The following is a 60,948-nucleotide window of genomic DNA, read 5'->3' on the forward strand; positions in this document are numbered from 1 at the left end:
GAGGAAGATCACTTGGTAGAGCAGGCTCTAGTTACGAACTGTCTAGCTATATCCAAGCTGAGGGAGTGGAAAGGGTCGGCTGAGAAGAAGTCCCATGAGGTCACTGAGCTCCTACAACAGGTTGGAGGCCTCAAGCAAAAAATGTCAAAGCTTCATGAATAACTCCAACGATCGCAACAAGAAGCTAAGGCTCTCCTGACTGAGAAGTCCAAGGAAACTTTATTATCTGACAAGAATGCGAGGCTCCAATCTAAGGTGGATAGGCTAAAGGAGAAGCTGGCTCAAAAGGACGAAAAGCTAGTTCAGAAGGCTGAGGAACTGGTGAAAGATAAGGAAGCCCTCATCGATGACGCTGCTAACTCATACATGGCGGGCTTTGAAGACGTCGTTGCCCAAGCCTCAGGAATCTATCCTGGGATGGACTTCTCCCAACTCGACTTAGGCAAGATGGTGGTGGACAGGCAACTTGTAGATGAGTAGCATTTCTTGTAACCAGCCGCCCTTCGTGGCCTTCTAAACAATTTTAAACTTTCTAATATCTTGTATGTATTAACACATTAATTTACTTATTTAACTCTTTTAGTTTCGGCACACCTCGACTAGTATATTAACAATGCATGCCTTGGTGAAAAACGACTAGCATAAGCTTATCATCTAGTAGTAATATAACTAACTACCTAAACAACATAATGCACCAACCAAGTATGGGAAATTACAATGCTCTGGTAGAGCTAACCTGTGGATGATTCATACCCCTTGGCCGCAAAGAACGTCTTACTCGTTCAAACGTTAATTGATCATGTGAGCAAGAATCAGGCCTCTCGATCTTGTTGAACAAGACTCACATGCTTAGAAAGACCACCCACTTTCTAAGTGCAAATTTCCCCAGCATTGAGGATGACTTGAGTATCTGACTTGGGTGCTAATCTCCACACCAAGTTTACTCTTAAGTAATTGCCTTTATTTGCCTGGAGTATCTGACTTGGGTGTTGGCTTACATACCAAGTCTACTTTTCACACCTTCGTGGTACACTGCTACCCCGCAAGGTTAACCTTAGCTTTTCCTACAAAGTGCCCAAGCTCGGGTGGTTTCACCAACGCCGAGGTGGTTCGCATTACTGACCATAGATAAACAATTTCCTCAGGGCGCCTACTCGAGTATTCTGACCGAGTGACCTTACCTGTCTTTAGCTACACATTCTTAGTTATAGCTAATCACAACTTAGTACGTCTGGGCCAAGAATCTTACTGAGAAGAGAGCGTACTACCTCATGGTGGATACTTAGGGTGCATGAACTCATAGTCTTACCAAGACAGGTCATCTTCCCTAATTTAAGCCGAACTATCTTAGTTACGATAAACAAAAATTTAGGATACCTGAACTCAGAATCTTACTAAGACAAGGTCGACCCACCTCATAGTACATGCTCGGGACACCTCATAGTACAGGTCGTCTTCCCTGACTTAAGCCAAACAATCTTAGTTATGGCTAAACGTGATTCTGGGCTCCTGAACTCAGAATCTTATTGAGAAAAATTCGTCCCATCTGAATCATTATGAACTTTAGAACACCTGAACTTGGAATATTACCAAGAAAAAGTCGTCCTACCTGGGCTTAAATAATCACAACTTCAGAATGTCTGAACTTGGAATTTTACCGAGCTAACTTTTTACTGAGAGTATCTGATTCGGGTGTTGGCTTACACACCAAGTCAATTTTTTCAATGTTAGGGTAGGTTGACTTACCTACCCTCAGCGGTCAAACAGTCTTAATCCAATTCTGGGTGCCTAAACTAAGAGTCTTACTGAAAAGAGGTTATACCATCTGAATTATGCAGGCTTTGAGACACCTAATATTGGAATCTTTCCAAGGGCACAATTTCTTTCGCTTTAGAGTTTATGACTTGGGTGTTGGCTTACACCGAGTCAACTCTTCGATGTTGAGGTAGGTTGGCTTACCTGCCCTCAGTAAAACAGCCTTAAGCCAATTCTGGGTGTCCGGGCTCAAAATCTTACTCAGAAGAGGCTTCCCCATCTAAATTTTACAAACTTCAAGGCACCTAAACTTAGAATCTTACCAAGGAAATAGGTTGCCTCGTTCAATATTCTCGTGAGTAGTTATACACACATGGCGCTTACTAGGATAATTCACCGGCCAAGTCGCCTTATCGTGCGCCAACAAATAATTTTGATAACTCATCTTTCAATAGCAGTTTTTCATGGGGCGACCTCATTAAAAAACCATCATAAAGGAAAAAAATTGCCCCTTAATTATTTGAATTGTTCATAAAACATTGATAAAAATATATCAACTAAAATAAAACTTGAGGTTAGCCCCATTCCCCGTTCGAGGTATAGCTCCACCCTCCAGAGTTTCAAGCATGTAGGCTCCGTTTCCAAGCACCTCCACCACGCGGAATGGGTCAGTCCATTTGGGAGACAACTTATTCTCTAGCTGATAAGGATGAGCCTTTCGCATTACTAAGTCAGCGACCTGGAACTTCCGAGCTCTTAGCTTGGACTTTTGCTTCAGCTCCACCCTTCTCTTCAAAGCTTCAGCTTTGACACGTGATTGCTCTCACACCTCGTCGAGTAGGTCTAGGTTTACCTTCTTCCCTTCATTAGATTCTTCTATCACGAAGTTCTGGAATCGCGACGAGCTCTCTTGAATCTCCACGGGTATCATGACATCTGACCCATACACCAAACTGAAGGGCGTCTCCTTCGTGGTGGATTAAGTAGTGGTGTAGTAGGCCCACAAGATTCGAGGCACCTCTTTCGCCCAGGTCCCCTTAGCCTTCTCCAACCTCCTCTTTAAACTTATGAGCAAGACTCTATTGGCAGACTCGACCTGACCATTCGTCTGAGGATGCTCCACCGAGGCAAACACCTGTTTAATCTCGAGCTCTATGCACAACTTGCACAACTGTTGACTTGCAAACTGAGTACAATTATCGGACACCAAGTGTCTTGGAATACCGAAACGGAAAACAATGTTCCTCCCCACGAAGTGTTGGACCTTATGGGCGGTTATCTTCGTAATTGGTTCTGCTTCTATCCACTTGGTGAAGTACTCAATCGCCACCACGAGATACTTCATTTGACGAATTGCCAAAGGGAAAGGACCCAAGATGTCTATTCCCCAAGTATGGAAAGGCCAAGGGCTATGTATTGATCGCAACTCCTCGGGAGGTGAGTGATGCCAATCAGCATGCTTTTGACACTGCTTGCATCATTATGCATACCTCATGCATTCCTCCCTCATAGTTGGCCAATAGTACCTAACTCGAACGACCTTCAAGGAGAGAGCTCGCCCTCTGACGTGGCTTCCACAAATGCCTTCATGGAGTTTTGCCATGACACGAGTACACTGATTCCCACTTACACAGGTGAGGATAGGATAAGTGTAGCCATGGTGAAACAACTTTCCGTCAACTAGGGTGTACCTTCCTGCGTTCCTTTTGACCGTCTTTGCCTTTGCGGGTCCTACCGGGAGTATACCATTAACAAGATAGCGTTGGTATGGCGTCATCCAGGTTTCCACTACGTTGACCTGTAAGACCTCCAACGACTCCTCTCCCGACAAGCCATAAATGCTTATCTAGGGCACCTTCAACGTTTTTTGTGTCAATGACCGGTGCCTCCTGACCTCCAAGGTCTCTACATGACTAACCTCTGTTGCTCCATCTGTAATGGTCCTGGGTTACTTTAGGGTTTCTTGGATAACTGACCTTTGTCGACCTTCCTTGCCTGAGCTCGCCAGCTTGGCCAATAGGTATGCTCGGGCATTTTGCTCCCTTGGAACATGCACCAGCTCGAAGATGGGAAAAGTTTCCCTCAAAAGTGTAAGATACCACAAGTATAAGGCCATTTGTGGATCTTTGGCCTGATACTCATGTGTGACTTTCCTGGTTATTAGCAACGAGTCACTTTTTACCAACAAACTTCGAACGCCCAATTCTTTGGCCAGCAGCATCCCAACTACCAGGGCTTCATACTCAGCCTGGTTATTGTTGGCCTTGAAGGCAAATCTAAGGGCCTGCTCAATCAGCAGCTCGTTAGGTCCTTCCAGAATAATCCCAACACCGCTACCTTGCTGATTAGAGGATTCGTCCACGGAAGGACCCACTAAAAGTCTCCACCATCCACCTGGGTGGCTTCTGAGGATAGCTCTATCAGACAACTCGACTACCCAGCGCACCATCTAACCTGCTACATTGGGCTTTGGAGGACCTTCTGGATTGGCAGATCGATCATTACGATCACAGTGAAACTCTGAAAATAGTGTCAGAGTCACTGAGCTGCAAACACCACTGCCAAAACTTCCTTTTTGATGGTTTGATATCGTACCTCTGGCCTTGTAGCACCTTGCTCACAAAGTATATAGGCCTCTGAGCTTGATCTTGTTCTTGCACAATGATTGAGTTGATTGCCCGATCTGTAACTGTAAAATAGAGACGAAGGGGAGTACCTGGTAGCGGCTTACAAAGGACAAGCGGGCTGGCTAGCTACTCCTTCAACTTGAGGAACGCCTCTTCACACTCGTGAGTCCATGTGAAGCGGTTGTTCTTCTTCAAACATTGGAAGTAAGGGAACCCTTTATCTCCTCCTACTGATAGGAACCTAGACAGGGCGACCATACGCCCAATTAGTTGTTGTACTTCCTCCACAGTGGCGGGGCTCCTCATCCCTATGATTGCTGCACATTTGTCCGGGTTCGCTTCTATCCCCCGTTCAATGAGCAAGAACCCTAGGAACTTCCCTGTGTCTACCCCAAACACACACTTCTATGGGTTTAACTTTAGATTGTACTTAGCTATTGTAGTGAATAACTCTTCCAGATCAGCGACGTGATGATCCCTTTCTCCCGAGGTGACGACCATGTCATCCACATATGCTTGTACATTTCGTCCAATCATGGGGGCGAGAATCTTATCCATCAACCTCTGATAGGTGGTGTCGGCGTTCTTCAACCCAAAAGGCATGACTTTATAACAATAGCTGGAGAGCTCCGTCATGAATGCAGTCACGGGGTGAAGGCGGATCTGATTGTACCCTGAGAACGCGTCTAAGAAGCTCAGAAGTCGGTAACCTGAAGCATTGTCCACCAAGGAATTAATGTTGGGCAGCGAATATGAATCCTTGAGACATGCCTTATTCAGGTTTGTAAAGTCAATGCACATTATCCAACTTTTGTTTGCCTTCTTTACCAATACCACGTTTGCCAACCACTTAGGGTACTGGATTTCCCTTATCCGGCCAACTTTCAAGAGCTTTTGGGTTTCCTCTTTGACGACTACGTCTCTCCTCATTGAACTTCCTCCTCCTCTGTATCACTGGCTTGACCTTCTCATCCATAGTGAGTATATGACATAAGAAGTCAAGATCTATGTCGGGCATGTCTGCAGAAGACCATGCAAAGGCATTCATGTGCCTTGCTATCACTTCGGCGATCTGGTCTTGCATCTCTCGTTGGTGTCTTCCACTTGGGTGGTCATCTCTGGCCCCCGTGCTTGGGTGGTGACCATACACACTCCCTTTCTGCCTTTCAGGCTATTCTCGTAGCACTTTCTCGCTGCCTTTTGGTCAGACTTGATGACGATCACCCCTCCGGGCAACTTCATATTCATGTGCCTCGTCGAGGCCACCGCGCCTAACTTGTTCAAGGAGGGCCTACCCAAAAGCAAATTATAGGCTGAAACAACATTGACCACTAAATACCTTATATTGATCATGCGTGATGAAACGCCATCTGAGAAGGTCGTTTTTCGGCTCAATGTGTCCCCACACCTCCACCATGTCTCTAGCGAAGCCAAACAAACAGTCGTCATACGGTCTCAACTAGTCAGGTGATAACTATAGGTTATTAAACGTTATTCAAAACATCGCATCAACCGAGCTCCCCTGGTCAATGAGAACTTAGTGTACTCTTCTTCCCACGGTAACAACGGAGACCACTACTGGATCATCCTCTTGTGGGACCACGTTTTCCAAATCAGCTATTGTAAAGCAGAGGTTGGGTTCGGCTGGCTGGTCAGACTCCTGAGCCTTTACTATCATCATCTCCCTCGTAAACTTCTTACGCTTGGAGGCGAAACACTCTCCTCCTGAAAATCTTCCTGAGATGGTGTTCAGCTCGCCGTGGACTGGCACCTCATATCCCTGGTCTGCTGAAGGGATTTCTTTCTTCGACCCTCCTGGGTCCCTTCCAAATATTCCTTCAAAAATCCATCTTTTATCAAGCCCGCTAACTACTAGCCTAGGGCTATACAGTGCTCCGCGTCATGCCTGAAACCTTTATGGAACTCGCACCAGATCTCCTTGCGTAACCCCAAGTTCCTATTCGATTTCGGAGGGAACCTTAGCTTATCTGCCATTCCTGGCATACCCAACAAATCCTTGTAAGTCATCCGGAACTTTGGCCGGAAGGGCAAATCGTCTCTCGCCTTCGTCCTAGGTTGGCTCTTCCTGGACGCATAGGGTGTTTGTCGTGCGTCTGACCTCTTCTCGGTCGTGGCTTCATGGAGCCTCAAAGGCTCAGCTCGACTGCCTTCTTTGGGCTTGACTTGCCTTGGGTGCATGCTATTGTGCTTCACTGATACGACCTCTTCTACGGCGATATGAGCGACAACTCATCGTCGTATCTCCCCAAATTTCCTTGTTTGATTTCCGATTAGTGAGTCGCTGAACGACCCTGACATAATCCACTGCCCAAAGGTGTGGACCATCAAGGCCTCGTCCTGGGTCTGAAGCTTCACTGCGAACGCCCCAAACCTGTTCAAAAAATCCTTCAGAGGCTCTCCCTGTCTTTGTTTTATGCCAAAAAGGTCGAAAGAGACTGGTGGTTGGGCTTGATTGAAAATGAATTGTTCCCTGAACAATCCAGAAAACTGATCGAAAGAGGTTATGTGGCCATCAGGAAGGCCAACAAACCACTGTAATGTCGTGCTTGTGAACGTACCCATGAATATCTTGCAATGCATAACATCTGGTCCTCCCGAGATCATCATCTGGGCGTTGAATGTTGTAAGATTGGTCTCCAGGTCTTCTACACCTGTAAACACAATCTTGGGCGTTATGAAATTAGTTGGTATGATAGGGTCCATGATCGCCTTTGAAAATCGTATGGGGTGAGCCCATAGTTGAGCGATCGAGCCTCGTTCTCCTGCAGAGCATTTGTCGAACTGTTGTAGACTCCTACGCAATTCATCATATCATCATTAGTCTTGCGTAGCTCGTCATTGCTTGCTCGAGACACATCTATTTCTGCTATCAACTGGTCTTGCCTGAGCAGTTGCTCAGCTCGAACTTTCGCCATGAATCTCTCCTGTTCAGCCTTGGATGTCGTCATTGCTTCCTGGAGAGCACTCACAGTTTCCATAAGTTGTTGTATGGTGGGGTTGTCATTCCCTTTAGATCCTAATGGGCCTTGCCTTGTATTCCTCCTCACGTCTAGGATCTCGAGCATGACTGCCGGTGGGATCTGGTTTTATCGGGCCCCACGGTAGGCGTCAAATGTTCTTGTTGGTTGACTTGCTCGCCGGTTGACTCTGATGACAAACTCTAGCTCCGTTTGTCTCTTCACGAATCTATCCTATCTCTTGCTGCTCTGGAACGTGGCTCCGTTAAAATAGAGGGGGCCCTACCTATTGATTGCACTCCAACGATCAAGTCAATACATGGCGTATAAGAATCAATAAGTGACAAGTTTTAGTCTTAGAAATAGTGTACCTTAACCTGGGGGCTCAAGCCCCTTTTATAGCTTACCTCTTGCAACAACTTTCCATCACGAGAATATAATCTCAACTGAAAGCACACTCAACAAGAACATATTCTGTTTAAGGGCACACTCTCATGGTGCTGCAACCGAACGAAATCTTTCCCCCAGGGAGTGCATAAAATAATAACAAAATAACCACCAGGGTACCAACTCATGTACCAAAATCAAGGGTCCAATCTGTTTACGTAAGCACCATCAACATGGCGCTACGCTCCTTCTCATCATAAATGCAACCTAACCTTACGTGCCCTAAAACACATGAGCTTAGGTTTATAAAGAAAGTATTTACTTAAGTTAGACCCCATGCACACTAAGCGCACCTCTAGATCCATAATTACCCCTCGCCAGCCGCCTAGGCCTTATACACGAAGGATTACCTAAATTATACAAAAATTGACTTATACATATATTTGGGGCCTAATTACATGGCCCGCTATCCTAGCCCAAGAGTCGATCTAACCTGCCTATGACAGGTGCCGAAGTCCGACCATGGAGCGTTGAGTTCTGAGCGCTCTTGTCCAGTACAATAACAAATGAATTTTTTACGATGAGTTAAAATATTTTTATTATTATTATTTTTATTATTAATATCACAATTTTTATAGTATGTTTGGATAGAAAGTTTTAAGAAATGTAATTTTGTTATAAAATTTGAAATATTTTATAATAAATTGCATTGTTTGGATAAGTAATTTAAAAAAAAAATACAAATTTTAAATAATTTTAAATTTTGTATATAATATATAAAAGTGAAGTTCTTCGTGTTTAGGGTTTAACAGAAATGGGTCGAACAAAAAAGCATTGCAACACAAACTGCCAAGGGAAAAAGGGTAAGAATGGACTCCAATTCTCCTGAACCACCATCAAGAAATAGGTTTTGGAACAAAGAAAAACAAAGAAGATATGAAGAAACCAAGAATTGGGCCTTCATTACAAAGAGAAGAGTGCAGTTGCAACCCGAGCAGTATGATCTATTTTTAAATGGGTTGCAAAGAAGAAACTGGATGAGGCTAGCATAACCCTTAAGTAAGTATGATCTTGAGATAGTACATGAATTTTATGTTAATGCTAGGACAGGAGGTGAAGGAACTCAAGAAATGAGGTCAAGAGTTAGAGACAAACGGGTGCCCTTTTATAGGGACTATATCAGTGCTTTTATGGAAGATCCATTGCAACTGAGAGGTGATGATGATTGCACTTATCACCAGATGAAGGCTAGAACTTATGGCTTTAATGATGATGAAGTGGATAGAGAAATCTGTTTAGCTAAGCCCAACAGGGAAATCATGGACAATTTAAAAAAAAAACATATGAAGACCTTATCTCAAGTTTGGATGGTATTCATGTTAGCTAACATGGTGCCCATTGGTCATGCGTCAGACTTGAATATTCCCTGGTGTCATCTTCTCTATTACCTCTTAAAAGAAGATTATTTTGTTAATGTTGCTAAAATTATTTGTTTTGAGATATATAAATTTGTTAGATTAGAAGTTAATTAAATAATCAAAAGGCCAAAGGTTCCTTGGGGTTCCTTGCTTTGATAACTACTTTATGTGCAGCTCAAGGGGTTGAGGTAAACCAACAACAAAAAACATATCAGCCATTGATTTGAAATTTATTGTGAATAATGAACAAACTCTGCAAGTTGGTGATGCTCATATTCATCATTCACCAATCCACCACCCTTGCTGATACAACCCAACTTGACAAGCATATGACCAATGACACAACAAACACTTCACAACTAGGTCAGTCATCTCAACATACAAGACCAGACCCACCAGGCCTTAGAAAAACCTCAACAGAAGAAGAACCAAACATGGACCAGAATATTAGTTGTTCTTCCTTCTAGTCTTTTCACAAGACAAGTTTATGTAAAATAAATTGGGCTCACTTACAAGTGCCAAATAAAAGAATAAGCTAGAGTAAGGTGTGCTTAGTAATTAATAAGTGCCTAAATTCAGTAATATTTCATTTTAAAATATAGACACTTATGAGTACTAATTGCTAATTTACATATAAAATAATCCTTAATTTATGAATTTATATATTTATACACTTTTATGATCTTTATTTGAATAAAATCATTTTATTCCCAAATTTGATGTTAATTGCAGGTTTCAAGGGAAGAATAGAGATTTGGAGCAAAGAAAAATTATATAAGCTAAAAGGAGAAAGATGGAAGGTCTATAATGTGAGTTGATTTTAGGATTGTGCATTTAGGTGACACTTTATATTTGTGATTGAGATTTTTTTGGCAATTAAGAGTGAAAACCTAAGGAAATTCTCCACTGGATATTAACTTAACCAAGTGGTCAAGTAGATGTGAAGGTTCATTTCACAAAGGCAAAAGGAAAAATTATAATGTGAAGATGATGACAATTATAGGTGCGGAATTAACAAGGAAAGCAAGAATGAAAGGTAATAACCGAATGGAAACAAGACAACAAAACAAGAACATATTTATGAATTGAATGGAATGACAATGGAAGGAAAAGATGAAGGAAAAGGAAGCTTATGAGAAATGGAGTTTGAGATGATGAGCACGCCACTTGGATGATGAAAAGACTCCAAGATAAATGTTGGAAGCCGCCACTTGAGAGTTCTCAAATTCTCACATGATAAGACTAAAAGACTAAGAGGACAAGCCTCACTAGCATCTCACACAAAATGTGTAGAGTAACTTTTCTCTATTTCATTCAACTTGTAAATACAATGAGGGAGGCCTCCTACTTATAGGATGAGGAGCCTTGGAAAACAAGAAAGAGGGTAGAAGGGGAAAAGGAAAAGTGGTGCGGTTTTTAGGGTGGACTTTGGTCAAAGCCGCACCATATACATAATTCTAGAAGCTAGGGTTTCCTTCCTACCCTAAAGGACTTCTCATAGGCCCATTTTTATATCTTCACCTCCTATTTATGCTATATAGGCCTACTATATGGAAATTACAGAAAAGGAAACCAACTGATGCTCAACACCGAGAGTTTGTGCTCTGCTCCTAGTAATCCTCTGGGGTATGGTGGGTGTTGAGGTCATGGTTTGGGCTTGGTCAATAGGTGCCCTCTTTCCTTGGTCCTCATCAGTCCAAAACGCACAAAAGAGAGAAAAAAGTCAAACTCAACAGCGGAGATTCTCGCTTGAGCGAGAATGCTCCAGTAAGAATTTTCATAAATTAACGCTTTACTCGCTTGAGCGAGAATGCGTTAGACAAATTGGGCTACTTTTATGTTTTATCAATAAGCCCATTAGCGCGACGCAGGAAGTCACCTAACCCTAGCAAATTAGGTTAAATAGGGGGCTAGAGGCACAACCCTAGTGTGTCAGATTGAGAGGAAAACACCATTGAGTGATTTGTAACCAATTGGGAGAATGGAATGTGCTAGAAGTATGCGTGGCTAATTCTACCCTTTGGGATTGAGAGTTATATATTCAAACTCTTATGTATTGAGGTAATATTTACATATTATATAATTCAGTTCTTGATTGATTATTGGTATTATTTTTTTGCTTCTAAATAGTTGTGACATGTTTGAGAATATTAAATCTGACCGATAGATATTTTTAGGATTCTGACCTAAACAAGAATACTTCACATATTTGAGTGCTAGAGATAGACTTGAAATGTTAATTGCTATTAACGTCTGAGCGCGACTCTGAGTTTTTTTTATAAGTATGTGAGAGATCGATATTTAAGAAACATTCTTAAGAATTTTCTATGCGAGAGATCGATATAAATAAATTTTATACGGGCATCAATTTCAATCAAAGAACTTAATATTAGCATGCTAATCAAAATACATGAGAGTGAGAGAGATGAAACCCAATCCCTATTTTTCCAATTGAAGCAATTACTCATTGATTTGTTTTCTTGTTAATTCTTGCCATTATAACAATCTTCAAACCAATTTTTTATTGTTAGATTATAAGTTAATTAGAATAATCATAAGGCCAAAGGTTTCTTGGGGTTCCCTACTTTTTGTGCAGCTCATGGGGTTGAGGTAAACCCAACAACAAGAAACAGACCAGCCATTGATTTGAAATTTATTGTGAATAATGAACAAGCTTCACAAGTTGGTGATGCTCGTATTCATCATTCACCAATCCACCACCCTGGCTGATACAATACAACTTGACAAGTAGATGACCAATGGCACAACAAACACTTCATAACTAGGTCCGTCATCTCAGTATACAAGACCAGACCCACCAGGCCTTAGAGAACCCTCAGTAGAAGAAGAACCAAACATGGACCAGAATATCAATTGTTTTCCTTCTAGTCTTTTTCACAAGACAAGTTTCTGTAAAATAAATTGGGCTCACTTTACGGGTGCCAAATAAAAGAATAAGCCAGAGTAGGGTGTGCTTAGTAATTTGGGCTTATGTCAAGCCCACCTTTCATGACATGTGCACCTAGGTTTAGGATTTCTTTGACCTACCTTCTAGAAGGTTTCTCACAAATGACAACCTACCCCTCTATCTTGCTTTCCAAGACACTCTCTCCTATAAATAGAGTGTCTTGCCTCATGTATTTCACACATTGAATTTTGAAAGTAAAGAAACTCTGTCAGGGTGTTTAGTGAGCTGAGTCTCTTATTATCTTTGGGTCTTATCTTGAGTGCACAACACCTCAAGTGGCGGTTCCATACCATTCATCTTGGAGTATCCCCTCCTCCAAGTGGCATGACAACTTCTCGTCATCCATTAGTTTTCTCTGATATCTTCATCTTTTCTTTACTTCACCATGCACCATTTCCATTCCCTCATATGAATTTGTGTTCTTCTTTTTCCCTTTTCGATTTCTATATTGTTTTCCTTTCCATTTATGCTTTTTAATTCTCACACCTCATCATCATCGTCACCTTATATTGTGTTTTTCTCTTTATCCTTTAGAAGTGAACCTTCACACTTACTTAACCACTTGGTTAAGTTCGTGTGTAGTGGGAATCTTCTTTGGATTTTTCACCATATTCTGCTTAAAAAATAAAAAACTATAAACAAAGTGAAACTCATAAAATGTGCAATCTTAAAATCACCTCACATCATGTTGTATTCAGAGCATGGTTATCTTGTGCTTAATTGCTTTTGAGTTGATTTCTGCCTTTAATTTTCATCACATTTCAATTATTTTTTTTTCTTCAAGCAATTTCAATTCTTCCTTTAAATTCTCGCCATTTACAATTTCACCTTTTTTTTATTCATTAAGCACTTTATATTCTGCTTTTGAATTATTTTGTGTCAATTTTTTTCCCTTACCTCTTTTGGGTTGAGTATTTTGTTCTTAGTGTTCTAGGAGTCTTTACATTCATTCTAATTATTTTTTCTTTTAATTATAAAGAACTAAAAACAACTAGAAATTGTTTAAGTGGTAGTTGATTTAGTTCCAAACAGAGAATTCAAGTGATCATATGAATTGAATCCCATTCTCTTTGTGAAAATTTGAAAGTGAAGTAAAAATATGCATATCAAGAATGTGGAATTATTGAATCCATAAAAACAAGGACAAAAGAAACAATTTGAGGCATTCACTTTTCAAGATAAAAATATTAAGAGGATTTTTTTATGTGGTAAATTATTTTCACATTTGTGGAACTTAATCCTTCTTACTTTTACACTTTCTAAGAAATTTAAAAACTTCATAGCTAAAAGTTTAAGTAAGTTTCTTTGAGTCTTCATAAGTGCTTTTCTTGTTTATCTTGTTAAAAGTTTTATCATCCTCTAAGTTCTAAATTGGTTTAGCTTTCTTTCATTTATCTTTTCTTGCTTGTCATTAAATTTTCTTAAAGTTTTGTTGGGGATTCTTTGCATGACCAAGTGATATGAGCTTTGACCTCTTCCACTTAAAGTGTTGCTACCAAGTGTAGACTCTTTTGTTCTTTTGAAAACCTTTCTTGAGTGATTCTACCCTTTTGTTCCATCCTTTACTAAATAGCTGAGTGATACACGTGAGTGAATGCATTATTTGTTGTTAAAAAACTAATTGTTTATTTTTTGTTGTGCACAAATATGCATCATTGATCTTCAGCGGAATCTTCCAAACTAAAATCTCCTCAAAAGACACGTCTTTTGGGGGAGCTTAAGGATAATAAGAGGAGCTTGACCCATAAGAAAGAGGAAATGCGACAACTAATGGAAAGGATGCAAAGGCTAGAGGATACACAAGCGAGACAAAACCGCGAGAGGAGATGAGAGCCTAGAAGAGCTACAAGAAATTACATGCACTATGGAAGTAAAAAGGAAGGAGATTGGAGAGTGGAAAATTTTGAAGCTAGGCGCCATCATCAACAACCAAAGAAGACTTTACCTTTTGTAAAGTTACCTAGTTTTAATGGGAATAGTGACCCAAATGTATATCTAGGATGGGAAACTAGGAAGAGGAGATTGAGCAAAAACATGGTTTTATCTTTCTAGTTTCTTTTTTTTTTCAGTTATTTAAATTTTTTATCTTTCTAGTTGTTATTTTTTTTCAGTTGTTTATTTTTGTTTATTGTATTTTATTATTTTTATTATTTTTATTTTTTTTGCTTCAGTTGTTTAATTTACTTGTATTGTTATTGTTGAATTATTTTCAGTTTTAATTTAATTGTTGAGTCGTTTTCTAGTTTTATCTTTTCTTGAATAATAAGAACTACAATATTAAATTTGAATAATAGAAAAAAGTATTAATCAGACTTTGTGTTTGAATAATAAATAGTAGAGTGAATTAGACAAAGGTTGAATTTTTTTTATTAAATCCATATTCAAATGTGGTTGAAATTAGGATACATAAAAAATTAACAGGATGATTAATTAGAACAAAGAATGAAAAAAACATTAAGGAATGAGACTAATTAAACCAAGTGAGTGTATGAACCTTAAACAATTTTGAGAGGTTTACTGATGAATTGACAGTTGTGGTTGCTTAATTTTTATTTTATGCTACATCATAACAGAGCATGAAGATGATTGAGCCATTTGTGTTAATTATGAACTCAGGGCCAAATAGCTAACCTTTATATAAGTATAATTCGCTCTTTTATATATCCCTTTTGAGCCAATTTTTATTGTTATTATTGCACCCTAAACCTTTAATGATATATTTTCCTACCCATTGACATGTTTAAGGAAGGAGAATATAGATGCAATATATATAGAAAGGGAATGGTTGGTTCTAGTTGTTTTAGAGTTTAAATAATTCAGTTATTGGAAATAGGAATAATTTGTTCATATTATTTGAAAAAAAATCATGTTAAAATAATGAATAAGTAAAAAGAAAATGAGGAAAATTACGAAGTCAAAGAAAATGGCGATTAGATAACACATATGTACTATAAAAGACCTTAAGATTCATGTTTCTAATATGATTGTGATATGAAGATGAAATGAAAAGCAACTGTGACTTGTTAGGATTCAGTGAAATAGAGAGAAACACTTACCTATGGGCATATGAGAAGAAATTTCTTGATGAATTGTCATTTTATTGTTTTAGTTTGATCCTGGAAGTTGATTGTATCTATATTTTGCTATATTTGAAGTTGGAAGCAACATAAGTTTCTAATTTAATCTGTTGTTAAGTGAATAAAGTTGTTTTAATATTTAAATTCAAATATGGTTCAATTACTTTGCTTTAGGACAAACAAGATTTTAGGTTAGAGGGAGTTGATAAGTGCCATATTTCATAATAAAATACAAACAGTTATGAATATTTATTGATAAAATAATTATAATTTAACCCTTAATTTATGAATTTAAACATTTTTACATATTATTTTTTATTATAATACGAATAAGAACGATATATTCTCAAATTTGTGTTAATTTCATGATACTAGGGAAAAAATGAAGATGAAAGGGCAAAAGAAGAATAAACAAGATAAAAAGGGAAAGTTGGAACGCTGATTCAACTCACTCAAACTCGCCTAAGCCCAAAGCACTCTAGAGGAACTCACCTAAGCGAGCTCAATCTCGCATAAGCGAGATCACTCTAGAGAAGTTGGACTTTTTCTCGTCCAACTCGCCCAGACGAGTCCAATCATGCCCAAGCGAGAAGTCACTTAGCCTAAGCCCAACTACGTTAAATATGAGGCGTAAGGCACAACCCTAAACATCATTGGGAGAATAAAAGGTGATAAAAAAACCCTAAAGGAGGTAGCCGTCAAGGAGAAATAACTTGAATCTTCTTTTCTTGCTATCCATGCTTGTAATGGCTAACATGAATGGCTAATTCTATCCTTTGGGATTGGGAGTAATTTTTCAAACTCTTATATATTGAGGTGATATTTAAACATAATATTTTATTTTTGATTGATGATTCATATTGTCATTTTATTCTTAATGCTTTTTTTATCATGATTTTGATCCTTAGATTTGATTGAAAAGTACTTCTAAGCATCTGACCTAAATGATAATGCTTAATATATTCGAATGTTAAGAATATATTTAAAATGTTAATTGCTATCAACATCTGTTTGTAACAATAACGAGTTTTTATAAATATGCGAGAAATCAATATTTAGGAGACTATCTTAATAATTTTGTATGCGAGGAATCAATATGAATGAATTTTATATGAGCAACAATATTTAGGAGACTATCTTAATAATTTTCTTTCTTCTTCCCCTTTCATTCCTTACAAAGCAAAAAAAATCCAAAACCCCTTCCTAGAATCTGACCACCACATAATTGATTCTAGGCGAAAGATTCAAATGCTAAAATCAGAAAATGGAAGCCAAAATTACATTTCCCAAAAACCAAATTATGATTACCCATCGAACAACCTTCTTTTGCTCTTGTCCATTGTCAAAAAGAAAAAAAAACATCACCAGAATTTGGTCCCTTAGAAACTAAATTCCAAAAGGGTTTTTGTTGCGAAAATGAAAAACAAAGGCGAAAATTTGCTTATTGGGGGAGTCGAATTATCACATTTTTATTGTAAATGATTTCATTTGGGGAAATAATCTTGGCACTGGCCCACTTAGGGAACAAATTCCTAAGTTTGTACCACTGTGGGAAATTTCTCGATTAAAGAAGAGACAAACTTGGAGTTTACAAAACATGGAGGTGCAGGAAGATGTAGTGTGCATAAGAAAAAGTCTACTTTGAAAGGGGTTAAGAACATATATAGAAGAAATAAAATCTACTTTAAAAGGGGTTAGGAATATAGATAGGTCTTTTTTGGTAACTGAGGTAGCTATTTAAGTTGAGGATATGGAGATTTTTTTTTTCACCTTATGCTCCTCGACCCAATCGACGTATATAATAGATAAAAATATTTCTATTTAAAAATTTAGTTACCTTTGTTATGTTTTATCTCTTCCTTAGTTATCTTTTTTTTTTCTTTGACTCTTTTTCTTGTTATGTTGTTACCCTTACTATTTTTTATTGTTGTTGTCATCTCATTGTTGCTACTGTCAAATGTCACCATCAAATGTGATGATTGTGTTGTCACTAATTCTATGAAAAGTGTGAGGTTTACATTGTTTCTTTCATTTTTCTGAATTTTGCACATACTTTGGATTACGTACTCTAAAAATTTCTCATAATATAGAATTTGAAAATTTACTTTAGATTATGCAATCTGGTAGTGTTCTTTTGGGAATAGTAACTTTTGGATTCAGGAGAGTATTTTATATTGCACAATTTGAAAGTTTGTAAAAAATACTTATGAATTGTGCAATCTATTTTTTTTTTCACAATTGTATTTTGGATTATGTAATATGAGAAGACAATTTTGTATTTTGGATTATGTAATAAAAAATCGGTTCTAAATGTCAAATAACTATTTCAAATTGTGTAATTGATAAACTTTTCTTCAAGTTCTGGATTTTACAATCTAAAACAATCACTTTTGTCATGTGAATTGCATAATTTAAGAAGTTTCCATCTTGCCTAACCTAAAAAAATATGTGGAATGCCTAATTTAGATATAACTTTAAACCATAAATACAAGACAATTTGAAATCAAAACCTAACATATCAAATTCTTGTCGACCTTCAAACTTCACATTATAATCTTCAACTGAATCTCAACTAAACCATAAATAATAGAAAGCAAAAAACACCCATGTATGATACGAACCACCATAAATGTAATGATAAAACTTTCTTCATTATCATTTAATACAAGAATGTCAAAATGCGAATTGACAAATTTATGGAGCAAAGGAAGAACTTATAGAGGTGTTAAAAGTAATACCTTGAGAATTGATGGAATCGGGGGTGTGTCTTCCTACAACCCTACGTTTTTCTCCCTGTACCTCTACATTCATGTGCATTCACAAAATTATCCATGGCAATGCAAACCAGCCTCACCATCCTTCTTTCTTATCTACAGTTTGGTGCACACTTGAGATAAACCCCATCATTCTCCTTAATAGTCATTTTAAGGTTCTAGTTAATATTGACCTCTAACTTGCCAATTGAATCAAGAAAAAATTGATTACGGAACACCCCACTTGAGAATCCATTTTCCCCCTTACAGATTAAGCATTTCGTGATGCATTTTGTTAGAAATATAGGCCTTAAACAAGAGGGGGTGAATTTTTTATGAAATATTTTCGCAAATATTGAAATAGACTAAAGGAAATGTAGAATCAATCAATTAGAAATCAGATCAGCCAATTTGAAAACTGTTTTTAATGATTGCAAAAAATCAACCGGTTGTTTTTGCGAAACAATCGGTTGTTTATATCAACAATATTGAAAATCAAAGAAAAAGTAGTTTTAAAGAGTGTAAGGATACAGAGATTAATAGAGAATGTTTATACTGGTTTACTCTTTATCAAGAGCTACATCTAGTCCTCAACAACCACTGAGAAATCACTAAGTAATCAAACCTTGATTACAAACAACACACCAAAGTGGTGATCTTGAACCCTTCAAGAACACACACCACCTTTGGCAAATACCACACAATTTTCAGAACAACCTCTGAAACTGCACAACACCAATTTACACAAAATTACAGTAATTAAGAAAGAAAGGAATGGAGTACACCTCAGTATAATCACAGATTAAAGCACAGTGAATACATGACAATCCTATTCCACACTCGAGAATGATCCAAAGCTCTTTGAAATCTCGAGAAACTAATTTGAATGATTTCTCTTAGTTGATTAAAATCCAGGAGCGTAAAATAACTTATTTAAACTCCAAACAATTGGTCAAAGCATTTAATACAAGATCCAAAATCAGTTTAAATCATTTAAAATAGATTAAAGTCACTTAACAAAATTCTGTTAAGGTTTTTAGAAAATCAATCGATTGAAGACACGAATCAACCGATTTAATTGGTTTGACAACAAAGTCAATCTTTTTCAAATCCTTTTCAAAAAAACACTAAGTGTAAAACAACCGGTTGAATCGACATTTCAATAGTTTGAATTTTCACTTTCTTTAGAAAACACATTTTTTTCAAAAGGATTGAAATCAAATAACCTTGGATCATTACAGAGAGTGGATTAAAATATTAACAAATACAAATACATCTAGACACACACACAACCAGCAACAAGGATCTTCATTCATTCCACTTGGACTTGGAGACATCAAAGCACCTTTTTCAACACATTTTTCTCTTTTGGATTACCTGTTATGTACGTGAACCCGATTTCTGAAAACCTTTATGTTTGATATCTCAAGCTACTAAACTAAATATGTTTGATGAAGCCATAAGCCTTGAAGAGAAGACTTGCTGCCTTATGATAGTCTAGGTAACTTAGTTTAGTGTTTGTATCTTGATTTATCTTCTATCACAAGCATATGATGAAGGGTCCAAGCACAAACCTTTTTTAAAAGATTTAAACTGTTTTACTTACTAAAAGGTTTTTTCAATCAATTAAAAGTGCCTTTAACTAGTGAAAATTTTGTTTCCTGACACATTGTAGCTTTTTCAATTGATCGAATCTGCTTTCAATTGGTTAAAATTGTTTTTACATGAAAAGTACAGTTTTTAAATTTTTTATTTGAAGAAACAATCTGTTAAATTTTCTCTGATGGAGTTTATCTCTAAAACTGTTTTGAGTTAGTTTTGTTTCCATTTTCAGTTTTAACTACTTAAAATCTGTTATTAACTAAGTGTTTTTGGAGAAATCAACTTGTTATTTCTCTTTCAACCTGTTATTTTCTTAACAGTTTTCAAAATTGATTTGTATTTTGTTTATGTTTTGAATCTATAAAAGGAAGGCTTGGTTTCTGATTTGAGTATCTCTTCACTACACACATACCTACTTGTTTTCAAGCTTGAGAGAATTATGAGTGAATTGGTTTTTGGAGAGATTTTAAGGAGAGTTCTTGGTGCTTTCACTTTCATCACTTGCTTGAGGTCAAGGATTCATCAAAGTGTTGTTGTTTGGAAGTCCCTATTTGAGTCTTTTGAATATGCAAAAAAGGTGTTTTCGTTTCATATCACTTCTATTTTGTATGTTTGTGCTGTATTACTTCTAAGAGAGTGTTTCTTAAAGTCTAGCACTGCTGTTATAGGGTTTTATAGGATGTGTTTGTAGTTATTGCAATGTTTAAGAGCTGTTCTTAGTTGTCTTTGTGTAAAAAGATACTTTTGGTTTAGTGAAATCCATCTTAGTGTGATGTGAGATTGAATGTAGCTCATTTTGAGTGAACTCGTATAAATCTTTGTGTTCTTTAAGTTTTCTTTTCCTACACACTTTCTTTTGTGTATAAAATTGTGCTTAGTGGTGTAAAATACAACCTGTTATTTTACAAATTAATAAATTGTTTTTTCATTTGTTGATTCTGTTAACAAAAATTATTTAATCTGTTAACTGGAAAGATAGTTTGCTCATTTTTCTTAACTTAGACTTGAATCAAAATTTCAATCTATTCTTTTGAGTTTTAATATGAGTGACTTAAATTGATATCAAGAATTATTGCTGTTCAAGAATAATGTGATAAAATTTATTTTAAGTGGATATCTTGAAACTGCTTTTGAATTTACTTAAGTGAAAATATTAATTTGTTGTTTCTAGAAATAATCTGTTGATTTTTTGATGGTAGTATTTTGTTATGAAGATTTCAACCAATTATTTCATAAAATAATTAATTATTTTTTTCTGTCAGGATTGAATTTTTTTGATAGTTACAAAAATTATCCTAAATACAATTCACTCTCTTTCCTTTTTCCCTTTGTAAACTTAACTCCAACCAAACTTAACTCCAACCAGGTCAACACTTTAAACACCATAACCACCCTTAACTCTTAAACACAACTCATTGTTTACCTCCAATTACCAACGTGGCCTTCCAAAATGCACCACCACCTCCACCATAGCTCTGCTGACCTCAACGTACCTGCACCAACGATCACAATAACGCTGCCCTTTGAAATAAAACTGAAAAGGTTAATTTTAGTATTTTGAAAATTATAGGGATGCAGGAAGAAACATTTAGGGGTACCCAAAGAAATATCCATGGAATTGTAGGGGCCGTGGGTAGACACTCGTTGGGTCCGGCCCGTGTCAATACAAATGACACCTACATTTATTGTCAACCAATAAAAACAAGACACGTGTGAAAATTGCGTTGGGGCTAGAATTGACCTTGAGTCTAGAAGAGCGTTGATTTTAACAAACTATAAGAACAAATTGAAACCCAATTCCCCTTTTCCGTTCAATTGCAGCAATATTCTCCATGGCTTACGTTGAGCGAGGTATCTTCCTCTTCTCAATTCTTATTCATATCAATTTCCTTTTTATCTGATTTATGTATTTATTATTTTCGTATTTCCCTATGTTCAGTTTCCGATTCATCGGTGACACTTGCATTTGTAGAACCTATAATATCTTCTTTTAGATCCAATACTTTCTTTTTAATTCTGTTTTAGTTTTTGAAACAAGCTTCCTAATTCTGAAATCTCAGAATTACTTACTTTCGATGATTGCTGACAACCTTATATTTTCAGAATCATACTGATCGGCTTTCCTTTTTTCCTTTCAATAATTTATCAATGAAGTTTTATCTTTCTTTTTTCTGATTTTTCATTAAACGTGTTTATGGTGGCGTAGTATAATATAGTCTGGTGTGAAATCACTTATTTTTGTATCGAATGGTGAAAAAAGATGTACGCGACATAGTTATGGTTGATCAAACGGAACTAAATTGCTGAAACAAACAAGTAAAACAGGAATCTACTAATCAATTGATGTATAGAGAATAGGTTAATCCTGCTTTGAAGCATGACTACTTCATTTTTTCAAATGTAACATATACACATCAGATACCAAAAGTACATGCTGGGTGTATATAAGTACTTGTCAAAATTCTTTTTTAGAACATTTATATGGTAATTTGATCCCCCTCCCCCCAATGTCAGTTTTCCAGATTTATTTCCTCTCATTTTCTCATGCTTGTTTCTCTATTTATCATTCTATCCTTGCTTGTGAGATGCGAGATACTAGTTTGTTAGATGTTTTGACTATAACATACTAATATTTTATACTCTTCAGTAGCATACCCATACCTTTAAATTTTAAAAAAATGCTCGATTCTGTATCGTTTCCGGGTACTGGTACCATAACTGTTTTCATGCAAGATAGTTGTCCAGTTTCTCTGAAGAACTGATGGAGCTCAACTCTTCCACGAGGGATTGTGATCAGTTTCATTTTCTTGTTTTCCATCACATTAGCTCCAAATGTAACTAGTAATGTCAGTAATGCAGAGATAGTATCTGTTGCCGAGGCGGTTGTTATAATGAAAGTGAAAACTACTAGTGGAGTTGCTGGAGTAAATAACAGTTACTACCATTTAGAGGAGGTCATTTGGTGTTATTGTTGGTGAATCAAGGGTGTGTCATTTCAATTTGAATTGGATCAATTTCTTTTTATCTGTTTCAGAGGCATTGGTGAATCATGAGCTTGTCTTTTTCGATTACGTATTTGTGCCACAACGAAGAATGATTTCTCATCTTCTCATTCTTTTGTACATTTGTTATCTAGAAAACGTGTTGGAGAAAATTATGGAATGTAGTTCTAAACAGCATAATCATTGTTGAAGAATCCACATTAACTAGAGATAAGGTTAATTCAGAATATATAAGTGAGCACAAACCTCACTTTATTCGATCGGTTTGTGACAAACCTCACTTTATTCGATCGGTTTGTGACGTTGAGTTAGACTTAAATACCACTTTCTTAATATGGTATTATAGCCATTTAGAGCCTATCCTTATTAAATTTGTTGGGTATATCGTGTCACGCCCAATTTGGTTTTTCCTAGTCCACGCTAGAGATGTACAGTCCTGAGCATGAGAGGGTATGTTGAATAACCTATATTGACTAGTGATAATGACAAATCATAATATATAGATGCGTGCAAACCTTGCCTTATTAAGTTGGTTTGTGAGGTTGAGTTTTGCTTAAATTCCACTTTCTTAAGAATTATGTTATCTTTTATTGCAAAACATGTTATCAAATTAATGAACTATTTTTATATATTAACATATGACGTAAATATAAATTTTGATAGATATACAAATGAGGTACAAAGCAGTCGTTTTCTTTTGCACTGGGTACATATATTCAAGGATAGATGTAAAAGATTTTGCTCCCTTTCCCATTTCTTGCTTGTAGATCTTTATTTTACCCATTTTTTATTGCGTTTTATACAAAGATTGCTGTAATATTTTCATAATTAGCCTAGATGCTTGTGACTGAAAATATACTTGCTTGAAATGGCCAAATTTGTAGTTGAAGTTATTGATCAACTTGAAAAATAGAAATTTGATGGAAAAGTTATTGGCCAAATTCCTAGTGAAAGCTACTGATATATCTTTTAATGCTTATTCTCTTGTTTAATGTTGTTTCTTTCCCTGGTTTGGATGGATTGTAATTCTATCTTATGTTCTGTGATGTTTAGCTTGATGTTATTATTTTTTTATTGCTATTGCTGCCTGATAAGAAAGCATTACTGATTGAAACTTTAGAGTGAAACTATGGTAGTGTTTGGCCTGACTTTTTTTGTAGCTTGAAAAGTACCTTAATAAAAATTGAAGTTTATAGATGTATGGTAATTCTATAATCCTTTGAGTATAACTTAAAATTTCTTGGATGATTAGATTTTTGAAATACAGAAGAAAATGGAGCAGAAACCAAAAACTCTCCTAAAACTAGCTTCTCTAAAAGATCCTACTTAAAGATTTTTCATTAATTTTTTTTGAAAGTTTTTTTCTTAAAATTCTGTTGGTCTAACTTTTTCTTTTAAGGGTAACAACCCAAAATAAGCTCTGGACTAACATTACTTAAGGTCACTAGCTATTATGTGGTTCCTTTGAAACTAAATATCTGGAATATTATTGTACTGCTTTTAAATGCGTAGACAGTTTTTTGGCTTGTGTGATGGATCGAAAAGAAATCTGTTGTAGGCCCTATTTGTATAACTGAATGCTTTTAGGACAAAGAACTATGTAATTAAAATGAATTGCACTTATATAATTTAAAATCAACTTATACACTTCTACTTTTATAGAAGTAATCTAACATCTTCAGAAGTTGAGGTGTTCATTTTGATTTTATATATTTGAATTGTTTTGCCTTTCATTTTACTGTAAACTTTTTCAAAATTGGGACTTAAGAGGATTTCTTTCTTTATACTTAAATGATTATATGTCTTCATATTGATTCTTAATGGGAGCTTGATGCATTTTGTGCAGGTGTTGTCAAATCAAAGCGATCAATATGGCGGCTTAAAACAATCACAGATTTTTTCTGGGCCATTGTTAACTTCATTAGCGTCTTTTTTGCAACAATGTTCTCGGTAACGTTTCTTGATTCACAGAAAAGAATTTAAGGAATATGTGGTTATTGTATAGAATTCATGCATGCTCATGATGTTTCACTCTTTAGATGGAAAAATCAGATGCCTATAGAAAAGGTGCTGTCGGCAAAAAATGGGATGATGGTGCTCCTGGAGGAGGACCTGGTGGTGGTGGTGGCGGCGGACCATACGGTGGTGGTCCACAAGGCCCTCCTCGTGGGGGTCTTGACAATGTCCGTGGTCTAGATAGTATAAGGGGACGTGATCATAGTAAGTTTATTATTGTTTACATTGCTTTTAATCTTTAGTTATTTAGATATTTATTTTTCCTTTGTAGTTTTCGTTTGCTAAAGATATCTTCTGTGCACTTACAGATTCACTTCCTGCCTGTGGCTCCTGCTGTGGCTAAGCGTTAGAGATCTAATTTGTCTATATATGCCTTGTATGTTACGGTTCGTATCTGATGTTAAACTCGTGTAATATGTAAACATTGATAAGAGTTTCAAGCTTTATATCTGGGCGTAGGTCGAAATAACAAAATTGTACTATTGTTGAATGTTAATAGTTTTTATATGACCATTTACTAGTAACATATGTACTTCTACAGAACTTTTCTTCCGTTATGAGCTTGGTTTATGGATTAAAGGTGTTATCAGTAGTTGAGTAGAATTTTGTTTATGTTTGTAAAACAATGCACACGGTTTTCTCATATTTTTAATGTGAAACTAGACTTGTTTGGACGAAATTTTTTAAATACTTGTAAAAAATTGAAATAGAAATTTCTATCAATTTATATAAAGTTAACAGAAGCTTTTCGTGTAATTTTTCAAAAATTTTACTTTTAACCTGTATACAAGTTATTTTGGTTAATAAAAAAGTTATTTATAATTTTATTATTTTTTTGAAAATGTATATGCAAAACTTTCTTGAAACAGCTTTATATTATGACCTGTTATGTCTGACTTCTAATAAAGTGAATAGAATTGTATGTATTTAATTTAACTTGTTTTAGAAAATAATTCTTTATCTTCAATAAGACATTATTTATGCTTTTAAGTTCTGTTAATTAGGCATGTACTTTAAAATTAATAGGTGAACGTTTCGTCTAGACTTGTTTGTGTTGAATAGGAATTTTTGGAAGAAACTTTACTTAGGCCGTGCAGGACTAAACTTCATAGCTATTGCATTCTGTACTCCCATATTTTGAAGCTGCACCCATAAAAATTGAAAATTTCAATTTTATCTTTTAAAAATCTGTATTTTGAATTGTATAATAAAAAATGAAAGTATATATTCTAGATTTGTAATATGTATTTTAAATTATATAATTAAAAAGATGTAATAAAAAGTTTATTTTTTTTTATAAAAATTGTATTTTAAATTTTACAATCCGAAATGAAGGTACCTATTCTAGATTTATAATATATATTTTAGATTATATAATTTAAAATACATATTTTTATTCTGAAATATAATTTGTATTATAATATATATATATATTTAAATATATAATTTGAAATACATATTTTATATTTCAAAATATATAATTTTAAATATATTTTTTTGAAATGTATAATTTAAAATATATATTTTATTAAATTTGTAACAATTTTTTAAAGTTTTGTATATTATGTTAGATAATATTATTTTTTTTAACATAATTTTTTAATAAATAGTTCATAAATTAAGCACATAACATGATTGTTATAAACCATTTAATGTTTTAAAGTAAGTAAAAAAAAATATATATATATATATATATATATATCGTTTGAATTTTGGTATAAATATTTGGATTAGTATTTATAATTGAAATTTAATTTTTTTTATAAAAATAATTTGGAAATCCAAATTCAGATATTTGAATTATGAAATAAATTGAATTATAGTATAAACAAAAAATTCATGTTTTCTAAAAAATTAACATAATATTAATATAATAATATGTAAAATAACTTGAGTATTATATAAATATTAAAAAATATAATAAAATTATAATTTAATAATATAAAAAATAAAGATAATATAATACATAAATTCTTAACATTCAAAATAAATTTACCTATAATACTTTAATTAAATTTGGAAATATTATATCCATATATATAAAAAGATGGGTTTGGTATACATGTTGGAGAGATAGAGCTTCCAAATAGTTAGATTAAAAATTTGGATCTTTTAATTTTTAAAATTCAAAGAAAATGGAAATCTGATATGGAAATATTGTAAAATATGAATCAAAATTAAAAACAATTTAAATAAATGATTTTTTAATGAATTAGAACAGTGCAAAAATGGAACTTTGACTAAACTAGATTTTTTATCAACCTTACTTACAACCTAATTATTGAATATATTAAAATAATAATCACGGTAAATAAATAATAGATATAAAACAAGATAAATTACTCATAGAACAAGCATGTTTCTAATATGGGACTCACGATGTGATAATACAAATAATTGATTTTTTTTTCGTCACACGAAGTATGTATGTGTGTGAAATAGGTGTGAATCAGTGCATGTATCCAATTGAACACGCAAATGGATGTGTAGCCAGTGTCACACTTGTAACAAGGTGAACGACAAAGTGTAATCAGCTATCATCTATGACAACCACAACACCTCTTTCAAATGATAGGGGAGGTTGAGGAACGATATGCTCTAATCCAAATTGCTGGAACACACGCTCTGACAAATGACGATATGAACACGTCGATCTTTGTCTAGCATTGTCTTGAGATGCATCACCTCTAGTCTAAACCATAACTTTACTTAATAATTTTGTTATTAATAAATTTTTTTTAAAAAATAAATACATTATGAAATGTGCATTTTGGGATTTTAGATTAAAAAATCATTATGAAATGTACAATTTAGAATTTATTTCTGAATATGAAGATGCATTATGGAAATTCACATTCCAGAATATGTTAATACATTATGGATTGTGTATTATGTAATGTATTTATAGATTTGGAAATACATTCCAGAATGTGTATTTTCGAATGCATTTCTAAATCCAGAAATTCATTTCGGAATGTGCATTCCAAAATATACACAAAGCTTCAAAATAAGTTATGGATTATGTAATCTAGAAATTTTTTGTATCACTGAATTCGAAATAAACCAACAACAATGATGTACTGGTTGGGGGTCGGGTAAGCCACGTCACTCTACATCATTGACCGACCAACCAGGTAATATCGACCACATTAAAGGACAAAATACAATAAATGACAAGTAAGAAAACATCATATAAATCAGGGTAACCTCCCAACAAATCCAGGCCCCACCCCGCCAAATCTGGGTGATACCTCGAGAAATCAACTAATACCAATTTCTTGAAGATATGCCCTAGATACGACCCATGAAGTAAATAACCCACTATCAAACACTATAAATAGGCCTTCTACAGAGAAGTAAGATATGCTTTTATCTGTTTTACATCATATACTCTCAATCTAAAGTACTTACTTGATCGTCGAAGAACCTTCTGCAGGTTTACTCACGACCAAGTGTTGAGGTGCTGAAGTGTTGAAGTATCAAGGAGTGAAAGGGTTGGAGAACTGGAGTGTGAAGGAGGGAAGACCGACTAGAAGGGAGTGGATACGAGAAAAGCGATTGAAACCAACAACAATTGTTATTGGCAATATCAGGTTTTATATAGGCCTACTTTGTCTATACAAGTATAGTTGGCGCTTACCGTGGGGTCGAGATAAAGTCAAAGCAAGCAACAATGGTTTCAATGAGACAGATGAAAAATGACAAGATGCTAGAATCAAATCAAATTGCTATGTTCCAGGCTCTACAAAAAGAGATTGAACAAATGCGTCAAAAGAACAACGAGGAGGTCGTCCACAGTCGAAAGAATGAAGAGGAGATACAAGTCCTTAAAGAGCAAAATGAGGAGATGAGGCAGCGACTAGCCGATCCCATACCCGGTGGGCATGGTCAGCGAAGGCAACCTTCTCCTCAGAGAAGCGAGCACACACAAAATCAGAACCAGGAGAGAAGAGTTATAGCCCAAACTCAGACTTATCAGTCTTCTAGAAGATGATCTGAAAAGACACCCCTTCACCGATGAAATCATGGAAGCACAACTCCCTCCTAATTGGAAGAGACTGAGTATTGAGAAGTACAAAGAACCACATATCTGAACGAGCATATTAATATGTACAAAACACAAATAAGCCTTTACACATCAACAAATCAGTGTGGGAAGAGTACCCATGCATAAACAATTCAAACACATTAATCTTTTATTTGACCGTTGATAGAATTTCTTTTTCTAGTTTTTCTAGCATTTGAAATAGAAAATTAAACTTTTTTTTACGTTTAGTTATCTTTTAAAAATAATATTATGAGAAAATCATGGTTGTTGAATGTTTTATACTAAAGTTTCTTACAAAATCTCCGATGAGTAGTTTTATAGGATTTCTTTCAGTTTTTCGATAATTCGAAACCATATTTTCCATATTTACTTTATCTTTTAAAAGTAATATTCTCAGGAAACTATGCTTTCTTTGAATGTTTATTTAGTTTAGTTTCTTATAAATTTTGTTCAAAAGTTGAAAATCTAATTTGTCTAAGTTAAAATAAAAAAAATCATGTTATTTAAAAAAATATATAAAATTATCATTAATATTTTGTACTTGTAAACTTTATTAAATATGTTTTAAAAAGAGAAACACTAGTGCATAAAAGGTTAAAAACAACAGATATTTTAACTATAAAATGGAGGCTTTCTAGCCGCCTTTGATTGGCTTTAAACTAGACGGGGGGGGGGGGGGGGGGGGGGGTTGAATTGTTTAAAGAGGGTTTTCGCAAACTTTTAAAATAAGAATGAAATTATCACAAGAAACAATTGATAAGAAATTCAGTTTGCCAAAACAACAATAAAAACAGTAGTACTAGAAAAACAATCGGTTGTTTCACAAAAATAATCGGTTGTTTATACCAGCAAACAACAAACAAAACTGAAATTAAAGCGTTAGGGATAGAGAGATTGCACACAAATGTTTATACTGCTTCACTCCAAACCCAGAGCTACATCTAGTCTTCTCAGAAACCTTGAGGAAATCCACTAAGCAATCACACTTTGATCACTTACACCACAACCAAGAAAGTGACCTTGAACACCTCAAGACACACACTCTTCTTGGCCAACACACCAACACTAAGATTGCTGATCTTGATCCCCTCAAGAACACACAACCAATCTCAGCAAACACAGAAATGAAACTTGTTTCACAGAGTACAAGGATTACACTTGTTAAAGAAGATAATCTGAAATCAATACAAGCATAATCATATTCCACAAACTTTGATCAATCACAAACTATTAGCAATCTCAACTCTTTGAAAAACTCAAAAACTCTTAGCAAAAAACTTGTCAAAGATTTATTCTCAAATCTGTTTTTCTGAATTTATTCAAAGATGTAGTTTGTTATCAAATCTTAACAAACTCTTAAATTGCATTAAAAAATTGGTCAAAGCATTTAATGACTGGAGCGTAAGCAGTTAAATCATTTAAAGCTCAGTCAAAGATAAAACAGTTTTTCTGTTATGGTCCCAAAACAAACAATCGGTTGTTTCCTTGAATCAATCGGTTGTTTTGGTTCTAACAGCTTAACCATTTGAAAAACAGTTTTCAAATCTTTTCTCAAAACATCTAAGTATAAACAATTGTTTGTTTCGACAAAACAATCGGTTGTTTTAACTTAGTTTGAAAACATTTTACTTTCACAAAGATTGAGAATGCCTATGCTTTAGATTCGATCAAGGGGTGGATTACAACACTCAAACTACCCCAGAACTAGACTAAACCAGCACAGCAACAACAAGCACAACCAAGGCTTCAACATCCTTCAAAGGGTTTGGATTCTTCAAAACTTGAACACCACTTGGTTCAACAATCTCCCCCTATTTGATGAAGACAAATCCTTGATGCTTGTGTTTTACCTAATTCAATCTGAACCAGTTCTTGCAAGATACAGTTTTGAACAAAGCATTGAACTTCTAATATTTGGTTAGCACAGATATAAGATTTAAAGATCAGAGCTAAATATCATAAACAAATATTACTCATCCAAACTGTTTTAACAAAAAAATAAATAAATTTAAACACAACATATATATCTCCCCCTATTTGTCTTCACATCTAGACAAAAAGAAGAGATAAAACAAAATATTGTTTTGATTACATCAGAATTAAAGCAGTAACAACAGAAGGAAAGAAAATTTAAAACACCAGATATAACCACCAAAAACAATTAGTTGTTCTGATAATTCAACCGGTTGTTTTTCTTCATTCATCATCATCAGCAAACTGAAGATCAAAGATTTGGTTCTGGACAACTTCAATCTGTTCATCTAGAGTCATGAAGCGTGCATCCATGTTGTCAAACCTGTTTTCAATCCTCTGGAAATTACTAATACAAAGATCATGGAGGTTTCTTTGATTGTCAGCAAAGCTATCAAGCCTATTCATCATGAGTCTTTCAAAAGGAGACATGGTTTGCATCCTTTCTTCTTGATTTCTATCACCAGCACTTGGTCCAGTATCTTGATAATCTTCAGGTGGATCTTCATGTTGAACATCCATATCAGCAGGTTCATCTTGTTCTAGATCAACAACACCACTAGATAAGGCACCAAGGTCACCATCCTTACTAATCCATTTGCCACCTACTTTGGTAAAACCCGTTTTGCTGAGTGATCCATTGTTCAACTCTTGAGTTGACTTGACCAACTCAAAAGTTTCATCTTCAAGGTTCACTTCAAAATAGAGTAGAAATTTAGATACCAAAACAGCATATGGATAGTGATAGTCACTTAACCTCATAGCCTTTTGCATGTGCTCTTTGATGATGTGGATCCAATTGATTTTGATCTTCTTCATGATGCAGAAAATATATACCAGATCTTCCTCAGTAAGAACAGAATGATTACCCCCCCTTGGAGTTAGAATCCAAGTCATAATGAGAGCAAGCAATCTTTCATCAAGCTTTAGACCTCCAACCGAGCATGTTCTCACTTGAGCATGTTGATTCTTCAAGCAACTCTTGTAGTATTGGATTTTGTTAAAATCCTCCACTACTCCAAGATTTCCTTTGTTGATTCTAAGGTCAGAGAACTTGAGACCAACAACAACAGTCCATACTTTATGAGTTATCTCCATTTCTACACCTTTCACATGAGAAACTAGATTGTTTCCCTCAAACTTTAAATTTGTGTAGAACACCCTTACCAAATCTGGATAAATGTTTCCCTTTATCTCCAGGAATTTTTTGAGAGATTGATTCTTGAGCAGCCTTCTTACATTGTCAAGCTTTTGACTTTTTAGCCAATCAAAGCATACAACCTTGGGGTTGTTTATCTTTTTGATACTTGTTTCATACCTATACCTCTCAATAAGATCATTGTCTCTAGAAAACCAGCCTTCTAGCCTTCCTCTAGACCTTACAGCCCTGGATTTGACTCTCTTTGAGGTGGGAGGAGTTGATTCCATGATGGCAGAGAAGAAAACATAGAAGAGCTCACTTCACAGATTTTTGCAAGAGATGTTGCAATTGGTTGTCCATGTGAAAGAGATCAGCTGCACCAGATTTTATAGAAAAAAAATCAATTAACATTCAATTTTATTTAGTGGGTACCTGATTTTCAGAGAGAGAGGACTTGACTCTGCCCTGCACAGAAAACGTCAGAAAAAGCTGAAAATCACATGGTCTTCACATGTGATCTTTGACTAGTCATTAAGGCTCTTCCAAGATTTTAGAATATATTCCTTTATGACTGTTGTAACTTCTCTCTAAACGTGATCAGCTTTCAATCACAGGTTCTTTGACCAAGATTCTCTCTTTGAATTGATCTGCAACGGATAGAAATTCAAAATAGCAATTAAAAATATTTCTTCACAGTGCTGTCAGACCTAAAACAATCGGTTGTTTTTCTGCAGTTGTTAAAACTGATTTTGAATTTTAACTATGAGCAGAAAACGTTCAAAGCAAATGATATTAAGCATATTAAAAAGATTTTTATCCATGAGTAAGAACTATAAATCACAAATTAAGAACAAGTAAAGGAAAGTCTTATCCTAATGTTAATTCTTCAATGAGCCATGTGCTTTATGGTCAAGAAGCCTCTTTTCACTGTTGAGGTCCTTTGGACAGATGCATAACATTGATCCAGCTTCAATGATTGTCTTTTTCTTCCAAGAATTTGATCACATGACTTAGTCCTTCACACTTCTTTAGAATGTGGGTCCCTTCACAAATGTGGGTCCAATAGATTTCTTTTTCTCACTTGGAACCTCACATCCTTTCGGAATCCATTTCATGTAGCCTCTAGGAACATAGAATTTTCTTATTTTGCAGAATCTAACTGAATGGCCTTTTTTCATGCAATAAAAGCATGTAACAACCGGTTGTTTCGATTTAACAATCGGTTGTTTCACTGGCTTTCTTAATTTTTTTTTGAAAACTTATCTTGTTGGTTCTGTGGATTGAAACCCAAACCAGCCTTTCCAAAAACATAGCTTTGAGATGCCAAGACATTCTCAAAGTTATATTTTCCCTTTGGAAGCTTGTCCACAGTTTCAACAAGGTAGTGAACATTTTTCTCAAGATTTTCACAATTTTCGCAAATGAGAGTGTCACACTTGCAAAAAGCATTTTTGAAATGGTTTTCCAGATTTTTTAAATCATTTTTAGATTTTTCAATCTCATCTTCAAGTGATTTCACTCTCTTTTCTAGCCAGCTGTTAAAATCTTTCAATCGGTTGTTTAAAAGAACCAATCGATTAGCTTCATCATGAGTTTCTTCAAAAGCTTCAAGTAATTCACTGTAATTTTGTTCATTCAAGGAAGCACATGAACTTACCTCACTTGAGCTGCAAGATTCATCATCATCTTTAGCAACCAAGCAGATGTTTGCTTTCTCATCTTCACTTAATGAAGAACTTGATGATGACACCTCATTTTCATCCCAAGCTATGTAGGCTCTTTTTGTCTTGCCTTTCTTTTCCTTGTAGCTAGACTTTTTCTCCTTGCTTTTGTTTGGACAACATGCCTTTATATGACCTTGCTCACCACAACCAAAACAAGTATAGTTATTGGAATTAAAATCATTGGATTTCTTGTTTCTATACCTTTCTTTGTTGTTGTCTTTGTTGCGGTTTCTCTTTAGGAATTTGCTGAACTTTCTTGACAGCAAGCTAAGGTTTTCCTCATCACTTTCATCACTGGATTCTTGTTTTCCTTTGTGCTTGGAAGCTTTTAAGGCTATGCTCCTTGTGTGCTTGTCTTCACTCTCTTGAACATTGAGTCTATTCACCTCTAACTCATGTTCCCTAAGCTTTCCAAACAAAGAAGCAACACTTAATGATGTTAGATCTTTAGATTCGGAAATAGCAGTTACCTTGGGTTGCCATGCTCTATCAAGACATTTCAAGATCTTGATGTTCAACTCTTCTTTATCAAAGGTCTTGTCAAGACTCATGAGATGATTGATGATGTACGTGAATCTTTTTTGCACCTCAGCAATTTTTTCTCCTTTAACCATTATGAACATCTCATACTCTTGGATTAGAGCATGCTTCATAGCTCTCTTCACCTCATTTGTTCCTTCATGAGTGACTTCCAAAGTGTCCCACATTTCTTTTGATGATTTGCATTGAGAGACAAAACTCATCAGAATTTAAAGCAGAGGTTATAATATTTTTGGCAATGCAATCGAATTTGGCCTTTTTGCTTTCTGCATCAGTCCAATGAGACCATGACTTCTCAATGACAGATCCATCCTTTTCAAACTTTGGGACAAAAAGACCATTTTCAATTGCATCCCAAATTCCTTTGTTAAGTGATTCCATAAATATTTTCATTCTCACTTTCCAATACAAGCAGAATCCTATTCCAGCACTTTGATCAATCACAAACACTTAGCAATCTCAGCACTTTGAAAAACTCTCTTAGAAAAACTTTGTCAAAGATTCTTAATTCTTAAATCTGTTTTTCTGAATATATTCAAAGATGTAGTTTGTTATCAAATCTTAACAAACTCTTAAATTGCATTAAAAGATTCGTCAAAGCATTTAATGACTGGAGCGTAAGCAGTTAAATCATTTAAAGCTCAGTCAAAGAAAACATTTTTTCTGTTATGGTCCCAAAACAAACAATCAGTTGTTTCCTCGAATCAATCGGTTGTTTTGGTACTTAACAGTTCAACCATTGAAAATAGTTTTCAATCTTTTTCTCAAAACACCTAAGTATAAACAATCGGTTGTTTCGACAAAACAATCAGTAGTTTTTACTTAGTTTGAAATCATTTTGTTTTCACAAAGATTGAGAATGCTAATGCTTTAGATTTAATCACAGGGTGGATTACAACATATAAACTACCCCAGAACAAAGCTTAAACCAGCACAGCAACATCAAGCACAACAGAGGCTTCAACATCCTTCAAAGGATTTGGATTCTTCAAAGCTAGAACACCACTTGGTTCAACAATCTCCCCCTATTTGATGAAGACAAATCCCTGATGCTTGTGTTGTACCTGATTAAATTTGAAGCAGTTCCTGCAATAGAACTTTGAGCAAAACATTGAACTTACGATATTTTGTTAGCATACAGATTAACAGTTAAAGATCAAAACACCTAATATCAGAAACATATTACATAACCAAAACTGTTTTATCCACTGAAAACGGAAACTTAAAACACAGCATATATCTCCCCCTATTTGTCTTCACAAATAGACAAATATAAAAGATAAAACAAGATATTGTTTTCATTACATCAGAATTAAAGCAGCAACAACAGAAGGAAGGAAATAAAAACCAGAAAGATTAGCCAAAAACAATCGATTGGTTATCGAAACAATCAATTGTTTTTCCTTCAATCTTCTTCATCAGTAAACTGAAGATCAAAGATTTGATTCTGAACAGCTTCAATCTGTTCATCCAGAGTCATAAACCTTGCATCCATGTTGTCAAACCTGGTGTCAATCCTTTGGAAATTACTAACACAAAGATCATGGAGGCTCCTTTGATTTTCAGCAAAGCTATCAAGCCTATTCATCATGACTCTTTCAAAAGACGACATGGTTTGCATCCTTTCTCCTTGATGGCCATCATCAGCACTTGGTCCAACATATTGAAAATCTTCAGGTGGATTTTCATGTTGAACATCCATATCAGCAGGTTCATCTTGTTCAAGATTTGCAGCACCACTAGATGAGGCACCATGATCACCATCCTTGCTTATCCATTTTCCACCTACTTTTGTAAAACCCATCTTGCTGAGTGATCCATTGCTCAACTCTTGAGTTGACTAACCTCATGGCTTTTTGCATGTGTTCTTTGATTATATGAATCCAATTGATCTTGATTTTCTAGGTGATGCAGAAGATATAAACCAGATCTTCTTCAATTAGCACAGAATGATTACTCCCCCTTGGAGTTAGAATCCAAGTTATAATGAGAGCAAGCAATCTCTCATCAAGTTTCAAACCTCCAACCGAGCATGTACTAACTTGAGCATGATTATTCTTCAAGCAACTTTTGTAGAATTGGATTTTGTTAAAATCCTCCATCACACCAAGGTTTCCCTTGTTGATTCTTAGACCAGAAAACTTAAGTCCAGCAACAACAGTCCATACGTCATGAGTTATCTCCATTTCTACACCTTTCACATGAGAAACTAGATTGTTTCCCTCAAACTTCAAGTTTATGTAGAACACCCTCACCAAATCTGGATAAATGTTTCCCTTCATCTCCAGAAACTTTTTGAGAGATTGATCCTTGAGCAGCCTTCTCACATTATCAAGCTTTTGACTTTTCAGCCAATCAAAACATACAACCTTGGGGTTGTTTATCTTCTTGATACTTGTTTCATACCTATACTTCTCAATGAGATCATTGTCTCCAGAAAACCAGCCTTCTAGCCTTCCTCCAGACCTTACAACCCTCGTTTTGACTCTCTTTGAGGTGGGAGGAGTTGATTCCATGACAGCAGAGACGAAAACAGAGGAGAACACTATTCACAGATTTGTGCAAGAGATGTTTGATGACTTTTTACAGCAAGTGCCCCGCGTTTGTCAAAAGTAATAATTGTCCCTAAGGACGGATATCGATCCCACAAGGAACAGTTAATTATCGAGTACAATAAATGCTAAATATAAAAACAGAACAATTAAAAGAGTTTTGAATTAATTGTGTTGGCACTGATCAATAAGAAAACAAACAAATAATTAGTTGTTTCAATTGGAAAAATAAGGATTAGTTTCATCTCTCTCACTCTCAAGTATTTTGATTAGCATGTCAATATTAAGTTCATTGATTGAAATTGATGCCCGTATAAAAATAATTTATATCGATTCCTCGCATATAAAATCCTTAAGAATGTCCCCTAACTATCGATCCCTCGCATAATTATAAGAACAACTTAGAACGAAGCTCAGACGTTTAATAGCAATTAACATTTCAAGTCTATTCCTAGCACTCAAATATGTTAAGTATTGTTGTTTAGGTCAGAACCCTAAAAATACCTCTCGGTCAGATTTAAGATTCTCAATTTGTCACGGAAAATTAAAAGTATAACAACAATACCAATAATCAATCAAGAACTGAATATTAATATATAAGATATCACCTCAATACATAAGAGTTTGAGAAAATTAATCCCAATCCCAAAGGGTAGAATTAGCCACGCATACTTCTATCACCTTCCATTCTTCCAATTGGGTTACAATTCACTCTATGGTGTTTTCCTCTCAATCTGGCACCTAAGGTTGAGCCTCTAGCCCTCTAATTATCCTACTTTTCTAGGGTTAGGCTAACGGGCTAAATGATAAAACATAAAAAAGGCCCAATCTTCATTTGCATCTTTTTCCATTCTGGGACCTTCTATCTTTATCTTTTTAGCTCAAATCATTCATCTTTAATCCAAATCTCCAATCTTCCTTAGAAATTTGCAATTAACACCAAATTTGGGAATAAAATACTCTTACTCAAATAAAGATCATAAAAAATGTAAAAAGGTATAAATTCATAAATTAGGGATTATTTTTTATATAAATTAGCAATAAATCCTCATAAGTTTCTATATTTTAATATGAATATTACTGAAATTAGACACTTATCACAGATTTTTGCAAGAGATGTTGCAAGAGATATTGCAAGAGATGTTGCAATTGGTTGTTCTTGTGGAAGAATTCTGCACTGGATTTTATAGCAGTAAGAGAATCAATATGAATTTAATTTCATTAAAGGGTACCTGATTTTCAGAGAGAGAGGACTTGACTCTACTCTGCACAGAAAAAATCAGAAAAAGCTAAAAATCACATGGTCGTCACATGTGATCTTTGACTAGTCATTAAGGCTCTTGAATTTCCAAGATTTTGGAATATTCTCCTTTATGATTGTTGTAACTTCTCTCTGAACGTAATCAGCTTTCAATTACAGGTTCTTTGACCAAGATTCTCCCTTTGAATTGATCTGCAACGGATAGAAATTCAAAATAGCAATTAAAAGGATTTCTTCACAGTGTTGTCAGACCCAAAACAATCGGTTGTTTCGAAGAAACAATCGGTTGTTTTTCTGCAGCAGTTAAAACTGTTTTTGAATTTTAACCATGAGCAGAAGCGGTTTAAAGTAGATGACATTGATTAAAAAAAATTTTAACCATAAGAAAGAACTTTGAAACAGAAATTGAGAACAAATAAAGGAAAGTCTTATCCTTATGTTGATTTTTCAATGAGCCATGTGCTTTTTTTATCAAGAAGCTTCTTTTCACTATTGATGTCTTTTGCATAGTATTGATTCAGCTTCAATGACTGCCTTTTTCTTCAACAGCTTGATCAGATGACTCAGTTCTTCTTTTTTTCTTTATTTTTCCTGCATAAGCAATTTCAAGTAGCAAGATTTGGTCCCCTTACAAATTTGGGTCCGTTTGACTTTTCTTTGCAGTTAGAAACATCACATCCCTTAGGAATCCATTTCATAAAACCTCTTGGAACAGAATATTTTCTAATTTTACAGAACCTAACAGAGTGGCCTTTCTTCATGCAGTAAAAGCATGTAACAACCGGTTGTTTTGTCTTAACAATCGGTTTTTTTTTTTTTTTTTATTTTCTAAAAAGCTTTTTGAAAACCTATCTTGCTTGTTCTGTGGATTAAAACCTAAACCAGCCTTTCCAAAAACACAGCTTTGAGATGCCAAGACATTCTCAAAGTTTGTTTTCCCCTTTGAAAGCTTGTCCACAGTTTCAACAAGATAGTGAACCTTTTTCTCAGGATTTTCACAATTTGTGCAAATGAGAGTATCACACTTGCAAGAGGCATTTTTGAAATGATTTTCCAATTTTTCAAAATCACTTTTTGCTTTTTCCAGATCCTCTTCAAGTGATTTAACTTTCTTTTCAAGCCAACTGTTAAGATCTTTCAATCGGTTGTTTGAAAGAACCAATCTATTAGCTTCATCATGTGTTTCTTGAAAAGCTTCAAGCAATTCACTGTAATTTTGTTCATTTAAGGAAGCACATGAACTTACCTCACATGAGCTGCAAGATTCATCATCATTTTTAGCTACCAAACATATGTTTGTTTTTTCATCTTCACTTGATGAAGAACTTGATGATGACACCTCATTTTCATGCCAAGCTATGTAGGCTCGTTTTGTCTTGTTTTTCTTCTCCTTGTAACTAGTCTTTTTCTCTTTGCTCTTGTTGGGACAATCTGCCTTTATATGACCTTGCTCACCACAACCAAAACAAGTATAGTTATTTGAATTGAATTCGTTGGGTTTCTTGTTTCCATACCTATCCTTGTTGTTGTCTTTGTTGCGGTTTCTCTTTAGGAATTTGCTGAATTTTCTTTACAACAAGCTAAGGTTTTCCTCATCACTTGAATCTTGCTTTCCCTTGTGTTTGGATGCTTTCAAGGCTATGCTCCTTGTGTGCTTATCTTCACTCTCTTGAACATTGAGTCTATTCATCTCTAGCTCATGTTCCCTAAGCTTTCCAAGCAAAGAAGCAACACTTAATGATGTTAGATCTTTAGATTCGGAAATAGCAGTTACCTTTGGTTGCCATGCTCTATCAAGACATTTCAAGATCTTGATGTTAAGCTCTTCTTTATCAAAGGTCTTGTTTAGGCTCATAAGGTGATTGATGATGTGCGTAAACCTTTTCTGCACCTCAGCAATTGTTTCTCCTTTAAGCATTCTAAACATCTCATACTCTTGGATGAGAGCATGCTTTCTAGCTCTTTTCACCTCATTTGTTCCTTCATGAGTGACTTCCAAAGTGTCCCACATTTCTTTTGATGATTTGCATTGTGAGACCCTGAAAAACTCATCAGAATTTAAAGAATAGGTTATAATATTTTTGGCAATGCAATCGAATTTGGCCTTTTTGCTTTCTGCATCAGTCCATTGAGACCATGGCTTCTCAATGACAGATCCATCCTTTTCAAACTTTAGGATAAAAGGACCATTTTCAATTGCATCCCAAATTCCTTTGTCAAGAGATTCCACAAATATTTTCATTCTTACTTTCCAAAACTGGTAGTTCAAACCACAGAACAAAGGTGGTCTGTTAATTGAAGCACCTTCCCCAAAAGGTAGTCTATCAGCCATTTTAAAAAGATTTTTAGGATCAACTTGAATAACTTTTAAGAACCAAGCTCTTGATGCCAATTGTTAGAAAAGATGGCTTTAAACTAGAGGGGGGTGAATTGTTTAAAGAGGGTTTTCGCAATTTTTTTAAAAACTAGAATGAATTTATCTCAGGAACCAATTGATTCAGTAATTTAGTTAGCCAAAAATAGCAAGCAAAAGCTATAGTACCAGAAAAACAATCGGTTGTTTATACCAGCAAACAACAAATAAACTGAATTTAAAGAGTTAGAGATAGAGAGATTGTACATAGTTGTTTATATTGGTTCACTCCAAACCAGAGCTACATCCAGTCTTCTCAGAAACCCTGAGGATATCCACTAAGCAATCACCACTTGATCACTTACACAACAACCAAGAGAATGACCTTGAACACCTCAAGAAACACACTCTCCTTGGCCAACACTAAGATTGCTGATCTTGAACACCTCAAGAACACACAACCAATCTCAGCAAACACAAACGAAATTGTTCAACAGAGTACAAGGATTACACTTGTTACAGAAGATAATCTGAAATCAATACAAGCAGAATCCTATTCCAACACTTCGATCAATCACAAACACTTAGCAATCTCAGCACTTTGAAAAACTCTCTTAGAAAAACTTTGTCAAAGATTCTTAATTCTTAAATTTGTTTTTCTTAATATATTCAAAGATGTAGTTTGTTATCAAATCTTAACAAACTCTTAAATTGCATTAAAAGATTGGTCAAAGCATTTAATGACTGGAGCGTAAGCAGTTAAATCATTTAAAGCTCAGCCAAAGAAAAAAGTTTTTCTGTTATGGTCCCTAAACAAACAATCGGTTGTTTTGGTACTTAGCAGTTCAACCATTTAAAACAGTTTTCAATCTTTTTCTCAAAACACCTAAGTATAAACAATCGGTTGTTTCGACAAAACAATCGGTTGTTTTTACTTAGTTTGAAATCATTTTGTTTTCACAAAGATTGAGAATGCTAATGCTTTAGATTTAATCACAGGGTGGATTACAACATATAAACTACCCCAGAACAAAGCTTAAATCAGCACAACAACATCAAGCACAACAGAGGCTTCAACATCCTTCAAAGGATTTGGATTCTTCAAAGCTTGAACACCACTTGGTTCAACATGGCTAACTCAGCTCGACATGGATCTGGGCCAACTGGGCTTGACATGGGTTTGGGTCTATTAAGCTCGATATGGGCCCAATTCGACTCAGCTAGACATGGGCTCGGACTGACTCGATTCGGCATGTGCCCGGACCAGCTTGGTTCACTTTAGGCCTAGACTAACTAATCTCAAGATGGGTCAGGCCCAGACCGACTCGACTCGTTATGTTGTCGGGTCAACTCGAATCGACATGGGCCTGGGTCTATTCTGCTCGAAATGGGCCCAAACTCGTTGATATGGGCCCATACCGTTTCATTTCGTCATGGATAGAGCAGACACAATTCGACATGGATTTAGGTCAACTCGGCTTGACAAGGACCCTGGTCGACTCGGGTCAACATGGGCCCGAACCAACTCGACATGAGCCTAGGCACACTAGGCTCGATATGGTTTAGGGTCGACTCGGCTCGACACGGGCCGGTTCGACGTGGCTCAACATGCGCCCAGGTTGATCAGCTCGAAATGGGTCGGGTCGACTCAGCTCGACATGGGCCCAGGTTGACTCAGGCTGACATTGGCCTTAACCGACTCGTCTCGACATGAGCTCGGACCGACTCTGCTCAACATGCGCCCAAACTGACTCTGATTGACATGGGCTGGGCCGACTGGGTCGACATGGATCTAGGCCGAGTTGACTCGTGGGCCAGGGTTTACTCGGCACGACATGGGTCGACATGGATCTAGGCCCAGTTGACTCGTCTTGACACGGGCCCAAGTCGATTCGGCTCGAGAAGGGCGAGGCGGCTCAACTTGACATGGGCTCGGGCCATATCAGCTCGACATGGGTCTGGGTCGACTCAGCTGCACCTAGTTACGTGTCATATTGGCTTTACCTTACTGATTTGACTTGATCTAGGCCCGACTGACTCGAGTGGACTGTGTGATGTGTGTTGATTTTTAGATGGTTCCATTTTATGGTGACACTTTACTTAGAGTTGGAATTTTAGCAATTTATGGTGAAAACCTAAGGAAGATTCCCACTGGAAAAGAACTTAACCAAATGGTTAAGTAAGTGTGAAGGTTCACTTCACAAAAGCAAAGATGAAAAATCAATATAAAGTGATAGATGGAATGCAATGTGGAATGGAAATGGAAAAGCATCAATGGTGGTCATGGCCGAACCAAATGATGAACCATAAGCATATAACAAAAGCAAAAGCAAGAGCAAGAATTCAAGACAAAGACATATATGAAATGGAAATGAATTGAAAAGAATGGAGGAAGATAAGCTTATGGAGTGGTTGGGAGAGTAGTTCACGCCACTTGGGGTGTGGTAGCCACCAAGATGAGTGAAGGGCCGTCACTTGAGAGTCTCACACTCCTCAAGATAAGACCTAGCCAAGAGGATTCAAACCTCGCAATTTTCTCTCACAATTTGTGCAGAGTAACTTTTCTAAAAAATAATGTTGTTCTAAATGAAAGCAAACTAAACTAAAACACCCTATCTTTTTTTTTTTTTTCTAGTGTTGTATGCGAGGAGCTTGTTGTCTTAGTACATAATACCTTGGAATCTTGGCCAATTATATATAGCATGTCATCCATATGTAGTTAGTTATTGAAAGAACAATAAAACAAAAGATGTTTTACATTTTCTTTTGTATGTTTACAAAAAGGGGCAAAATAAGTCATTTGGGTTGAATTCCACATTCCTCTTTTTTAGATTGGTGATTTCTTCCTCCACCCCCTACACTTTTATATCTTAAATTTTTTCTAAAATATCTATTTTGGATTCTACAATTTGGAATATAAATTTGTATTTTGGATTGTGTAATTTGGAATACAAATTCCAGAATACAAAATTTGTTTTTGGATTGTACATTTTGGAATACAAATTTTGTATTTTGGATTGTACAATCCGGAATACAAAATCACAAATTTTAACTTCCAGTTAATAGGAAGTCTTCAAATTTCACATTCTGAAATTAAAAAAAAAATATTTGATAAAAAATATCAAAGGATAATTTGAATATTTTTTAAAGGATAATTTGAATATTTTTTAAAGTGTGAAAGTGTAGGAAGAAACGCGTGGAGGTGCATGAAGAAATCACCCCTTAGATTATCTTTTGTTTGGAGTGTGAAGCAAGAAATATTGATATTCCAAAGCACTTGTAAAACGTTTTATCTCCAATCTTTTCTTGTGGATAAATAAAATAGTATGCATATTTGACTACCTATGAGTTTCTTGGCTACACTTTTAGGAAGTTTAAAAGTGAGATAATAAATTAGACCTTAATAAGCATATTCCCCCGATAATTGTTTAGGGTTTATACTTATGTATAACTATTATTTTTAATTTTATGCACTATTAGGGTCAAAGTTGTTTCCGTCCTTGGGTTTTCCAAAATTTAAATTCCCAAGTATATAAATGGAATGATCATAGATCCATAGTTTATTATAGTTGCTAGCCTTTGTAACACTTATGTCTTCACCTTCATTCCTGCTAATTTGCTTTTATAGAAGTTGACTTTTAGTCTTGACACCATCTCAAAACTCAAAACACTTTTCAAAGTTAGAACATTTTGCAATGTTGGTTCTTGATAACTGCCTTAGTCGCATTTAGTTTTCAAACAAAAACTAAGTTTTTCCCATGTAGTATATGGTCAACTTAGGCTTAATTTTAAAGAAAACATGTTAATTGAATCTGTTGTTTAATGTTCTTTTCTTTACAAATTAAATGGGGGGATTTTTTAATTTCAGTTTTTGAAATGCAAATAACTAGAACGTAAAGCAAGGTGCATAATAGATTGTCTAATGAGACAATAATCTAATAAACTGCCTACCAACACTTGAAATGCAAAGAACTGAAAATTAAAGGACAAATTATAAAGTTCTTGAAAGTAAATTGGAATATAATATGGAAATGTAAACAAAATGAACAAAACTCAAATTGTAGTAAATGACTAAACATAAAATGTATTAGACACTTAAAAGAAAAACTGGACCAAATGACTCTAAAAATGTAAATCTACTCTAAAAACAAAAGTGAAATACGAATGAAAGTGATGTGATTCCACTAACATGATATAGATATGATATGAACATGTTATGGATTCAACAAGAGTTGGAATATGATTAGACACTTTTTAAGAATTGGATCAATGTTCTTATCATTCAAGAACTCACCAAAACACAAGTAACCAAGCCAAACTCACATAGAAACCCATTTTTGGACATATGAACCGATTAAAACTCAAGGAAACACAATTAAAATCACAAGACAACAAACTAAATGAAACTACCGAATATAAACACAAGACAAACAAGTTCTACCGATTGAAATGACAAGAAACAACAAAGACATGTTTTAGAGTTTGTTTTGGAATGGAAATGGAAGAAGGAGATGAAAAGAACAAGGAAACTTATGTGGTTGGAGCTCTTGGAAATGTGCACGCCACTTGAAGGATGAAAGGCTTCAAGATGAGTGTGTTGCCGCCACTTGAGAGACCAAGGATTCACTCAAGATAAGACTAGAAGAGAAGAAGACACAAGTATCTCTCAATTCACTCACCAATTTGGGAGGGGTTCTTTACTCACAAAATCAATCTTATTATTTCAAAGACCTAAGCCTTCCTTTTATAATAGAGAGGGCTGGTCACAAAGTATAAGAGAAGCTTACAAGAGAAGCTTTTGAAAGGTCACCTTCCAACTCCTTCTATTCTAGCGCCTAAAGGAGTGTGAAGAGACAACTTTCTAGTTTCATCCTAAAAACTAACGCCTAAGGTACTTTCAAAAGAGGTGTTTTTTTGGTTTCCCTCTTACTACTTTCCTAAACACTACTCCTATATGTTTTACAAATTTATACAAAAGATATTACAAAGAAAGATATTAATTGGAGCCCATTCTTGAATTCTTGTTGGCTTTGGGCTTGATCCTCTATTTAATTCTTCTTTAATTTTTTAGAAGACTAGAAGGAAGAACTTTAAATGTTTGGGTAGATGGCCTCTTCCTCCATTAGTAAAATCCTCTTCTTTTTTATCTCCATCATGCTCCTCGAGTTGGAGAGAATTTGTCCACGAATTCTGAATCTCTGCATATAACAAAGTCAATTTACTATCAAGATTAACAGTGGAATAAGAGAAAGGCAAACACAACTTAGAATTTGTAAGTAGTGGGAGTTCAGAAAAGGAGGTCCGATAGACAAACCAAGTTGGAAAAAATTGTTTGGGAATGATGATATTTTTTGGAAAAAGTCCTCTTAAATGGTGAAAACCATTAGGAGGTATGAAAAAATCATCCCTAACATTCTTTAAACAAGATGGTGGTGAAGTAAGAACCTTTGGTAATGAAAAAGATAAGGAAGGAAAACACCTTGGAGATGAAAGGATAAGACCCATGGCTACTTGGCCTTCTTTGTCTTTTTCATTGTTACTTGTGGTAGGTGGTTGAGTTAGGTCTTGTTTTACCTTGTTTATCATTAAGGTTTGTTTTTGTGGACAATGAAGAGCTATGTGCCCAAAACCTAAACATTTAAAACATTTTATTTTTGAAGTTTTGGTAGGTGACTTAGGAGATGTAGAAGAATTTGTAGAAACTTTTTTCGGAGAAGTGGTTTGTTTGGAAAAATTAGAAGGATAAATTTTTGCATCCTTCCTAGAAGAGTTGTAGAAACCATGAGTATTTTTTAAAGTTGTTTTCAAAAGGTATGATTCCACCTTGATGGCTAGGTGAACCACTTTCTTTAAAGAAGAGTACTCATTTAATTCTACAAAATCTCTAATATCTCTTTTTAAACCATGTACAAACCATTTTATCTTTGACTCTTCATTAGCATGCATATTTCTTTTAGTCAAAGTTTTTTCAAAATCTTTAAAGTATGCATCTACCGTCCTATGTCCTTGAGGAAACCTTTGGAACTTCAACAAGTGTTCCTTTCTAGAAGGAGGAACAAACCTCGCGTGCACACACTCTTTCAAATCATTCCAAGAAACCACGAGAGGTCTCTTGCTATATATAATGTCCATTACAATGCTATGCCACCATTCTTTGGCATAGTCCAAAAAGTATAAAGAAACTATCCTAAGTTTATGGTCATCTTGGACCTTATACACATGAAAAATATGGTCAATCTTAGCTTCCCAATCTAAATACACATTACCATCATCAACACCACTAAAAGTAGGAAGATTTACAATTTTTTAATAAGGCAATGCCCCATGTTGGCGCCTATCTTCAAGTTTATGTATTTTCCATTCTTCCTTTTTTTCAAAGCTCCCATAGTTGTTGGAACTCCTTAAAACATGCCCATGATGATGTTGGCCATGAGGAATAGATTTTTCATGCTTCATGGCAAGTTTTGACAATCTTTTCTCCATGTGTTTTACGTCTAAGATTTGAAGCTTTGTCTCCATTTGTCTCAATTCCTCATCTCGTTGTGCAAGTTTTGTTTAAATTTCTTGTAATTCAGTAATGAAGTATGAATTTGAATGGGAATGACATTTAGAAGGTGCTGCACTTGATAAGGTAGCCATTGCAAAATCAAAACAGCAAACACAAGAACAAACAATATCAAGAAAAACAAGGTTAGAAAATGGAACAATTATTAGTGCTGTAATGAAAATTAAAAGACACTCAAATCACTCCAAGAAAGAATATTTCCCTCAACCAATCTGCTCTTGAGGTTTTGGTAACTCTCAAATGAAATATGTCAAAGCAAACCACTCTTTCTCAAAGCCAATAGACCACAAAACTTAAAGAACAATAAAAGACAATCAAGAAAAGGTGTAAACAAGAAAAGGCTATATCAAAAGGAATACAAGATATATGAAAAACTCAAAGAATAGTGAAGAAAAGCACTAGAATAGATGAAGAAAACAAAAACAGAATTACTGGAATTTTATATAAACTTTGCATGACTTTACAGATTTATCTGGAATTGAAGAAAGCAAACTGGATTATGAAATTTTAACCACTGGAAATTCAAGATGTTATCTAAAAATTGGCACTGGAATCACTCAAAAATAGTAAGCCAATTAATTGTGATAAATTTCCGAAAATTACTGCCAAATCACCGTTTTTCTAGAAGCAGAATTTTACACACTGTACGTATTTCATTTATCATTTTTTTTGTATATTGAATTTTGATATACTTCTTTTTTTCTATATTTTTGTAACACTCTCAAGAACTCAAATCCATAATTTCGTATTTTTCCAGTAATCACAGTAATTGCAATAAATCGAAACAGTCAGCATGTTTTCAAGAAAACAGAGGAAACCTAACTGGAATGAAAAACAGAATTAATAACTTCGAAAGACATAATAAAAATGATGTTTTAAGAACTTGTATAGGTCTAAAATACAAGTAAGAACTCAAATCTAAAAAGAAAATGCACCAAAGGATCAAGAAAACAAACACATAAAACTGTACTCAAAACAAAATCAAGAAACCAAAATTATCAACAAAAGGAATACATAGAATTTGATGGGAAATTCAACACAATAAAACTCAATTCAACCAGAGTTAATAAGCAAATAATTTCCCCAACTCGCAAGAATCTGTGAGGAGCAATAACAAATAATTGAAGCAACAAAAATACACTTCAGGAAGACACAAAAATTTTAACGTGGAAAACCTTCTTAATGTGAGAAGTAAAAAAAACACGGGCACAAGCCAGTCAGTCAAACTCCACTATGATCAAATTAGGTTACACAAAAAGTCTCAAATTACAACACAACTCGTGCTCAATAATCAGCCAAATAGCAATACAACAGAGATAAAACAGAGAATAAGGAACCTGAAAAATTCACAAACTGCAGTTACCGTACGCTGCTTATATGTCATTGGCATTGATTTACAAATGCGGTTTTACTCTAGAACCGCATTTGTAAATCAAATTAATTTCAAAAATGTCACCGTGTTTTTTACAAATGCGTTTAATCGCAAACCCGCACTTAATAAGGAGTATTCTTTTAATCTTTTTGCACTAGTGAAAGGTTCTCACAAGGAGACATGATTCGTATTTCTGATATCCAGGAGATGATTTCTTCTTTTAAACAAGGTGAGTTGATTGTTACAAACTATTTCACTCAGTTAAAAATTCTTTGGGATGAACTTGATCTTTTCCGCCCGCTATTCGCTTCTTCATGTGCCTCTAAATGCAATACTCTTGTGAATGTTTCTAAATATAAAACACAAGACCAGATTATCAAATTTTTAAGGGGGCTAAATGATAATTATTCGACTGTGAGAACTCAAATTTTATGGATGGACCCTTTGCCATCCTTGAATAAAGTTTGCTCTCTTGTTACACAACAAGAGAGGCAAATATTTGGTGATCAATCCAAGGCAATGATTGCTACTAGCAAAGGAGGTTATAAAAAAAATGCTACAACCTATAGCAGAGGTTCTGAATACGAAAGAGGAAGCAATGGAAGAGGATATACTTCCAAAATTTGTAGTCATTGTGGAAGGATAGGGCATACCATTGATACATGCTATAAAAAGCATGGCTTTCCACCTCATTTCAAGTTCAAAAATCAGAATCATGATCAGAGTCATACTAATGCAGTTTTTCAGAATACAAATTTCAATAATAATGAGCAGAATCATTAAGGTTCAAAGTCAGAAGTGGAGTCTCAACAAATTGGTTTTACTCCTGAGCAGTATCAAACATTGTTAGCTCTTTTACAATGGACCAAATCCAGTGGCAATGCTTCTAATCAAGTCTCTATTATTCCCTCCAATCCCTCCAATCAAACAGGTAATAATTTTATTTCTTCTTTAAGTTCTTGGATTATTGATAGTGGTGCTACTGATCACATTTGTTCATCTTTAACTTATTTTACTTCATATCATCAAATTGATCCTATTTATGTCAAATTACCAAATGGAAATCAAGTCATTGCCAATTATTCTGGAAGTGTTTTTCTCAATCAAAATCATGTCATAGACAATGTTTTGTACATTCCTTGCTTCAATTTTAATCTTCTTTCCGTAGCAAAATTGATTGATAAACTATCTTGTGTTCTTACCTTTGACTCTAATGGTTGTCACATTCATGACAAAATAACAATGAAGATTATTGGAATCGCTAAGACGCAAGATAGACTTTATATACTCAGGATCCCATCTTACCAGAAATTTCAAATTAAACCTCTTGAATGTACACACACCATCAATACTGTTAATGTCAGTGCTAGTGATCTAGAAACCCTTTGGCATTTTTTATTAGGTCATATTTCAAATAAATGTATTGATGTTATCAAGAATAAATTTCCTTTTGTTAAATATAACAAATCTTTTGTTTGTGATGTTTGTCATTTTGCAAAGCAAAAAATACTTTCTTTTCCTATTAGTACATCTAAATCAAAAAAAAATGTTTTGATTTGATTCATGTAGATGTTTGGGGACCATACTCAATACCATCAATTCATGGTCATAAATATTTTTTGACCATAGTTGATGACTATTCGAGGTACACATGGATTTTTCTTTTGAAACAAAAATCTGAAGTTGTTAAGGTTTTGGAAAATTTTGTTATTTTTGTTCAAACACAGTTTGAGACAACAATAAAAATAATAAGAAGTGATAATGGAACTGAATTTTTCATGACTAATTTTTTTGTCAGTAAAGGAATAATACCTCAAACATCATGTGTCAATACTCCACAACAAAATAGTATAGTTGAAAGGAAACACGATCATTTATTAGATGTAGCAAGAGCTCTTATGATACAATCTCATTTACCCAAAATTTATTGGTCATATTCTGTGATACATGCTGCACATATTATAAACATGTTTCCCACACCTGTTTTAAACTATTCTTCTCCTCATGAAATGCTTTTCAAAACTGATGCAAATTTTAATGGATTAAAGGTGCTTGGTTCTTTATGTTATGCTAGCACCTTGTCAACAAATAGAAGAAAATTTGATCCAAGACCATCAAAATGTGTTTTTATTGGTTTTCAACGGGGGACAAAAGGATATATTTTGTTGAATATTCAATCAAGAGAAATTTTTGTGTCTAGGGATGTTGTCTTTTATGAACATGTTTTTCCATACCAAAGGGTTCAAGATACTAGCAATGAAACTAACAATCCCGACGTTAATGATGATCAAATTTTGTTTGTTGAAGATCAATTTGTCTTAAGTCAGCCATCACAAGCCATTCTTGCACCTTGTGATAATGTTGAAAATAGCAGTGATAATAATTGTGAGTCGCAAATTGAGGTTTCAGAAGAAGATTGTTCCCATATAGACCAAAACCTCAATGAAAATCATGATATAGAAGAAAGTTCTGAATCAGATCCATCTGTCCGAATGAGCACAAGAATAAAAAAATCACCTAAGTATTTAAAGGATTATCATTGTAATCTTAATGTTTCCAGTACATCTTCAAGCGTTAAATATCCTTTGAATTTTGTTTTGTCTTATAGCAATTTATCACCTTCTTACAAATCTTTTGTTATGTCTATTTCTTCACATGTTGAGCCAAACACTTATTCTGAAGCTGTGAAACATGACTATTGGAGAAAAGCTATACAATGTGAGATATCTGCTTTAGAGTCAAATCAAACTTGGGAGACTGCTCTTCTGCCTCAGAACAAAGCTGCCATAGGTTGCAAATGGGTATTCAAAATAAAATATAAGGCTGATGGAACAATTGAAAGGTATAAAGCAAGGTTAGTGGCAAAGGGATATACACAAACAAAAGGCATTGACTACCTCGATACTTTCTCTCCAGTAGCAAAGATGACCACCATAAGGTTGCTTCATTCTTTAGCTTCTATTTATAATTGGGAATTGAAACAATTAGACATAAACAATGCCTTTTTACATGGAGATTTGAAAGAAGATGTATACATGGTTGCTCCTTCTGGATTGACTTCTATTCCACAAGGAAAAGTTTGTAAACTAAAAAAGGCTTTATATGGCCTTAAACAAGCCAGCAGAGAATGGTTTGCCAAACTGTCATAATTTTTGCTTTCTATAGGATATACTCAATCTATGAATGATCATTCCTTGTTCATTAATTCTTCTGAAGGATCTTTTACAACATTATTGGTATATGTGGATGATATAATATTGGCAGGAAATGATAAAGAAGAGATTGTTCGAATCAAACAAGCCTTGAATCAGACATTCAAGATTAAAGATCTTGGGAATTTAAGATACTTTCTTGGTCTAGAAGTAGCAAGAAGTAAGACAGGAATAATGGTAAATCAAAGGAAATATGCATTGGAATTATTAACCGATGCAGGTCTTTTAGCCTGCAAACCTGCACCCACTCCTATTGATAATCATGAGAAATTCTCTTCTACTGGAAGTATTCCTTTCACAGATATTCAAGCCTACAGAAGATTGATTGGAAGGCTTATGTATCTCACTAATACCCGACCTGACATAACATTTTCTGTGCAACAACTTTCTCAGTTTCTTGTTAAGCCTACAATTGTTCACTATAATGCAGTGATTAGAATTCTTAGATATATCAAAGGGGCTCCAAGTCTTGGTCTATTTTTCTCTTCCACTACTTTTGTTCATCTCAAAGCCTTTTGTGACAGTGATTGGGGCACCAATGATTCAAGACAATCAGTTACTGGTTTTAGTGTGTATCTTGGGAATTCTCTCATATCTTGGAAATCAAAGAAGCAAGGAACAATATCAAAGAGTTCTTGTGAAGCTAAATACAGGGCAATGGCCACTATTACATGTGAAATTCAATGGCTAACTTATCTTCTTCAAGATTTCAAAGTTCCTTTTGAGCAACCATCTCTTTTATACTGTGACAATGACTCAACAAGATACATTGCAGCAAATCCAGTATTTCACGAGCGTACAAAACATATAGAAATAGATTGTCACATGGTTAGAGAAAAATTAAAGAAGGGTCTCATCCATTTGCTTCCCATTTCCACCACAGAGTAAGTGGCTGATATTTATACCAAAGCTTTAAGTCCTCAATCTTTTAAGAATATTTGTTCCAAGCTGGGTCTCATCAATATTTGCTCTCCAACTTGTGGCAGGGTATTAAAGGATACGGATACCAGAGTTACAGAAGGATCCTAATATTAATTGGGAGTCTTTTCTAATTATCAGTAGTTTCTCTTTATAGAAAAGAATAATTGGGTGTCTTTTCTAATATCAGTTATTTCTCTTTATAGAAGGGAATAACCCTTATTTTATCTTTGTGTGTTATGATTCTAGTATTTAATATTGATTATTTCCTTTTTTAGTTAAACCTTAGAATGAGTGTACTACTTGTATATATTCAGACCATTTGTTTTGATTTGAATAATAAGAAAGAAGAGATATTCATTCTCATATCCTTTGTCTTCAGTTTACTCTTTTGTTCATCTCTGTTCTATTTTGTAATACAAATGAACCGATTAAAACTCAAGGAAACACAATTAAAATCACAAGACAGCAAACTAAATGAAACTACCGAATATAAACACAAGACAAATAAGTTCTACCGATTAAAATGACAAGAAACCACAAAGACATGTTTTAGAGTTTGTTTTGGAATGGAAATGGAAGAAGGGGATGAAAAGAACAAGGAAACTTATGTGGTTGGAGCTCTTGGAAATGTGCACACCACTTGAAGGATGAAAGGCTTCAAGATGAGTGTGTTGCCGCCACTTGAGAGACCAAGGATTCACTCAAGATAAGACTAGAAGAGAAGAAGACACAAGTATCTCTCAATTCACTCACCAATTTGGGAGAGGTTCTTTACTCACAAAATCAATCTTATTATTTCAAAGACCTAAGCCTTCCTTTTATAATAGAGAGGGTTGGTCACAAAGTACAAGAGAAGCTTACAAGAGAAGCTTTTGAAAGGTCACCTTCCAACTCCTTCTATTCTAGTGCCTAAAGGAGTGTGAAGAGACAACTTTCTAGTTTCATCCTAAAAACTAACGCCTAAGGTACTTACAAAAGAGGTGTCTTTTTGGTTTCCCTCTTACTACCTTCCTAAACACTACTCTTATATGTTTTACAAATTTATACAAAAGAAATTACAAAGAAAGATATTAATTGGAGCTCATTCTTGAATTCTTGTTGGCTTTGGGTTTGATCCTCTCTTTATTTAATTCTTCTTTAATTTTTGAGAAGACTAGAAAAAGAACTTTAAATGTTTGGATGGATGGCCTCTTCCTCCATTAGTAAAATCCTCTTCTTTTTGATCTCCATCAGAAAGCAAGTAAAGAAAAATATTAAGTACAACTATTAAACTGTTTAGACAATAATCGTCTACTAGACCATCAAGTTATTCAGTAATAAAAAGAGAAAAGTATAACATCCAAGGAAGAACAAATTAAATTCAAGAAAAGTAAAATGACTTGAAGAAAAATGAAACTAATCACAACTGTTAGAAATTACAAGAAATCTAAATGGGTACGAATTAATTTGTGAGGAATGCAAATGAGTAAAAATGTAAAGAGAAAAAGTATAAATGGTAGGAATTATAAATTGCAAAAACGTCAAAACAATGAATGTAAAACAAAGCATGATAAAAATGTAAATTAAGATTGATTTAAGATGAACGGGAAACAAATGAGAATTGAAAACTAAAAATGTAAGTTGCATAAATGCTAAACCTCCACAAACTCCACAAACTGAAAGGAAATTCAGACCAAACTTGTCATCACCTATGTACAAATTGTCATGACCAAACTTGTAATGTAAAAAATTGGAAACAAATGTAACCTATGAGCAATGTCATGATCAAAACTTTTGCCAAGCAATCAGTTGGTTGTTAACTTTCCTAAATAGATAATTAAATTGCATAACCTGGTCTTTGTTTTTTTCTGTTGAAAAAAAAAATCCAGTCTTTGTTCAATAACTCCCATATTTGTATTAGTATACATGAATTTGGTTTGTCTTCACAACTTTAAATAGTATAAATGAATTCATTTGAATAACTATCATACAAATATAGCATGCGAATTAAGCTTTCTAAAGCGAAAGGTTATTGATCCCACATAATTTCTCAGTTTTAAACCTCTCATAACATAAAGTTTTGATTATTATGGATATTGAAGTCAAATTTATTACTTAATAATATAACTACTCATAAAATAAAATTTTAGTTATTATGTCAAGACTAGTATTCTTATGAAGCATTGGCAGGGCAGGTTCTTCTGCATTAGAGAAAATGGAGTATAGGATTCTCATTCAGCCAAACGAGTGCTTGAGTCTATCCTATTTACTTCACCCCTTTTTATTAATACATTTTGTTCATGGTTAAGTTTAGCCTGTGATTTCAATCAATGTAAATTACTCATTTATGCACTAATGCTGTAGAATATTCATTCCACAATATATAGAAGATTAAAACCTATCTGAATTTCTCAAATTAGTAAGCGCTGAAATCGGATAGCAATATGCCTAAACACACTCTATTTGGCTTTTCTTTTGGCTATAATTTACGATTAAGATGTGTAGCTTCATTGAGATGGGGCTGGACCTAATCTCCTTCCAGAGTTTTGATTTCCCAAAACTGTGAATGTACATTCAAGATTCCTTAGATGGAAGAAGAAAAAAGGGCTATGAAGGGAGTAAAAAGATTGCTATATATGCAAATTCACGTGGGAAAAATTCTGGACAAAAATATATATAAATAACCAATTTCTAAATAGCATTGCTACCATAGGATTTTACTTAGTAATAAATGGTGAAGTAGAGACAACATCTCATAACAAAGCTATTACACAAAGAGAACGAATTTTAAACTTTAATTTTCCTCATTCACTTCAGCTAACTTCTATGTTCTACTGCGACGTTGTATGATTCAATCACTTCACTTTTCGTCCTCATAACCCAAGCAGAGAAAAAATCTTCTTGGATCTGTTTGTCACAGCTTCCATGTGACGTTTCCTCACCGAAGATGGTTTCTCCTGTGCTTCCATTTTGTCTTCTAACTTGTTATGAGCATTGGCTTTTCCCATGTTACGAGTCCGAAACAAAAACTTCTTTATGCATTCCCTCTTCTTATTCCTTGTCCAAAACCCACCTCTTTTCCCCTCATCTTTCTTTGTTTCCGTAGCAAGTTTTAGAATTGATGCCTTCTCCGAGGTGGTATCTTTTCTAGCTAGTCTCATCTGTCTTGCAAACACCACCCCTTTGGACTCAGATAGCCCATTTATTCTTCCTAATACTTCCTTCCATGGGCTTTTCTCAAGCTCACATACTAGTTGAGCTGTGTCACTACAATGTGGCTCAAGTTGACATGACTTTGTTACTCCCACATATTTGTTAAACTTGTGCCTGAAACTCCTGAATGAAGAAAGTGATCTACTCCTCCTGAAAACGTGTCTTGCATTTGGTTTCCTTCTCTTTTCTCCTCTGACCTTCTCCAAAGCCACCATGAAAGGATCAAAGTCATCGTTCCACAAAGTATGCCGTGAAAACCGAAGTCTAAACATCGATCCCGGGGACCTTGGTGACGCCAGTTTTGATCTGTGAATGCTACTAACTCCAATTTTATGAAGCCTTGGAGGAAGTTTGAGAGGTGGCATCAGTGGCAAGACTTTACCATCACAGAAGAGCTCATCAGCAAATGCCTTAGAATGCAATGAATCACCAAAAGGGTTCTCATAATCCTTTGGGTCTGTCTCAGAGTCCAAGTCACTGACACTAGAATTGAACCTGCGACTGGTTTCAAATTCAAACTCATCCATAGTGGAGTTTGCATCCTCATATGCTGTTTCCCTTGGTGTTGTGGGGCATGTTTGAGAATCAAAGGGTGTTCTCAGTTTGAGCCTGAGACTAGTTGGTGCACTGTAAAAATACATCTCTGGGCTGAAACTACATGCACTCATGTAGCAGAACTCGTTAGAAAAAGAGATGTCCGTCATGTTTGAGACACAACACAAACCTTGAGAGACTTATAAGGAAATGACACAAGGTGTGTGTTTTGTCAGAAGACAAGACAATGATAGGGGAGCTTGGGAAAATTGTGTAGAGTAGGGATTGTTGTTCCTGAAATGAAGGGATTTGGATTATATACATTTGAGGAACTTTGTTCTCATCTCTCAAAGTAATCTTCAAAGTTCAAAGTTCAAAGGTGTACCTGAATTAAATGGATCGGTTTTGGTGGAGTTTTTCTGCTCTTCTGCCCCTTTCTGCGTTGGCCTTATTAATGCTGCATTTCATAAATGTCAAGCAAGTTAATGTTTATTCTAAGCAACTTAATTGACGATATTTGCATTTTATTCTGACCCTATTGTTGTCTTCTTATGATTTCTTAATAACAAACTTGCATAACGCACCAAGCCTATAATTTATCTTCATATTCTCTCCCTTGTAGAAATCATGGAATGTACCACAATAACAAATTCAACATTCAAGCAAGCAAGTATATTTTCTAAAACCAACTTTTGGTCCATGGAGTTATTTAGTACAAATAAAACAATTCCATGGCAATAAATGTTGCTAATGCATGTTTGGTCAAGGTCCTCTTACCTGTGACATAGGACACTCCTATATTGTCACAGGCCACAAGGAAAATATATCAAAATTAAAGAATCTTATTTGTTTTTCAATAAAATATTTAATAAACTACCATCTTGTCAGTTAAAAAAACTATTTTCAAATTTTAAATATATAAACTTGAATGTTGATTTTGGATGGTAGAAAATAATAAATATATTTTACACAGGATAAACCAAAATTCCAAGTACTGGCAATTTTTCTTACTAAAGGGAAAGGAAACCAAAATTTACACACAATGAAGACGAAAAAGTCAAGCAACGAGTCGTATACATCTATAGTTTGAGAAAAATATATATTAAAATAACACAACAACTAAATTAAAGGATGAAAACAATATAGTTAACTGATTTAGCTTTCAAACATTGGATGGAAGCCTGTTTCTTCCTCCACCTCCATAATTTCTTTCTCTTTCGAGGCTTCATAAGTCAGTCAAAAGAATAATTTTGTCTTTAAAAAATTTATTTCAAATTTTACAATTTGAAAATGTATTTTTTTTCTATTTCACATATCGAATCGTATAATCTCGAATTATATAATTCAAAACGTATTTTTGAATCTAAATACTGTCTGATTATACTATATACTATGCTGAAAATATTTTTTTTCTTTAAAGAATTATATTTTAAAATAAAGAATTCAGAAATTCTAGAAATATCTTATAAATTTTATAATCCGAAATATTTTTTAATGAAACTCAGAAGATATTTTTAATATGAAAATACTGATTTTATAATCCATATTTTTTTCAAATCATCTATTTTGAAATGAAAAACATGAATAAAATGAAGAGTTTTTTTAGTATTTTAAAAAATATGGTATGTCACAAGAAACTATGGAACTATGGAGGTGGAGATAAAAAAAGAAATAGTCTAGACGGAAAAGCAAATTGAACCGATTGAAAGAGTAAAAAATATTAAATTATTCTTACCCAGAGATAAAATGTCTTTGACTAAGTAGTAAACAAGGCAAAAGCTCCAAACTTTATGAATTGAGATGCCAATATGAGAAATTATCTCACCTCCAATGAAGAATATGTAAAAACCAAATTGCAAGTTATGAGAGGAAGCAAGAGATTAAATGTCTCTTCTTATGATAGATGTGGTGATTATATAGTTTTTGAACCTTATCATGTAACACAAAATTTTGTATTCTTAAATATAATCTTATTTTATCTTAGAGATACTAGAAATATCTTCTAAGAAATTAAGTGTTATTATATCATAACCGTTTGTTACAAATAAAAAAATTGCGAAATCTTATCTCTTATTTATTAACTAATTGGTTGTGTTAATAATAACTTATCTAAACAAGATAAAATTTAAGTATATTGACTTTGTAATAAATAGATGTGTTTTTCGAAACATTTATAATAAAAAATAAGATAAAATCTGAGTATCTCCATCTATAATATTTTAGTTTAAACTACTTGCATTTAATCTTTCTAATATGTAAAGTAGTATTAGTTTATTTATTTATTTTATAAGCCACACACATCTTTTAGTGGAAAGAATATGTTCCAGTGGAAAGAACAAACACTTCTTCCCTTCCTAAAGCTTCCTACCAGGACCAACAACAGTTTTAAAAAAATAAGTTTAAAACGATTATAGTTACTTAGTATAAATTCAAAAATAAGTTTTATATATATATATATATGAATTTTCTCTAATTTTAAAGCAACCTTTTTAATTAAGTTTTTATATTAATAATATCATGTTATTATAAAATAATAGTTTAAAGATGATATTGAAAATAATCAAATTTCATAGATTTTATCTCTTATTTGTTATCTAACTGTTAGTAGTATTTAATTTGAAGTGTAAGATAAAAGTTAAGTATTTTAATGTGATGAGCACTCTGAATTTTAAGTGCGATTAGGATGTCAATTATATTAAATATATAAATAATTTATTCAAATTAATATTTTATTATGAATTAAAAAGTTTCAACTAACTTATTCATAGTTTTTTTATTAATACAACATGATGTATTAATGTTTTGAATTTATTAATTCAGTAGAACAAGTAATAAATATTTGAGTTTTATCCAATTTAAAATCAATATTTTTAATTGAAATTTAATATTGGTAATATATTTTAATTTTTTTAAATTTATTCTTCAAATTCAAAAAGGTTAAAAATAAGTTTCTGAAAAGGAACACATCAATTTAAAATTTCACAAAAAAATATTATTCCTTTAACATATTTAGACTAAACAAAATTTGTTGGTGCTAATTTAGAGATATTTGTGGTAATTTGGTTTTGTTTGGTTTGTTTTGATTCCTTTTACTAAAATACATCGAATCAAACATTACAAATATTTTTCCTTCAATTTGGATTGAAAAAAGTTTGAACTAACTTAAACTAATTTTTATGATATAGTTTGGATCAGTTTGTGTAATATGTAATTTTTAATTCTAACTTTGTTATTAAAGAGTAATCCCTTTTTCATCTTTTCAGTTAAAATATAATACCAAAAAATATGCTATTTAAAAACTGATAAATATATTAATTAATAAGCTAATAAAAATGAAATACTAAATATTTAAATCATTAAAAATTAAAATGATATATTATTATAGTCTATACCAGCAACTACAAAACAATAATTTAAGATGAACGTAATATAAAAATACAACAGATCAGTAAGATAAATCTAAACAAGTAAATAAAAAAATAATACACATAAGATCACTTTTCAAATGTTTATAGTTACAAATGTAGAAAATAAAACATCCTCGGTTAAAATCCAAAATAATTCAACAATTTTCAATTTTTATTTATTTATTCGTTTCGAAATATCCTCACTATTTATATAAATTATATATATATATATAAACTTATTAACCATATATATTACAAAATTATTAGTTAGTATGATACTTATAAGCAGTTTAATATAGTATGTTTTCAATTAAAAGAGATTAATAAAAAAAATGTCTATGTGATTGTTTTCAAACATTTAAGAATAGATGTTAATATAGAAATAAATAGTAGGTAATATTATATTTTGGAGATCATATAAAAAATAATGGAATATGTTATATTTTATCTATTAATTTTTATTTAATTGATTTTATTAACAATAATAATTTATTCAAATTATAAGATAAAATTTAAGTTTATTTAATCATATATCATATTATTATAACATAACGGTTTACAAATAGTATTAAAGATAATCCAGTTTATTAAATTTTATCTCTTATTTATAATCTAACTATAAGTACTATTTAATTTAAAATATAAGATAAAATATAAGCTTTTAATATGAGTACTCTCAGTAAGATGTGAATTATATTTTAACATCTAAATAATTTATTTGGATTAATATTTTAATATGAATAAAAAAGTTCCAAATAACTTATTAATAATTGTTTTATTAATATAACATGATGTGATATTTAAAAATTAATAATAAATTTATTAATAATTGTTTTATTAATATAACATGATGTGATATTTAAAAATTAATAATAACACAATTTGATATTAATAGTAATTTGTATAATATATTGAGGTGGTTTGGAAAGTGTTTATATTGAATAAGATAAAATTTGATTGTATAAAACTATAATAGTTTTAGTATCAATTCTATGCCATTAACCTTTCTAATTTTTTAACTTTTGGACATATAAAGTAATATTGATTTATATTTATTTTATAAAGAATATACAGCTCTTTTAGTAGATAAAGGTATTAAAATGAAATATATTACCATACCGTCCGCAGTAACACATGTAGATAATTTCACATTGAACTTTGACTTCTAAGTTCCGGCTCTGGGTTTGGAATTTTTTTTTCAATTTGCACAACTAGAGTCTGATTCAATCCCACTGAAACAACTATGTGGAAGAAGTATTCCTATAATGAAAGTATTGTGGGATCTCGTCTCTGGAGATTTCACTTGGAAAATTGAAGAAGAGATACGAGCATCATATCTTGATCTCTTTTCTAGTAAGCTTATTTTCGAGGACGAAATTTTTTGTAGTTAGGAATAATGAATCCCTCGCCCCCGAAACATAAACACAGAATCCCCTTCCCTCCCCACGACTCCTTTTTCTTTTCTTTTCTTTATGTTTCTATCTCTCTAACTCTCCCCCTTCTCTATTCATTTCTCACTCCATACATAATCTATTTTAGAATCTGATTGCACCACGTTGTGACTGAGGAGTT

The 60,948-nt window shown here is 34.1% G+C and overlaps 2 protein-coding genes across 2 annotated transcripts; one reads left to right on the forward strand and one right to left on the reverse strand.

The window, feature by feature from the left end:
- Positions 1–21,273: 21,273 nt before the first annotated feature.
- Positions 21,274–25,162, forward strand: LOC137827158 (glycine-rich protein). Its single transcript, XM_068633381.2, has 4 exons — positions 21,274–21,416; positions 24,414–24,517; positions 24,607–24,787; positions 24,892–25,162. Exons 1-4 carry the CDS (start codon positions 21,398–21,400, stop codon positions 24,924–24,926), a joined length of 339 nt encoding a protein of 112 aa, XP_068489482.2. The 5' UTR covers positions 21,274–21,397; the 3' UTR covers positions 24,927–25,162.
- Positions 25,163–54,962: 29,800 nt separating this feature from the next.
- On the reverse strand, positions 54,963–56,245 carry LOC150025606 (uncharacterized). The gene has a single exon (XM_090294511.1). The coding sequence runs from the start codon at positions 56,137–56,139 to the stop codon at positions 55,096–55,098; it is 1,044 nt and encodes a 347-aa protein (XP_090150637.1). The 5' UTR covers positions 56,140–56,245; the 3' UTR covers positions 54,963–55,095.
- Between the last annotated feature and the right edge of the window lie 4,703 nt (positions 56,246–60,948).

This window comes from Phaseolus vulgaris, chromosome 8 (genome assembly GCF_051622355.1).
Source record: "Phaseolus vulgaris cultivar YP4 chromosome 8, ASM5162235v1, whole genome shotgun sequence".
Lineage (NCBI taxonomy): Eukaryota > Viridiplantae > Streptophyta > Magnoliopsida > Fabales > Fabaceae > Phaseolus > Phaseolus vulgaris.

Excerpts from the sequence above, each read along its gene's own strand:
- LOC150025606 (XM_090294511.1), bottom strand. The coding sequence starts at position 56,139 with ATGACGGACATCTCTTTTTCTAACGAGTTCTGCTACATGAGTGCATGT.
- LOC137827158 (XM_068633381.2), top strand. Across the intron at positions 24,518-24,606 it reads TTTTTGCAACAATGTTCTCG|ATGGAAAAATCAGATGCCTA; the intron begins GTAACGTTTCTT and ends TTCACTCTTTAG. Across the intron at positions 24,788-24,891 it reads TATAAGGGGACGTGATCATA|ATTCACTTCCTGCCTGTGGC; the intron begins GTAAGTTTATTA and ends GTGCACTTACAG.